We start from the raw sequence: 72089 nt of genomic DNA on the forward strand, positions 1-72089 counted from the left end.
AATTATTTTCTAATAGCAAACAAGCATTTTAGAAGGGATGAATAACGTCCCTTAGTGTCTTTCAGAAATCACCTAGCAAATGTACACACTGAAAAAGGAACACACTATTGCAAAGACAATGTAAAAAACATTTCAAAACTAGCCAAGCAACTTTGACATTTAAGTTAGTAAAATAACAGGATTTGAAGTTTTTTTAAAGGGAGGGAAAAACATTTTTGTAAAGCTCCTGAATTCTAATATTGTACACAACTAAACATCCTGCTGAGACATGGTGCACCAAGTCATGTAGGTTGAATTACCATGAGTGAAACATGTAAAACATCATTACAGCGTGAAATAATGTGTTAGACAGCTGAAAGACCCTCTGATAACTCTCCTAATATCGGTCGTCAATCTCTTAGATTATTTAATCTTTACTGATGCTAGATGAGTGATCTATAGCCGGTCTTAAACCAGCTGTGTTAGTTGTCCATAGCGTAGCTCTCCAGCACAGCACTAATCAACTAGCTAGCGAACTTCAAGTAGCTCAATTAGTAAATTAGCTAGCTACAATAACGCATACAAAATAGTAGTAAGATATTTGGTCGTTATCTGCCATTAGCCTTGTTTGAAACAGGAACTAGCTCGCTATATCAATGAGAGAGCGGGCAATGTATGATTTACCTGCCTATGCACAACATTGTGATAAATTAGGTTGCTAACTAGCTCAATCAAACTCACCCTACTATGCGATATAATGCTTCGCTTCAGGAAAACTCACGCGCAAGCAGCTTCTGTTGGAAAGAAGTCTAGTTAAACATACCAGTACCAGAAACGATTATGAAACAAAGAGGCGAGATGTCAGAGTTTTTTTTTATTGGCTTGGCCTGTCTGCCACTCTGAAATTACTGCAGGTGCTGAAGCACGTCGTCCTAATTTGGAAGAGGCTACAATAAAGTCCCCAGTGAAATGTCCGCCTTCGTAAGATACCGTTTTCAAAAATGTGGCTTTCCAATAGCTTGTTTAACAGCTTCCATTTCCAGTGTACAGACTACATTAGATCACTTTTGACAGGAAATATTACAACAATTAAGTCTATTATATTTATAAACGTTTCCAAAATATACAACAACAATTTACCAAATAGGCTAATATCCCCATTACAAGCTTCATTTTAAACTTACGCACAAATCCAACAAGCCTACTTACGATTTGAATACACAATATTGTGTACTCTTGGAAAGCTCATAATCTTACGAAATACAACCACCTTGTAAAAGGGAGCAGGTTTGACCTAACGAACAATTCAAGTTGTCAATGGGATTGGACGTGACAAGGTCATTGATTATTAATTGACAGGAAGTCACATGGCAAAAAACCTGACCGGCTGCAAAAGTAAAGTCTTACCAAGGGAAATTAGAAAAAAAATCTGCTAAAAACATATATCTATGTGTACAATAATCATGATTTGTGTAACATTTAACAAGAAACTAACCTCACTGGACACAGATTTTTTAAACAGAAACAAATGCTTTTAGTCAAACATATTACCCGGAATACCCTCAAATATATATATATATTTTTTTATTAAAGCAAATATTATAAATAAAGGTCTTCTTTACAAAGGGAAAATAAAATGAAAAAATGTACTTCTTTCAAATAATTTCAATAGGGTTAGAATTTACACAGACATTCATCATCCATAGCCTAAACCTTAAGATGGTTTGCACTAGAATATAGCTTATGGCAGGAGCAATAACAACTGCCAAGACCAACTTACTGTTCAAGGAGATTTCCCAATAATTAGGGGTTCAAGCACGAAGTGCTGAAACCCTATTGTTATTGTACAGATTTTTAGGGGTTCAAGCACGAAGTGCATCGTTTGAGATATTGGTTCCAGGGTCCATCTCAGCGAACGGTGTGCAAATCCATTCAGCGGTTTCCGAGGAGATGTCGTTAACGAGTTTTTCACAAAAGTTAAAATGGACTATAACTTTTCTTATATAACACTTAAAGACAATGATCCAGTGGCCCTTTACACTGATTGTCAACCAACTCTGTTCAGCGGTTTCGGAGGAGATGTCGTTTAAGTGTGTTTTTGTTAACAGCAAAATCGTGAGGAACATCGGTGATGGTTATAGCGCCCCCAAGAGGTATTTCGGTATGGGACTTTTTCTGTCCATTCCTGACAGACACACTTACGAGTATGTTTCATTTCATAGCTGTTTGATGTTCCATTTGGGATTAATGGACTTCTAAATTCATAGACCCGCCCAGCTCAATTTCATTAGCTGATTTCGGCCATACAATTTGAGATATCAACTTTTCTTATATAACTTTTAAATATAATGGTTCAGAGGTCATTCACACGGCAAAGCCGTTCAGCGGTTTCAGAGGAGATGTTGTTAATGAGTTTTTCACCAAATTCAAAATGGAGGAAAATCCAATGGGCGAATTTGAAAGACCCCAGAGACTTAATTGGTGAACATGAGAAGGGGCATGTATCGAACTTGGCTGCATGACTCTACAACATGAGATATGCATGCTCAAACCTTCAACATTTGACTAAGTGCTACAGCGCCACCATGGGGTGTATAGGTATAGTAATGGCAGAGGCCCTTCGGCCCTCTCATGGCAACAAGTATGCAAAGTTTCATGCAAATTGAGCCACATATGGCAGAGTTACGGGCCTCTGAAAATGGGCCCAGAGAAGAATAATAAAAATAATAATCAAAACAATAAAAATTAAAGCTGCAAGCAGCATTTATCGGGGTTCAAGCTGTTAAGGCCTTTAAGCACCCAAACATCAAAAGACATTACGTTTTATTTAGCAAGCATTTAACCACTGAAATAATAAATGGAAAAGTCCATTCACAGCCAATACAGGCATTGTAGCATTGGAAATGTACGTTTTTCAAAGCTTTTTGACAGTTATAGTTGCACCTATTGTCTGATCTCCACAAAACTCTGCATGCTTCTTCAATATGTTATGGCACATATGCTCATCTATTTTTGTGAAGTTTGGGGTTTTTCTATGGGATTTATTGGCTTTTGAGTGTATTTTGTCCTGCCACTTGAATAAATTATCCTGTTACAGCCAGGCAAATGGAAAAAATTATTGATCTAGAGAGTCCAGAGAATCATCGTAGACCGAATTGGTTCCGAAAGGCCGAAAGTCCAGGTACTAGTTTGCGAAAGTAGGTTTTTAACATATTCGCGAATATTAAATGAACAGTTTGATTGACAGTAGTGGTTCTTGAGGCAAAGTTTTTCAGCATGAGGAGATCTATCAAGTGATATGCATTTTTTGACGAAATTTGTAACAACACGTGATTAGAGAGCCTTAAAACTCGTTAGCGCCAACTAGTGGCCGATTTCTTTCAAAATTTTTACAGACCTCTAGGACCTTGTGCCAAACATGCCCACCAAGTTTCGTTCTGATCAGAGTATGTCAACCTGGTTTAATAGGTGCTCAAATCTCATTGGCCTATGGCGGCCATGTTTTTTGAGATACGCCAATATCCTCTAAGGCATACATGGCCCCTTGGGCAAAGACACTGCATACCAAATTTCAAGTAATTTGGACAAACGGTCAGGTGTCTATATGTTTTTCGTATTATTTTTCGTATTATAGCGCAACCATGTGGCCAATCGACGCAGTTTTTTTACTGTGACCTCAGACTGACTTCTAACAGATGTATACCAAGGTTGGGGAAGTTTACTTAACTACTTCTTGAGTTATAGCCTTTTTAGTAAAATAGGCTCCTCCCACAACTTTAATTTTGCGCCCCCTAGCGACCATGAATCGAAATTTAAACTTTTTTTTGATAATTATTGATTTTCAGACTCCATAGAACATGTCTACACTGGTTTGGTTCCGATCGGGCGAAAATCCAGGGACTAGTTCGCAAAAGTAGGTTTTTGACAAAATTCAAAATGGCGGAAAATCTATCATGGCGGAAATGAAATCGAAGATATAAGTTTTGTTCGTCTTGAGCCAAGGATTACAGGGATATAAGACACTTGAGTCTACGACATACGGTCTAGGAGTTATGACCACTTTCGCGCTTTAGGTCGCTATAGCGCCACCTATGGGCCAATCGGGCTCATATTTTGATAACCTCTCCTCGATTTTTGTACTACCATATGCCAAAGTTTCAAAGCTCCAGCTCTTACGGTTTGGGCTGCACGATGCGTTTTACGGCAGAAGAATAATAATAAAAATCTGTACAATAACAATAGGGTTTCAGCACTTCGTGCTTGAACCCCTAACAATAGGGTCCCCTAATAATAAAACGTACAAACATAAAAGGGTTCCAGCAACTTCGTTGCTTGGCCCCCTAATAATAAAACGTACAAACATAAAAGGGTTCCAGCAACTTCGTTGCTTGGCCCCCTAATGACACTACTCAGTACCCATTGCACAATGGTGAGAGGAATTGCACAATGGTGCACAATGGTGCACAATTGCACAATGGTTAGAGGAAAACACCATTATAAAAAGTTATTAATGAACCAACATACATAGTGTTCATGAATTCCCTATATAAATCTTGCACTTTGCACAGTATTATAAACTGTAAGTTATGTCTAGATAGAATACTGAAGTGTACAGAAAATACACAATTACCATAACAGGCCATGGCCAGCCGTTACAGTCAGACCTGGGCAAGAGATTTCCACTTACAGTACTTTGTAAGTGGAAATTTTTCTGATGGTCTGTACATCTTGAAAAATACCAATGTCTTGATTTATACACCTTCCATCTTATAGAACAATAGAACACATTCCCTTTGTTCTATTACATTCCGCTACCCAGGGCCTACGACGGGGCGGCGGACCGCTGCCAGGGTTTCCTGCTGCAACTGGACATCGTGCTCCAGGCGATGCATCCTGCGCTGACCGAAGCCCAGAAGATCTCTTCACTCGTCTCCTGCCTGTCCGGGAAAGCCCTGGAGTGGGCCACCGCCGTTTGGAACATCGAGCAGCCCACCCAGGGCAGCTACGCCGAGTTCACCCACCGCTTCCGAGTCGTGTTTGACCATCCGCACGAAGGGAGAGAGGCGGGTGAACGGCTGTTCCACCTACGGCAGGAGACGAGATCGGCGCAGGAGTTCGCTCTGGAGTTCCGGACCCTGGCAGCGGGATCGGGGTGGAACGAGCGGGCTCTGATCGACCACTACCGGTGTAGCCTTCGCGAGGACGTCCGGAGGGAGCTGGCTTGTCGAGACGTGTCCCTCTCCTTCGACCAACTGGCGGACATTTCCATCCGTCTCGACAACCTGCTAGCTGCCCGAGGACGTCCCGGAAGAGGCCCGCCCGTTCCACCCTGTCAACCAGACGCCGCCGTCCCCATGGACCTGGGGGCGGCTGCGCTGTCGGGCAGGTGTCGGGGAGGAGAGGTGCGGAGTGCCTCCAAGAGGAGACGAGGCCGTACAACCGCACCGCACCTCCCTCCCCGAGTCGAGAGGCGACAGGCAGGGCACTTCCGCATCACCCCAGGTAGCACATGCCCATTCACCACTCACTTCTTCCCTCTCGATGTGCACTGTCCCAGTTACGTTCCCCGGCTTTCCGTTGCTTTCCCAGTGTAAGGCGCTGGTAGATTCAGGCGCAGCTGGGAATTTCATGGATATGTCCTTTGCTCTGCGTTCACGCATACCCCTTCAGGTCCTCACTACCCCCCTACCCGTGAGAGCTTTGGACAGCCGGCCACTAGGGTCGGGTTTGGTCACACGATGCACTGCCCCCCTCCTTATGGTTACCGGCGATCGACACAGCGAAACCCTTTCATTTCACGTAATCGACTCACCCACGTTCCCAGTCATTTTGGGTTTCCCCTGGTTGTCCCTTCATGACCCCGTCATCTCCTGGTCCAGTCAGAGTCTTGCGGGGTGGTCGCGGAAGTGCCAAGGTAGGTGTTTGGGTGTTTCCGTTGGCTCGACCTCGGTGGAAAGTCCAGACAGTGCTCCCGCCGTGCCAATTCCCCCCGAATACAGGGACTTGGCTGCGGTTTTTTCCAAGGCTAAGGCCACTGTGTTGCCACCACACCGGCCGGGGGATTGTGCGACAGACCTCGTTGGTGGAGCCGCACTCCCAAAGGGTCACGTGTATCCACTGTCCCGCACCGAAACGGAGGCTATGGCCGCATACGTTAAGGAAGCGCTGGAACAGGGTTACATTAGGCCCTCCAAGTCACAGGTCTCCTCGAGTTTCTTTTTTGTGAAAAAGAAGGACGGTGGTTTGTGCCCGTGCATCGATTACCGAGCGCTGAACAAGATCACCATTCCGTTCCGCTACCCTCTCCCTTTGATTTCTGCGGAGGTGGAGAGGATGCACGGGGCCCGCTTTTTAACTAAATTAGACCTCAGGAGCGCCTATAACCTGGTGCGTATCCGGGAAGGGGATGAGTGGAAAACAGCCTTTAGTACCACGTACGGCCACTATGAATATTTAGTGATGCCGTACGGGTTGATGAATGCTCCTTCAGTCTTTCAGTCCTTCGTCAACGATGTGTTCCGGGACATGTTGTGCGAGGGCGTGGTGGTGTATATCGATGACATCTTGTGGGCTCGGTGCCATCCTCTCCCAACGGACGGGGAGTCGTAACACGCTCCGTCCCTGTGCCTTCTTCTCCCAGAAGCTCAGTGCGGCGGAGCGAAACTACGACATAGGTGATCGTGAGCTGCTGGCCATGGTTCGAGCCTTGTCGGCGTGGCGGCACTGGTTAGAGGGGTCTAAACACCCTTTCCTCGTCTGGACTGACCACCGGAACCTGGAGTACATGCGGGCAGCGAGGAGGCTGACCCCTCGCCAGGCAAGGTGGGCTATGTTCTTCACCCGGTTTGTGTTTACTCTTACTTACAGGCCGGGGAGTAAGAACGTCGGGGCTGACGCACTGTCCCGCCAGCATGACACGTGGATGATGCCAGAGAGGCCAGTGGATGATGCTCCCGTGCTCCCGGAGTCGTGCATTGTGGCACCGGTGGTATGGGAGCTGGACGGGGACATCGCTAGAGCGCAGCGCGACGAGCCCTCTCCGCCCACATGCCCTGAGGGCCGTACGTATGTGCCGGCGTCTGTCCGCGACCACCTCATCTACTTGGCGCATACATCTCCCTCCTCCGGTCATCCTGGCATTGGGCCAACGGTGCCCGCCCTGGCCGGTAAGTACTGGTGGCCCACTTTAGCTAAGGACGTGAGGGTGTACGTCTCTTCCTGCTCGGTGTGCGCCCAGAGTAAGGCACCCCGGCACCTACCTGTGGGCAAGTTGCACCCCTTGCCCATTCCACAACGACCATGGTCCCACCTATTGGTTGATTTCTTAACTGATCTCCCCCCTTCCCAGGGCCATACCACCATCCTGGTCGTTGTGGATCGGTTCTCAAAGTCCTGCCGCCTCTTGCCCCTGCCCGACCTTCCTACTGCCCTACAGACCGCGGAGGCCCTATTCACACACATCTTCCGGCACTATGGGGTGCCCGAGGACATCGTGTCTGACCGGGGTCCCAATTCACGTCCAGGGTATGGAAAGCTTTCATGCAGCACCTGGGGATCTCAGTCAGCCTGACCTCGGGCTACCATCCCCAGTCCAACGGGCAGGTGGAGCAGGTAAACCAGGAAGTAGTTAGGTTCCTCTGGTCCTACTGCCAGGACCGGCCGTGGGAGTGGGCAGAGTTTCTGCCTTGGGCTGAATATGCACTGAATTCTCTGCACCACTCCTCCACGGGCGTATCACCCTTCCAGTGTGTACTGGGTTACCAGCCGGTCCTGGCGCCCTGGACGCCGAGCCAGACTGGTACCCCTGCGGTGGATGACTGGTTCCGGCGTGTGGCGGGCACATGGGAGGCAGTGCCAAAAGACCTCTGCGGACCGCCACCGCAGGGAGGCCCCGGTGTATTGGCCGGGCGACCGGGTCTGGCTCTCGTCCAGGGACCTGCCCCTCCGCCTGCCCTGCCGGAAGCTGGCCCTGCGGTTTGTGGGGCCCTTTAAAGTCCTGAGGAGAGTCAACGAGGTAACATATCGGTTAGGCCTTCCCCCGACTACCGTATTAACCCCTCGTTCCATGTGTCTCTCCTCAGGCCGGTGGTGGCTGGTCCCCTTCAGGGGTGTGAGGTGCGGGAGGTTCCCCCTCCCCCTCTGGACATCGAGGGGGCCCCGGCGTACTCCGTCCGCTCCATCATCGACTCGAGGTGCCGGGCGAGGGGCCTCCAGTACCTCGTGGAGTGGGAGGGGTACGGCCCGGAGGAGCGGATCTGGGTTCCGGTGAAGGACGTCCTGGCTCCCGTCCTTGTCCGTGACTTCCATCAGCGTCGGCCGGATCGCCCTGCTCTGCATCCCCCGGGTCGGCCCTGGGGCCGGTGTCGTCGCGCGGCTGGAGCCGCGCGTCAGAGGGGGGGTACTGTGACAACTGCGCCCTCTGCTGCCTCACCTCCCCCTGCAGCGGACGGGCTCAAGCGTTCGACGTCACCGGCCTTCTGACACCACCGTCCGTCTCATCATGCATTTCACCTGTGTCCTGTTTAGCGCACCTGTTCCTCATCCTCATTATTCCCCCCAGTATATATGTTCCCTCTGCTCCCCCTGTCTTTGTGTGTTATTGTCTCTGACTATGTAAAGAGCTGTACGACGCTTCATGTCTCGAGATACATATATACGTATTTACACTGGATAGTAATAAACATCCTTCTACCACGCTGTTCTCCTGCTCCTCCTTGTTCCACCCACCGAAGCCGTGACAACATGGGTAACTTCTTCAACTCTGGGAGAGGTCTAACAGCCTTGGACAGACAATAGATGCCCTGATGAGTAATACAGATGAGCAGATTAATGAGTAACCTTATCTGCTGATACCAGTCAATGATGCACCACGGGGTGCCGGAGGACATTGTTTCTGTCCAGGGCCCTCAGTTCACGTCTCGGGTCTGGAAGGCCTTTATGGGCAGGTGGAGTGTGTGAATCAAGACCTGGGGAGGTTCCTGCGGGGAGTGGTCGGAGTTCCTGCTCTGGGCAGAGTATGCTCAGAATTCACTCCGCCACTCCTCCACTTCCTTGACTCCCTTTCAGTGTGTCCTGGGGTACCAGCCTGTCTTGGCACCCTTGCAGAGCCAGCCCGAGACCGGGGCTCCGGCGGTGGACAACTAGTTCCGGCGCGCCGAGGACACCTGGTCCGTGGCACATCTGGCGAACACCGGCACGCCAGATATGCCGAAGTCCGCTCCTGACCACCGGCGTAACAACGCTGTGGGCGACCGGGGCTGGCTCTCGACCCGGAACCTCCCTCTCCGCCTGCCCTGCCGGAAGCTGGGCCCGTGGTTTGTGGGGCCGTTCAAAGTCCTGGGGAGAGTGAACGAGGTAACGTATAAATTACAACTTCCCCCTGATTACAGGATTAACGCCTTGTTCCATGTGTCTCGCCTCAGGCCTGTGGTGACTGGTCCCCTCCAGCAACCTGAGGTGCGGGAGGTCCCTCCGCCCCCTCTGGACATCAAGGGGGGCCCTGCGTAGCTTGATCCGTAGCTCCTCGCCGACTTCCATCGTCGGCGCCCTGATCGTCCTGCGCGGTGTCCTCCGGGTCGGAGCCGCGCGTCGGGGGGGGGTACTGTAACGAGGACGCGTGTGGAGGACGTGCGCCATCCCCCCCGACATGATATTCGGCGTGCGTCAGCGCCGGCCTTCTAGTCATGCCGCTCCTCCTCCCATGGCACTGTCATGTCTTGTTATTGCACACACCTGGTGTCCATTCCCTCATTAGGTTGCCTATATTAGTTCCTGTGTTTCTGGGTGTCTTTGTGTGGTATTGTTCTATGTCTTTCATATGTGGAGATAGGCACGTTTGTGCGCCGTGTTATAGCGTGCCTTTGATTTTGATCATTCAAGAATACAAGTTTCGTTTATCACCTCCCTGCGGTTGGCTCAAAGTTTTTCTACACACTCCACTACACTTGCGTCATGACACAACAGTGAAAAGGCAATTCCGGGATGCTGGACTTCTAGGCAGAGTTGCAAAGAAAAAGGCAAACCTCAGGCTGGCCAATGAAAAGATTAGGATGGGTAAAAGACCACAGACACTGGACAGAGGAAGAACTCTGCAAAGAGTTGTTCTGTTTTAGAACATGAATAGACTGACGAGTTTCAGAAGAAAGTTCTTTCTGGCCATTTTGAGCCTGTAATGGAACTCACAAGTGCTGATGCTTCAGATACTCAACTAGTCTAAATAAGGCCAGTTTTATTAATCAGCACAAACGTTTTCAGCAGCAAACAATTGCAAAAGGGTTTTCTAATGACCATATAAAATGATATACTTGGATTTGCAAACATAACATGCCATTGGAACACAGAACTGATGACTGCTGCTAAAGGGCCTCTGTACACCTATTGTAATGAACACCAGGACCAGAGTTGTGTGGGTCCAATTGCAGAAGTGCAATGGTAGATTTATTGTTTACGTCGCACAAGGGAGTAGGCTTGCAGACAAATGATGAAGACAGGCAGAGAGTCGGAAACCAGGATATCAGTCCTTGAAGGCGAAGGCACAGGCAGGGATGAGCAGAGACGCGAAACCGAGAAGCAGGCAAGTAGGTCAGGAAGCCGGGTGATCAATCAGCGGAGGCTACAGTACAGGACGGGAGAGACGGTAAGTATATCCAGGGGCAGGCAGGGAGGTCGGTGTTCCGGGAAGGCAGTCCGTACAGGTAACTACACAGGTAGGGTAGGCAGGGAGAGACACGACGGGGCGGACGAACAGGTCAAGACGCAGGGTTCTGGAAACGAGGAGAGAGGACGGGACAAGAGGGCAGAGAACACAACAGGCTGGGAATCAACAAGTAATGAGCGCGCGCGATAGAATGCTTGGCAGGTCCACTGGGAACAATACCTCACACTGGAGGGGAGGTAGAGCACGGGTTAAATAGAGGGGTTAACAGGGCACAGGTGTTCAATATTCAGGTGATTGGGATCTGGAGTGTTGGGTGCGTTCATGCGTGCTGGGAAGTGAACTGGTGGCAGGTGCGGAGCGTGGCAGGGAGGAGTCGGACCGGGAGTGACAGGAAGACCTCACACCTATGTAGATATTCCATTGAAAAACATTTCCAGCCACAACAGTCATTTTCAAATTTAACAATGTCTACACTGTGTATTTCTGCTCAATTGTGTTTTATTTTAATGGACAAAAATTGTGCTTTTCTTTGGAAAACAAGGTATGCCTGATCAGTAACAATGGCGAGTCAGCCTACAGGGATGAGGTCAAGTGCCTGGGGGCATGGTGTGCTGATGACAACCTGGCCCTCATTGCAAAGAAAACCAAGGAGCTCATTGTGGATTACAGGAAATCTACAGGCTGCAGTCAAGCCCCAGTTCTCATTGATGGAACTGAGGCGGAGCGTGTCCAGCTTCAAATTCCTGGCTATCCACTTCTCTGAGGACCTCTCCTGGTGGTTGCTCCATAGCTGACCACAAGGCCTTGCAACGGGTTGTGAAAACTGCCCAGCACATCACGGTTAACCAGCTCCCAGCCATCGTAGACCTCCAGCACAAGCGGTGTCTGTACAGGGTACGCAGCATCACCCTTCACACCCATGCCACAAATTGTTTGCCCTCCTCTCATCAGGCAGGTGGTACAGGTCTCTCCGTTCTCACACCTGCAGGATCAGGAACAGTTTCTTTCCATCTACTGTAATCCTGCTGAACTCTGTGACCCATCACTAACCATATCCATCTTTTGTACTACTGGACTCTGTCACTGCCTTACAAAGTCTGATAAGGAAGTTTTCAGTTGTCTACAGGAACGTGTCATTGCTGCTATTAATATTATATATATTATATATTAATATATATATTAATCCATGATTTCGTTACTTCTAAACTAGATTACTGCAATGCTCTTCTCTCTGGGTATCCAGACAAATTAATAAATAAACTTCAATTAGTGCTGCACACGGCTGCTAGAATCCTAACTAGAACAAAAACATTTGAACACGTTACTCCTGTCCTAGCGTCCTTATACCTGTTAGGGTTAGGGCTGATTTTAAGGTTTTACTCTTAACCTATAAATCAATACATGGACTTGCTCCTACTTAACTTGCTGAAATGATCCAGCCATACATACCTACACGTAACCTACGATCGCAAGATGCAGGCCTTTTAATTTACCTAGAATTTCTAAACAAACAGCCGGAGGCAGGGCCTTTTCTCATTGAGCTCAATTAAGGTTAGAAATGCAAACTCAGTGCAAACTTTCAAGTGTCTACTAAAAACTCATCTCTACAGCACGGTTTATGATTAGGTGTAGCCTGGCCCGGGGGCGTGAAGGTGACCAGAAGGCTTGATACTGTCCACCCTTGCTATCTTGCCAGGTGGGCTCTCGTCGCCACTGGGATGCCCTCCCTCCAATGTCTTTCGGGGGAAGAGTCACTGGCTTGTTGTTGACTCTCTGTTGCGCACTTGTGCAATTGGGCTGTACGCTGCTGACAATACTCTGCCCTCATTCAGGGGGGTTGCGGTTGGTGTCCCTTTGGTTGATGCCTGGCAATGTGGGTGGATTGATTTCCTGCCTGTTGGGCCCTGTCCGGGGCCTCCCCCGGGTAGGGCCACAATGTCGCCGGACCCCCTGTCTCAGTTCCAAGGTGTTACGCTGCTATATTATTGTGCTGGTGGATATGAGGAATGCACTTCTAACTTTTCTCAGTTTCCTCCAGTTTTAAATTTTAGGAGGAGATGAGGTCCTGGTCCACACCTGCGGATTACCTGGTTTGGGGGGCCCTGTTGCTGTCCCTGTCCTTGTCCACCCGGTCATACTTCTGACCTAGTCTAAAATCAAATAGCCTCTGGATTTAGCCAAGAGAAATTTATTAATTATTCCAATTGGACTCTCTCACCCTCTCACCCGGCACAGCCAGAAGAGGACTGGTCTCTGAGCCTGGGTCCTCTCTAGGTTTCTTCCTAAAATTCAGCCTTCTTAGGGAGTTTTCCCTAACCACTGAAATCAAACACTACTGTTGTTTGCTCCTTGGGGTATTTATCCACTTGTACATACATTGTACCTAATACTTGTACATTTTCGGTAAATGTGTAAATTTTCCATTGCACATTGCCCATTTAGAATTGCCATATGTCATTAATTTGCATTCATTGCACAACTATACTTGTACACACATTTACTTAATACTTGTACATTTTCTGCCTTACTCTATTTGCATTTCTGGTTAGACGCAAACTGCATTTTGTTGTACTGTAATTGTAATTGTTCAATGAATTAGATTTTAAAAGTTAAATCTAATTCATTGTGAATGGTAGAGTTCATGTCAGTCTTGTATTTTTCTTCTCTTTTCCAACATAAAACCTATGTCACCTTACAATAATAGATTTTAAGTTGAGAAAAATAAGCATGCAGATTAGCTTCCCTTTTCGGTTTCTGACAGTCTGTCCAGAAAATTATACGGTTGTGGAAACCGATAATTGGTCTCAGACGATGCCACAGTTGGAGAATCCGGATGTGGAAGTGCGGATGTGGTGACATTTGGTCTCCAGTTCTGAAGCCAGTAAGAAGTTCTGCCAAATTCTCTAAAACGATGTTGGAAGCACCTAGTAGTCAAATAATTTTTACATTTTTGGCAACATCTGTAGAAGACATTGCAGCAGTCAGCAGGCCAGTTTCATGCTCTCGTAAAAAACAATACATATGTGGCAGTGTTTTTTGACACAATGGCACGGTTAGATTGGCCTTTTATTGTCCCCAGCGCAAGGTTTGTTTGTGTAATGATGATGCTGTTCTTTAACATCACAGTTTTTTAAAGGCTGCACCAGTTCAGGCTGATGGATTATCTTGGTAAAGGGGAAATGCTTGCTTACAGGATTGTAAACAAATATTAGTTTCCTCACAAAAACATGTATCAATGTTTATTATTTTTATTAGTATGTGTAAGGCCAAAGTTATTATTCACATTATTCACAAGTTATCCATTACAAACCATATTATGTTGATTTCTCACCTTAGATATTTATACACATGTTTAGCTTTGTTTTTGCTGGACCGCGTAAACAGAGCCGGCTAAGAAGAGCTAATGTTTCTTACTGAATGAGTGAGTGACTGATTGAGTAACCCTTGTTAAATAGTTTTGTGGCTTGTACACTATAAGTCCCAAGTTCGTATCTCCTCGTAGGCGCAGCGAAGTACGTATTGTGAACTATTCCTTATTGACGAAAACTTTGTCAGTCCTCCCCTACTCAATCGTCAGTCCTCCCCTTGTCAGTCGTCAGTCCTCCCCTTGTCAAGAGGGCTGACGATTGACTAGGGGAGGACTGACGATTGACAAGGGGAGGACTGACAATTGACCAGGGGAGGACTGACGATTGACCAGGGGAGGGCTGACGAGTGACTAGGGGAGGACTGACGATTGATCAGGGGAGGACTAAAGCTTAAACGGGGTGATGTTTGACAAGGCGAAAGCGGATACTTGACCAAGGGAGGGGTGACGTTTGAACGGGAGAGGGAGTACGAGGAAGAACGGAGTTTCTGGGGAGGAATGATAATGTTCCTAATATGGATGCTGTACTGTGGGGTAGTGGTTAGACACAGCCTTTGACGTGGGCGACCCGGGTTGCAGTCCGGCTGAACTAGGCTTGCGGTCCGGCTGAACTAGGCTTGCCTGTTTTTTTGTTCTCTAAGCTTTTGCTAATCGCATTGAATAGTCGTTTAGGCCTAGTTCTTTCAGCTCATTCATTATTTTATTTGTATCCTACTTTGGCTAAATGCTTTCATTGTTTTTATTAATTTCCTGCAAAGCGCTGAAAAGTAATATAAAAATGAAGAATTTAATTGAATTTCTAAATCCTTTAACAACTGTGCTGCGCAGTTTGACATGTGCGCATATGGGCCAGCCTATCCCCCTTTGCAACTCCGGCGTCTCGGTCTCTAGAGGACATTCCATAGTAGCAGGATGAGAGAGGTGGGAGCAACTCCGCTGTCATGACAACAATCCGATTACACTGAGAACCAATATCTGTGCAGGCTATTTATGTACGTACCAGCAGTGATTAGAGGCAAGACGCACAAGATTCTAACATACACTTAGCGAAAGCAAGGGGTATTGTTATTTTTGTAATATATTAGTTGTATATAAACAACCGAAGAGAAGCTATACTACTTGGAGAGGAAAGTTGCAACTTTTATTGGAAGAACTGGCCTAGCTATATTCCATTAGGCAATCCATGTCGGAATGTATGGATAAATTCTCTCCCGGGACATTTCTCCAGTGGAGGACACTAAAACGCACGCAAAGGTTGTAGTATTTTGAGATTATGCATTTTAGTTCATGCAAAGGAGACGTATAATACAATAATTTTGCTAGTTTATGTTTTCTTTTAAAATGTTTTAATCATCATCATTATGTTAAATGCACCCATATAGTTATATTTGTGCAGATTTTTGTGTGCGCCCGTAAACGAGGGCTAAATATGAAGGACCAGAAAAGGCACATGTCATACTGTTTGGTTTCCTTGAAGAAAGTTCTCAAACATTTATTTACTTTTTAGTATCTGTTTTTTATTAGAAGACAGACTGTGGCTGATAAAATCTGTCATCAGGTGCTGATGAAGGTAACCCACATTACATTCTGTTAAGATGGAAAGTGATACTACTAGTCCTAGTAGAAGTCTGGATGCACAGGCAGATGTGGGGGAAAGCCCTGGCCACAATGGAGATTCCATTCAGGAGAGAAGCACCAGAGGCAGTACCAAAAGCAACTTCCATGCCTTTGCCAAATGGCGTTCATCCTCCCAGTCTTCCCAAAAGGGAGATCCAGGGAGCGATGTCAGTAAGAGACAGTCTATTTTCAGGTCCCAATACAAAGACCATCACAGCATCAATGCAGAGACGAAGGGCCAGCTGTTGACTGAAATGAACACCACTACCAACACAGCTTCCAAAATTGCCACTACTACCTTTTCCAAAGGAGAGGAAATTGTAACTTCTTCTCAGAACTCAGAGATGGAGGAAAACGGCCGTGTGGATGCGTCCAACTTCTTCCATAAACAAATTGGGACACTGTTGCAGCCAGGGGTCAACAAGTTCTCCCTGCGTATGTTTGGCAGTCACAAGGGCGTGGCAGCAGAGCAAGCCAGAGTGATGTCCTTTGGAGTGTGGATTATCCACCCCTACAGTGACTTCAGGTAACCCAGAGGAGTGAAAGAGGCAATACATTTATACCTTGTATATACACGTCCCAACATCCTTTGTCCTGATCTTGTCCACATTGTGATTATCCATACATTTTCACACATGTTTAGCTGATAGAAGACTCGTTGCAATCTGATTATGATACAATCTCCCTGACCACCTACAGAGGTAGACAGGGACCCGCTGTGTTTGGATATTAATCAAGTGTAAGCTGGTCTGAATGGTCAAATAATTTAAATGTAATTATACTGCTTAAAAAATAAACAGGTTACACCATTGACTTCAATGGTATCAATAATTGTCTAAAACGATATACGTATTTATGTTATTTTCAAATAATTCCTGTCAAATAATATCCATTCAGTGAGGCACCAGGATCTGTAGTCACAATGCAGACACCTTGGACACAGATTACACTTAATTGGGTATTCAAGATGACCATCTTTAGATGCTCTACACATGAACAATATCAAAAACAAATAAATGCTTGGTAAGGTTAAGGTTAGGTATAGAATTAATGTTAGGGTACAAGTTTAGAAGAAGTGTTAGGGAAAGGGTTTAAGGGTTAAAGTTGGGGATAGGATTAAGTTCAAAGGTTTATTTGTCATTTGCAATAACAAGTTACGGCAATGAAATGCTTGGTTTTCCTAGTCCTGACAGTGCAGTAAAAAGTAGAAAAATAGCAGTAATTATAATTGTAAGATCAATCAATCAGTAATAACACTATACAAAAACATGCATCAATAATAATAACAATACAACTATACAACCGTAGTGCAATGTAAAAGTGACAGGTGTGCATGATATAAAGTGACAGGTGTGCATGATATAAAGTGACAGGTGTGCATGATATGATTGGCAGATGAGCGTGATATAAAGTGACAGGTGTGCATGATATAATTGGCAGATGAGCATGATATAAAGTGACAGGTGTGCATTATATAAAGTGACAGGTGTGCATGATATGATTGGCAGATGAGCGTGATATAAAGTGACAGGTGTGCATGATATGATTGGCAGATGAGCGTGATATAAAGTGACAGGTGTGCATGATATAATTGGCAGATGAGCATGATATAAAGTGACAGGTGTGCATTATATAAAGTGACAGGTGTGCATGATATAAAGTGACAGGTGTGCATGATATAATTGGCAGATGAGCGTGATATAAAATGACATGTGTGCATGGGCTAAGGATGGAAGGGAAGAGGGGTTCCCGAATTGAGCTGCCTTACAGCCTGTGGAAAGAAGCTGTCCCGTAGCCTGTTTGTTTTGGACTGAATACTCCTGTACCTTCTGCCTGATGGCAGCTTGGTAAACAGTCCGTGGCATGGGTGGCTGGGATCTGTAGTGATCTGTTTGCTCCTCCTCCAACACCTCTCTTTATAGTTAGGGTTACTAGATAGTTAATTGAAAGGAAATGCTTGTTAAAGTTTAGGTTAGGGAAATGGTTAGCGTTAGGTATAGGATGAGGTTTTAGGTTATGGTTTGGGTTAGTGTTAATAGATTTAGGTTTTATTGATTTAATTTTTATTAGTCTGTGCAAGGACCGTTAAGCATATACAGATTGACTGTCCATATAAAGTGTTAACGAGACACATTTTTACTGCCATCTGGCAATCCAACAGCTACAATGTGGGCAGTGAGCACAATTAGTGCATACGATCAGATCACATGTAAGCATCAGGTTTAAATGAGGCCACAGAGGAGGATTGGAAAAATAGCAAGAGGTTTGAGGGAGTAGCAACTGGCAAGGACAAAGTTCAAAAGGCCAATCTGATTATTCAGTCGGGTTAATACGCTTCAGATGTGTTATTATATAAGTAATATGTTATCGTTCTCAATAACTTCCTGTTTATAACTAACCCCCTAAAATGTAGTCACTTCATAAAAATGCTTTATTACAGTGGTAAACACAAACTAATGACTACTGTATTCAGTAACTTAACGTTGTAGGTCTGTAACCCTGCTATGATTTTCCAAGGGCAGTCTAACTGTGGCACAGCAGGTGGAGTCATGGTGCATAGAACATAATAAAGAGATGAAGGGATTTGATTGACGATACAGTATAATGAGTCAGATCATCTGGATTAGAACAAAACCCTGGATACATTGAGAATGTCTCTCACTGTCTGTATAAGTAAATCTTTAAACCATCTAGTAATATAAACTCCCCAAAACATTTGCAATCAATTCAAGTAGGGTTTTTAGTCGTTTCAATTTTTTATATTAGTCTCCGAACCCTTTCCCACGGAACATAGAGCATTGTGTTATTAAAGACAGTCAATCTGGCCACAACGGTGGCTTTAATGTCTCTATAAACATTCTCAAATGTCCACGTGTGCTCAACATTATATAAGTCAATGCCAGACCATGCGGTTAAATCCATGCTTAGGGATTATTGCCAACAAGAAGAATCCCCATCATTAAAAATCTTGCCCTGTATTATGTCATAAATCCTGAGACAGATGAAAAGAAGATTACTGAATTTCTGCCCTCTGCCCTCCTGAACCTCATGTACCAAACATAAATAAATGCAATTGATTGCTCTATCCATGTTATTGATCTAAAACAAGGTAAATTAAAACTATAATATCTTTCTCGTGGATGGTCTTTCCATCCATAGCTCTGTCTATGAATATAGGTTGTTTACTTTAAGAAGTGGTGAGTTACCTGTGGTGGGGTAACCACATTGTTTCTCCAGATTGGCCCTTTAAGGTACTTCTACTTTAGGCATACGTCATACACACAGAGAAAGTTGGTAAAAAACTGCCATCCCCTCCTGTCCCGGTGACCCGGTTGGCTTAAGAGTGTGTTCTCAAAGGGTAAACAGCCAGCAGGTCTGTAATTTGAACAAGAGGTTGTTCTTTTTTTGTGCATCCCAAATGGATTTCTATTGCAAACAGAGCTCTAAGCACCCTAGTCAGACGTAGTGCAATATATAGGTAATATGCTGACATTTGGGACACAGGTATTTAGTGGCAAAGAATGCCCTGTGATTGTATGACATTGCTTTGGAAAAACTGATCAGGTAATGAAACCTGAACCATACACAATGTAAACCTAGACAGGAAGACCCACAGGACAATGACGGCTTATGTAACACGCTGGCCTTTGTTTGTACAGTAAAACTCTGAGTGTCCCCAGCTTTAGCCTTCTAACTAGAAGCAGTGCATTAATAAAACAAAGCATAGATATTTCCATTAATCTGGATTACAATTGTTCTGTAGTAGACCCACTTCTGACTCTCCTCAGTGGATGTTTGCTGAGGATACTCGCGTGATAAAAAAGCATGTACGAGTGGCTTTCCTCTTGCGACAGGGACTATCTGTGTTAGGGTCAGCAGCACTCAGAAAAGGATCACTAGACATGTATCACTCGGTTTTGAGTGGACGGGCTTGCTTGGTCTTTATCTTTGTGACACCGTCATGTCAAGGGGTACTCATCTCACTTAAGTTCAAATTGCACTCAACAAACATTATATTGAGTGTCAGACAGTTCTGAAAGCTTTGAAAATGGGAAAATGCTGATGTCATGAAGTAAAAATACAACTGATTTGACTGATTTTCTGTACCCGCTAGTTAAACAGACAATGGAAACGTGATACTTTCATTTGATATGGATTTACCTATATACATATATTTTTAAATGTATCTTTTAGGCCATTGTAACCTGTATTGACAGAGTGAAAAATAGGATTGGGGTAAAATTGCAATAGGCTGGAATTAATCCCATTCTGCAATGAAAGTGCTATATACATGCACTAAAGGCAGGACTGCTGGACCAACCTAGGCCCCTGAAATAAAAGAGTCTGATGTAGAAAAATAATGGGCTCTTCTATCACGCTGGTCGTGGATTTTTGTTCTTGCCAACTCCATTGCTTATTGGCAAGTCAAAGTTTGTTCGACAAGACAATTTCAATTAATTCACGTTTTAAAAATGAGTGCAACCCCAGGAAAATAAATAAAAACAGTAAAAAGATATCTATACATTATATGAAAAGATTAAACCAGTTTAATGTTTTCTCTCTGTTTAGTTTTGGTTTGTACCGGTGCTGCTACATTTTGTATTTTTGCTACATTTGCTGCTATGTTTTGTTGTTGACCAATTATCTTTTGGATAGACTGGATAGGACAGCCTTACAGTAATCTAGTCTGCTAGTAATATAAGCTTGGATTAACATCTCAGTATCAGCCTGAGATAAAACAGCCCAACCCAACTGTTTCTCCAGTGGTAAAAAGCTGTTTTGGATACATTCCTAATGTGTTTAGAATGTAAAGGGAATTCTAGGTTTTAAATGTGCATCCAGATTAATTCTTTTTGGCTTTTTCTCCAACAATAATTAAATAAATCTTGATTTAAGTTGAATGACGAAGCGAGTCACCCAAATATTTAGATCTATAATACTTTTAAGTGTCTTGAGTTTGCCTACTATCCTTTGGTATCACCAAAATGACATGTTGTGTAAAGTTTTTGTAGCAACGCTGAGCTTTCTAAGAACAATCCCAAGAGGTAACTAACAGTAACAGTAGCAAATCCCAAAATGTATATTGTGGAACACCAGGCAATATCTATTTTGTCTGATTCTGGTATCATGCAACAAGAGGTTTGCATGATAACACCAAAAAATTGCATTAATTCTCCCTTGCTTGGCCTCAATCCCCTGTCCTGTCCAGGTTCTATTGGGATATTGTGATGCTACTCCTGATGATGTGCAACTTGGTCATCCTACCTTGGGGGATCACCTTCTTTGAAGACCAAAAGACTCTGCCCTGGATCTCCTTCAATGTCATTTCTGACACCTGCTTCCTGGTTGACCTGGTCCTCAACTTCCGTACGGGTGTAATAGACGGCGATGACCACATCGTCCTAGACCCCAAGGTACCCTTTCTGAAAATATGTTCAGCATACTGTGCACTCCACTAATATTGGCAGCCTTTGTAAAAACAGGCTGTGGAAAAAAAGTATTTGTTTATCCTCTTGGTTTTTCATTTCAAATATTAGCACAAATCTGATATTTAATTAAAGTTAAACTATTGAAAGACATATTTTTTTCTTATCGTAAAATCTGAGTCTACTTGCATAATACGTAATGAGGTTGGAGAACACTGCAAGGGATTTGAGACCATTCCTCCATACAGAATCTCTCCAGACCCTTTAGATTCTTAGCTCCATGCTTGAGGACTCTCTATCAAGGTAAAACAGTGACATTACTTTTTTATTTGTACAAATATTTTGCAAACTTGTAAAAAAAGATTTGCAAACTTGTAAAAAAAGATTTGCAAACTTAATTACTTTTGTTATTCTATAAAATATTTGCATACTTGTAACTGACTAGATATTTGGAATCATGCAACTCATTAATAACACTTGCCAACATAAAATATGGACTCTCAGAGTTTGTCACAAAAGTTTCGCTGTGACAAATGTGACAAAATATTTGTATTTGTAAATCACAGTCTGCGGTAGTACGTTTCACATCCTTTTCAACCAGATATACCCATAAGGACTCTGATTGGCAGGTCATAGCCTTTTCTGACCAATGAACTGAATGCATCGTGAACGCAACACGTTTTCAAAATGTTTACCAGTCTGAGTACATTCTGGAACATGCAGCGCCAGCGTTTCAACCGGTTTCAACTCCTAGTGAATACTGAGGAAGAAAAACATGGCTTCTCAAACATTTTAGATTATTTTTCCGCCTAGCTAGATCAATGCACAAAGTTTTACTGTAGTTTACTAGCTAACTCAAATTTAAATCTAGAAACTAGCAATTAATTTACATGTCTACGTACTGTTTTGCCTTTGACATGAATATCTATTTACCCCGAGAATAATAGAAATTCACTTTGCATGATTCATTAGACTAGTTTGGGCGTGTACATACAAGTTTGATATGGTCCACATCATAACATCTATTTTTTGTTTATCATTTAATGTGGTTGCATTTGTTCAATACATTTGTGTAATCTGCTAGGGCTGTCATCACTGTTTGGCAAAAGTTTCAGACTTAATTAGATCTTTTTGCCAGACCACATAAGCGAAGCTGGCCAAGAAGAGTGAATGTCTCTTAGTGAGTGACTGACTGACTCAGTGACTACCCCTTGTTAAATAGCATGGTGGTTAGAGACTGTGATGGTATTTTCATCGATTAGAACATTTAAAGGAGTAAGTACAGAGAAAAATCTCTTGGCACAATTAATAGTTTATTTGCAAATAGAGAGACGCGTAAAATGTTTACAGGATAATCACCTGAGGAGTCTCTAAAGCATTTGGAAATACATTCAATACTTATAGAGGAATGGTGGAGATAAGAATCTGCATGGTCATACCATAAAAACAACACATGTTCCTTATCCATCCTTCCCCTTGTTGTGTATCTTCCTCTATCCTGTCCTAAGATCCATTGCATCTACCCCCATCCTGCTAAAGATTTACGTTTATCTCAGCACCTCATACTTCCTTTACCACAGCACAACCAACATTCCTTTTCTTATCTAAACATGGGGACGCAATACATTAATCAATAAGAATACATCAGTTCAAGAAATGTCCATAACAATCCATCCTCTTGATACCAAATCAACCCTTGGTATCAATCCTTAAACAGTTTACTCATTAGGATGTAGACTGCAACAAAACAGTACTCTGTAACAACATGACCCTGTCGATATCATTACCCTAATGATTAGATAATGGAACACATCTGAAATGTCTGGATCCTCATTTACATGCTTCTAGACCATTACCTGCATATTAACTCCAAGACCACACATTTTCATTCCACAGAACTATAACATAGTACAGCAAAAACTTTTATGTTAAAAACAAAAAATTGGTCTAGGGGTGTAATCTCAAATTACACATATATATTGACAGTATGGGGCAAGTTGCATCAACACGAGGGTGTGTAAACGCCAATCACTGAATACATCCTTCAATTTGTTACTGTTGCAAAGTCCTATTATGCCAATTGCTCGATTCAGTGAAAAGTCCTCTCGTGGTTCCAATAAGATGTATTTCCAAAGTAATCAGAAATGTTCTGCTCCTCCAAATGTCACACAGTTGTTTATTAACCATTTATTGGCAGACTGATGTAACAGAACGTAAAAGAATATATTATATTCCAAAGTGTTGTCCTTCATAGTTCAAACAATGACACAGCTCTAGGACCCCAGGCTCCTCTCTCAGCTACCTGGACAGCAGATGAGATGTACTTGGTATGGACCCAATCAGCGTGGCATGATGTTGTGCAGTTGGTCTTTCCGTGCCCCAGCAAACGTTGTCCAGAACCGGAGCTTTCCTTAGCCTACCCCCGTCGGTTGGAGGTTGCTTTCCTCATCTCATGGCAGAAAACATCAGGACCAGAATTAGTCCGGCTTACAATTGTCCTTTAAGCCAAATTCAGTCTCTCTGGGCTCCAACCAGTCCTCTATCGCTGAATCGCTTTCAAGTGTCCTGTACCTGTCAGTGAATTCTCCATGAGAAGATTAGTTGCAACTGCACAGTATACAATCAGAAATATGTCCATTACATTAGCTTGTTGCTTATTGTTAATGCATTAGAACACATTCCTACCAAACACTTGTATTCCTATATATCCAATATCTTTCTGTTTCCTTTGTCTAAATAGATTAGAACAGTTGTAAACAGTAACAGTATAGTGGAAACATTAAAATTTCTGGTGCTTCTGTTCCACTAGTGTAGAAATTCAAATATTTTCTATAGTTGGTTTAACAACCAACAGATAACAAAACTACAAAAAGAACAAAAGAACCCAATTTCCTATTACTGTTCAAATTACACATCATCTGTTAACATAGTTTGCTTACGTTGAAGTATCACTCTTAAAGAGTAGTTCATAAAACATTCTCAGTTCATCATCTAACCATATCTCAGTTGATATATAATTACATCTGATTGTGTTGTCTCGGAACAACAATCAAATTCACTTTTGTTTAACACAAATTATTAAAAACCTTATTGCCAATCGAAACATTTCATACCACCTTGAAGCTCAAATAACATAACTGTTATATTGCCTAAAAGATGAAACTGTGAAGTTCTCCAAGCCTCTTATTTATCCTAGCACATCAAAGATACTCTGTAATCCTATAATAAATCATGACCCCCCCACCTCCGGCCCCCCCATACCCCCATATCTCCCCAGAGCTCACCCTGGAGTAGGGGGAATGGTTTACTGACCAAAGGATAACAAACCTTAGTCTTGAAGAATAGACCCCTTATCAATTAGGGACACATTTCAATCTCATAGGACAGAGTGGTGTTATCTCGAGAAACAAACCAGCTAGGCAATAGCAAGCATACCTTTTTGTCTCAGCATACACACCTTAAAGAAACATCTGTTAACCGTTAACATTACAATGATTGCCTACTGCGACAGAAATTAAGTACATAGGTATACATGTCTATAAAAAATAGTCATTGAATATATAAATAAACATGGAATTGACATTTACGGTTCCTTCAAGTCAAAACCAGAGTAATGAACACCGAATTAGAATTCCCAATTTTGATAATGTCACCAGTAAGTCTGTTCAAATAAGTCTAAATTTACACAAGCCCCCCACACTGGTCTTTGTGAGTTGAGCACTCCAGGGGGTCTGTACCTCTCTTTACAATTTAGACTATGTAAAACTTTGTCAACTTGGTTTTCTAGAATATAATTTAATGCAGAATTACATTCTAAGTTTCATTTAAAACATAGCAAAACTTAGTAAACATGTAAGGAATAACAAAATGTGCTCACTGCTTCTTTTTACCCACTTATTGCATAATGCATATGATTAATACGATTACTTCTAATCAAATATCAAACAAACAAATTGAACAGTCGCATTCTCGTAGTCACTATTCATCCCAACAAATGTGTTCTTTCTTAGCTTAACCAAATCAAAATGGTAAGATGTATTCTACTCAACCATAACCATGTTAGATTTTGTTTCCAAAAACCCAAATTTGAAAAACACTGTGAATGGACACTAAGGGATGCCAATTTTCTGTTATAACTATGCAAACAGGAAAACCCAATTCTTCATGTAACTCTTTAAGTACCAATCCAATTTGCTTTGAACAGTAAGTTCAACTCTTTTTCATTATAGATAATCATTTCATACAGTCCCCCCCAGCTTTCACAACAGAGTCAACGGAAAATGAAGCCATGCACCAAAGCAGAACCATAACAGCACGGACATATAAAAAATAAAATCGATTGTTGGGATGAATCCAATAATCATTCAGGAAAGAGTCGCAAACAGGATATTCAGAAAAAATAATATGAAATCAAAATGATATTCAACAAAAATTATAAAAACCCAATATCCACAAACAAAATCAAAAACAACAAATGTGCCACACGGTCGCTTGTGTGAGGTAATTATAAACAATATAACCCATCGACAAATGTGTCTTAAACAAACCCTCCAATTTGCATTTGAACCTTAACCAAAATTAGCATTGTCACAGGCAATGGCCAAACTATGTTGTGAAGACACAAAAATCATTACTCAATGAACCTCCTAAAAGTTGGGGAAAGTCTCCAACTTCGATGCATGTCTATGTTATTCCAAAGAGTGGTGGTCAGCCAAAATCGCAACTTTCATGCAAATTACATGCATCAACATCAAAAGTGTTTTAATTATGAACAATGTGGGATGACTTTAGGTCTCCACCCTGACTATAAGTATGTTTCAAAAACATACATTTCGACAGGAAAGATATTCAGAGCAAAGTATATTTAGCTTGCTCTTAACGTTTGATTATCCCAAAACTGAATATACTCATGTTGGGGAAATTATCACAAGTGAGACCATTCAGAACACCCAAATTTAACCCATATGTATAGGCTACCTTTGTTTTAATGGGAAAGGTTGGTAGAGGCCATCCCAGGGATCTACCCCCCTTCCTGGAGCCCAGGATTTTCCCAATTGTGTAGGCCATAAAGGCCAAATGGATTGTTTAAAATGTTAATGGAAACGTAAGGTTCCACCGGAAAAACGTGACATGGTCTTCAGACTGTCTGTAGTAAGAGACATCATGCTTTCAACTTAGCCGATATCCTACGTTAACTGAAGGTTCAGAGTTATTGCCCTACACATCTAATATCGTTGCTGTTTGTAAAAAAATTCCCTATCTTATCAACACAGCAACAGCAGGGGAAAAAAACTCTTAAGAAAGGCCAAGGTAACAGAGAACAGATGCATGATGTCACCAAAATCAAGGAACAATCAGGGAGTGATCCCCAGGATACTCCAACCTAGATCTCTAAATACAGTCACATCAATCTACCCCATTTGTCCATTTGTCAGTGTACCATTTTAGAATTAAAACTCCAATAACGATTATCAGACGTTGGTCTTAAAACACAAATATTATCCCAATTATCATTGTAAAGACAAACAAAGTGAAACTACATTAATTAACCAAACCCAAATCAACATTTAAAATAGGACATCTCATTCTACGGGCATTTGGGGAATAAACGGGCCGTTGCTATTTTACCCTCTGTTGCAGGCCATGACTATATTGGATATCCAGTCTTCATGGGAATCAGCGTGTGTTCTTAAGGTTAAAGACAAACGCCATGTGGTTCTTCATTCTACTCCATACAAGGAGAGGGAAACAAATTATTTTTTATTATTTTAACCCATTACAATGAAACCACAAGACCATGTTTTACCAAATCAGGAAAGCATCATTGTACCAATCGCCAATTTAGGATATTATTCTGATTAAATTTAGGACATTATTCTTGTATAGAATCCTAAGTCATCAGGCGAATACCTCCACGTGTGCCAGTCACCAGCACAACACTAGAAGGCAAGTGTCAATTTCACAGAGTCGGCGCTTAGGCAAAAGTCGAAAGAGTGGGCCGAAAGAGTGGGCCTCGCCAAATAATCACTTTAACGACGCAATGAATGTGTTGACCCAAGTGTACACCGAAAGCAAAACTTGGCGAAGGCAAAATTTCCAGGTAAACAACAATCTCCATCAAATATACAAATATTCCACCAAGAAATACAAAATGCAGCCAATCGGAACCCTCGTGCAGAGGGAACACTAAAAGGGAAAATGCATTTACTAGGTCGACCACAAACAGATATTGACAAATGCCCAGGACTCGGGCCACGATCTCATACAGGAAAAGGACAATCGGCGCGTGCGCATATACAACTTCATTAACTCTACTATTCACCAAACCACAAGATGACCAACAACATTGGCATTTCACAGGAGCAATCCCTACTCCATCCTACAGTCTCTTAAATTGACAAAATCTGTGAGTGTAACAAGTGGTCGTGCCCTACCTAGTTCAGCCGGCCCGCAATAGAAAGTGTTACCATCTTGAGATTCAAACCCAGGTCGCCCACGTGAAAGGCTGTATTGTTAACCACTACACCATAGAACTTCACTTTTGCTGGGTGTCAGTATAGCCTCTTGTCTCTATCCTGAACAAATCCTCTTTTGCCACTGGCCATTTTAATACTTAATTAGCCATTCATGAATGAAATTTATACAGTTAAACTGACTAACGTATCTCCCTAAGTTTACCTCTACCACAAATGGCGGCTATGTATTGCGTTTGCCACAGGCCGTTTTAATGGCGTATTAGCAAGTAATAAGCTTTACCGGTATCTACTAACTTACTGGAATAGTCAATAGTCAAGAATTTAGCAATTGCTAGTGAGTCTGCCAAAGCTATTTCATTTCATGGCATAGGAACATATTTTTTTCTGAATGGCAAAACAACATACTTCATTCATGAATTACATTTATACAATAACTATCAATAAAGGTGACGATAACTAACTTTTTCATCAAATGGAAAGATGAGAGAATCATGGAATCTACCAGAAATAATTAATAAATGTTGTTGCTCTCAATAGATTTGAACGTAGGTCTTCCATATGAGAGACACTGTTGTTAACCACTACGCCATGGCATTACAAGTTTCAGCAGTCGCTAGACTCCATTGAGGATTTTGTTAAATAGGCTTACTAGTATGTATTAACTTCCTAGGAATAATCATAAGAATTAGCGAGACTGAAGATGAACTATTCCATGTCAGAAACAGTCGCAATATAACCGTATATACAGTTTCAGTTAAGGCTTAAGGTATTGTAACTATGTTGTTAAGCCAGCAAATATGGTTGTCTATCCTGACCCAAAACGCATGCACGGATGCGTACTTCGAAAATCCACCAGAAAAAGTTGCAAAATAACTGTAAACTGTTTTATTTCAGGCTTACCATAATATAGATACTAACGGTTTTAGCCAGCAATGTTTTTGTCTATACAGAATAATTCATAATGCATACTACGCATCGCCTGCAAGGAGATACAAACTCGGGACATATAGTTCACAAGTCCGCTTCTCTAACCACAACGCTATTTAACAAGGGTCAGTCAGTCACTCACTCACTCACTTACTCAGTAAGAGACATTCGCTCTTCTTTTTCAAAAAGTGATTAGCAACAAATCTAGCAACTTTTTCTGGTGTTATTGGAGACTTTTGGAGACTGTGACATGAAAGCACGTATCGTTCTTACTCTTCTCAACATGCAGTGGGTGCTCCCTCGTCCCAAAACACTCACAGGCGGCCCAGTCCTCGCGCAGCAGTCCCTCCCAGCTGCAGGAGGCGTTCACCCCTCCGCGTCCAGAGACTGCAAATAAATCACGCATGCGGGAAGGCTGATGTAAATGTAAAATGTTCTTTGTCTGAAATAGATCACTGCACCCAAATAAATCATTGCATTTCACTCACACAGCCTCACGTCACTTACTCACCTCACCCACTGCGTGTGTGCCTATCTGTGACATAAGCTAAACATCTAGGTGGCTAGCTCATCATGTCTCAGTCTAAACTGTACAGTCAAAAATACAGAAAGGAGTGGGAATCAAATCCTGAATTCAAAGGCTGGTTGAAGCCGTTTATTAGAGATGATACACAAACATACTGCCTGTATTTTAAGGCTGATTTCTACACCAAACATAGTGATGTAAAAAACACATAACAATCCAAAAACATACTCAAAAGGCAAAGCCTTATAACAGTTCCACTCAAAACAAGCTGCCATTTATGGTTAAACAAGAAACCAGGCAAGCCTAATTCAGCCGGCCCGCAATAAAATCTGTTTATCATGGCTGCCCTCTTGAGAATCAAACCCGGGTCGCCCATGTGAAAAGCATTGTCGTTCACCACTACGCCACCAAACTGCACACATGCTGGGCATGAGTATAGCCTCTTCGCATTATATTATTTTCACTCATTAACATCACGCCAAGTTTGAATATTTTGTTAGACACCATTATATATCTTTAAACCGAGTAACGTTTCTTATTAGGTTTACCTCCACCACAGATAGTATATATGAACTGTATGACTTTTGCCACTGGCCATTTTGAAAGCTTATTAGCAAGTAATATGTCGCTAGACGCCATTATATTGTGTTAAACTGAGTAACGTTTCATATTAAGTTAACCTCCACCACAAATAGCATCTATGAATTTTATGGCTTTTGCCACTGGCCATTCTAACAGCTTATTAGCCATTCATGAATGACATTGATACAATAACTACTGTATCAATATAGGTGACGATAACTGACTTTTTCATCAAGTGAAAAGACACGAGAATGATGTAGCCAGCGAAGTGTTTGTCTATCCTGAACAAATCCTGAGACATAATTCAAAAATCCGCCAGAAATAGTTGCAATATAGTAAACAGTTTTAGGATTTTAGGCATTTTACGCTTCCCATAACGTATCTACTTGAACGATAGCTTCATGCTTTCATGCCTGTTATTCACATAACGCAACTCTCCTGCTTCCTGCCTTTTGCCAGCCTTTTGTTCTTTTCTTACTTTTACATTTTCTTTAAAATTAAAAAAGGTCAAACTTTAAATCTTTTACCTTTGTTTAGTTTTTATGTAAACATTTTATGTAAAAAGTGGACCTCAGCATAGTTCTTTTGTGTTTTTGAGTGATTTTTTTATGATGGAGGAGCTAAGACAGCTGTTGGAGGAACGGATCAACCGCTTAGAAGATTTATTCACCAGAGCGCTCCTCCGGTTGGACTGTGGGTCTTGTCCCGCAGGTGAATCAACAAATGCTAATGCTAACATAGCACAACAGGCTAACCTAAGGCTAGAGAGCTCTAAAGATTTCCCTATACTTGATAGAACACAGTCAAAACTGGTGAACAGATCAGAGCAATTTCAGAGCGAACGGCTGAATGGGACGATAACACAGCTTGAAATACGTGAGAGTGAACAATTCATTGACTCTGACCACCAAGACATAACTTGGTTATTATGTCGCATTTTATTACAATTGATCAAAAATCCTTAGAAGAAACAGTTTGACATCTTAAAGCTTTCACTTGCAGTCTTGACACACTGCCATCAGACTTTTTAAAAACAATTTTTAACTCTATAACAATGGACCTACAGCAAATAGTTAACAGCTCTCTGCAATCAGGCATTTTCCCAACGTCTCTAAAAAACAGCTGCCATTAAGTCCCTATTAAAAAAGACAACACTGGATGTATCTATAATGAACAACTATAGACTTGTATTAAATCTCCCTTTTATAGCCAAGATCATTGAAAAGGTTGTCTTCAATCAACTCAGCAATTTTGTGACCTGAAGCGGTCTCTTAGACAAATTTCAGTCAGGTTTCCGACCTCACCACAGTACTGAAACGGCACTGATTAAAGTTTTAAATGATATACGGCTGAATACTGATTCTGATAAAATAACAGTGTTCTATTAGATCTCAGTGCAGCATGTGACACCGTAGATCATAGAACACTTATAGATACCCTGGAAAATTTAGTTAGACTCTCCGGGACAGTCCTTGATGTATCCAGGGCCTTTGGAAGAAAAACAGCCTGACACCATCAAGAATCTATCACCATACTACACAGTGGGGATGAGGTTATTTTCTGCATGACAATGTTTCTGTCTACGCAAAACCCACTTCTGGTGTTTGTTTCCAAAAAGTTATATTTTGGACTAATCTGACCAATAGAACCAAGTCCCATTGAAAGTTGCAGTAACATTAAGCAAATTGTAGGTGCTTGAGTTTGTTGTTTGAAGACAACAAAGGCTTTTTATGGCAACCCTGCTAAACAACTTGTGATTATGTATGTGGCTTCTGATATTAGTTTTGGAGACTTTCTAACCCCAAGACCGACCAACATCTGCAATTTTCCAGCTGTGATCATTGGCCACTCGAACCATCCTCCCCACTGTGCATGGGGTCAATATAGATACACATCATCTTCCAGACTAATTGTTAATATATCCAGTTTCTTTAAACTTCTTAATTATTCAGTAGTGGAAAGGGGTATTTTCAACTATTGAGCTATTTTCTTAAAGCCATCGCCAGATTTGTGCAACTCAACAACCATTTGTCACACATCATTACTGTATTCTCGGGTCTTTCCCATAGTGATGGATGACTAAGGGAATTTGCACTGTGTGTCACCTCTTATACCCCAGTGAAACAGGGTTACCACTTAAGAGTTTTTAATCACTCAGGTCAACCTAAAAACATAAAATATAAAGTTAGATTTTACTCATAAGAATTTTTAGGGTTGCCAAATTTGAGGCATACATGTTTTGGAGAAAGAAAAAAATATATATTTTAAATTTTACTTCAGTTGAAGGTTAGATTTTGTGAATATTTTGAATGAAAGACCAAGAGGATTAACAGCAAAGACATTTTTCACAGACTTCTCAGTTTCTCTCATATTTACCAAGGGTGCCAATATTAGTGGTGGGCACTGTATTTCACATTTTAAACATTACTTAGACAAAAGAGCTGGAGGACAGTAGAAAGGGTGGACGTAGGGGTTGAATTGTAGTCTGTGACTGGTCGTTATTGTTACCATTGACATACAGATGCATTATGCTGTGTGCTCACTGGGGGCATTAAACTCTACATGTAAAAGTCCAGTAATTTCAATGTGGGCAATATATTTGGCTTTAACTAATCTGCCAGCTAGGGCTGGACTCTACTCAAAAAGTACTTTTCCTCCCTACAATCACCATCAGAACCGGATGCGGTTGATTGTCACATCTTACTTGCTGGTCTGGTTTGCAAAATGTGCCCTTCTGCTTTTGATTTATCTTCAGGGGAAGACTTTTGCTCACTTGCAGGGTTGATACAACCCACAAGTCAATGCAAAATATAGTCCGGTGTCTAACACCAGTGGTTGTGAAGTGGGTAAATTAGTAAACACTACTGAAACTTAATTGGTCAAACTCAGTAGCAAGTTGGCTAACTCTGATCATCACTCTCAAACTGGCCAAGCAAGTTGACAATGTAAAAGTTTGTTCAAAGGCAGAGAGTATAGGGTTCAGGGGCTGTCTGCTTTGAGACTGGAGTCCAGGGTAGTTTGAGGTGCATGATGTGTGTCTGGTGTGTTGGATTCTTCCGACTTTTGAGTTGCTTTTCCTTGTCGTATCAGAAACAGAAGTAGATAAACCAACTAGAAGTTGAAAGCAACAACATCACTTTCCATACATATATTTACTAGCTAGGTACCGAATGAAACCTGTGCCCATGGCTTCATTCTCTCAGTTCCAATGTTATTTCACTGTAAGCGAAATATGTTATGCAAAAAAAGTTTGATCAGAGAATTGATAAAGGTCACATTATTTTACTGTAGGTGATCCGTATTCGCTACCTGAAGACATGGTTCTTCGTAGATTTCATCTCCTCCATCCCCATGGACTACATTTTCCTCATAGTCGACCTTGAGGCACAGATGGACGCTTCGGATGTTTACCGGACCGCCCGAGCCCTCCGTATCGTCCGCTTCACCAAGATTCTCAGCCTCCTGCGGTTACTGCGTCTGTCTCGCTTCATTCGTTACATCCACCAATGGGAAGAGGTAAGGTATAGGGGCAGGGATGAGTTTTGTAGTGGACTATAAGCACTTACTGTACATATGCTGTGTGTGTATATATATATATATATATATATATATATATATTTTAGGAGAACTATTTTAGGAGAACTCAAATTTTTATATTGAATTTTTTATAATTTTTATGACAGGATAGGAGCAGAAGCAGGGAGACAGAGTACAGGGAGCAGAAATGCTTAGGGCTCATGCAGGGATCAAACAAGTTTCCCCAAAGCAGGGGGCGGCGCATATTATTCCGGAGGCAAGAGTGTAAACCACTCGACCAGCCTCCGGTCCAATTGTAAGCACGTACATTTCGTATAGTGTAAGGCTACACACTTAAATGCTATGCCAACCCACACCCTTGCATTGCAAAAATCACTCAAACATTCACTAAATCTCATGGTGTAAAATATACCAATTAAGAATTCTGCATCACAAATGGCATCCTATCTCGTTTAAAGTGCACTGCTTTTGACCAGAGCGCAATGGCCCTGGTAAAACAAAAATAAATCGTTATCTGTATTGACATTCATCTCGGTAACTGTCTCTCTTAGATTTTTCACATGACCTATGACCTGGCCAGCGCAGTTGTACGTATAGTGAACCTAATAGGCATGATGTTGCTGTTGTGCCACTGGGACGGCTGCATGCAGTTCATGGTGCCCATGCTGCAGGACTTCCCACCGGAGTGCTGGGTCACAAAGAACCACATGGTGGTGAGTAAGGGGGCTCTGTTTTAAAATAAATAATAACACTTAAAGGTACACTCCAGTCACATGATAATGTGAGACAAATCTTACCTTGCAAACTAATCATTGGTTTAGAAGCCAAAATAGGAGTGAAATGCAATTCTAGCCATCTTTAAACAGAGAGTACACATCCCCTTCCCCAAACCACCTGCTGCACACCTCAACCTCATCCTGATTGGGATAGGTGGTGATGTAGTATTCAGACCACTTCACTTTCTCCAAATGATATTGTGCTATAGACTTAATTTATAACTGATAATAATATTTTTTTGCAATCAATCTACACATAATACCCTATAATGACAAAGCAAAAACAAATTTTTAGAAATTCATAGCAGTTTATTGAAAATGAAAAACCGGAAATGAAAAACTGAAATATAAATGTGATTATCATAAATTAAGTCTATAACACGAAATGTGGAGAAAGTGAAGGTTTTCAATACTTTCTGAAGTCACTGTAGGTTTTAGATCAGTTATTTCTGGGTGTTTGTGTTTTTGGAAAAGAATGGCAACAATTGGGTGACTATGTAACCAGAGTGAATCTTTAGAAACAGTTGTATTTATACATTTAAAAACATCTTAAGTCACTTAACAGAGTTATAATCTTCAAAATAAGTTAGATATATAAAGAAAATACTGTACATTTACATTAAGGATGACCTTTACCCCGCTGAATTTGACATCCACTGCCTTTGTTTTTCTTTTTACTTTTTGATTTCACAGAATGCGACGTGGCATATACAGTACTCATATTCCCTTTTCATGGCAATGAGTCACATGTTGTGTATCGGATATGGTGCCCAGGCTCCTGAGGGCATGACAGACGTGTGGCTGACCATCTTGAGTATGGTCGTGGGTGCCACTTGCTATGCCATGTTTCTGGGTCATGCTGCCAACCTGGTTCAATCTATAGACTCCTCCCGAAGACAGTATCAGGATAAGGTATCCAACTCTTTCTCACATAAACAAGTAGTCACATTTATAAGATATAAGATAAATATGTTCTTTTGCTAACTTCAACAACAGTAAGGTAGTGCAAAATTAAACCTTTAAATGTGTACAGTCCCCCCATAATTGTTACTGACAAAAAGTCTAAATTAATTAAACTTTAAACAGACAAATCGGCCAATTGCCACCCTTGAAGACTGAAATTGAACTAAACCCATCCACTCACATTATTCTCTGTCTGGAAACCATGTTTGTAGTATAAGCAGGTGGAGCAATACATGTCGTTTCATAAGCTGCCGGCGGATGTGAGGCAGAGGATTCATGAGTACTATGAGATTCGCTTCCAAGGAAAAATGTTTGATGAAGACAGCATTCTTGGAGAACTCAGCGATCCGCTCAAGGAGGTCTTTTCAATTACACCTGCATCTCTTTCTCTCTCTCTGTCTGTTTGTAAATCACACACTTGTCTTCAGTCCTTTCAACATTAGGAAACCAAATACATGAAGATAATTAATTATTAGGCATGTTAGTTTAAATAATTGAAAATACACTGAAACCAAGTGATCTCAAATAACAAGGCATCTCAAATAACACAACAAAAATCTAGTACTTTTTTTGTATGAAAATCCTTTAATTACTGCTTGATTTTAGCAGATTTGGAATTTGTTTTGAATTACGCATAATTGGAAAACATTTAGAGGACACAACGATAGTTTGGGATTTTATTTCTTTGACAAACAGTAGATTATGTAAACATTGTAAGGACATTCTGTTTTTAATAATTCCTCTCTTTTCCTCTGCTTTAGGAAATAGTCAGCTACAACTGTCGTGGGCTGGTAGCCAACATGCCACTGTTTGCTAATACAGACCCTCATTTCGTAACGGTGATTTTGACCAAGCTACGCTTTGAGGTCTTTCAGCCTAATGACTTCATTATAAGGGAGGGCACACTTGGGCGGAAGATGTACTTTGTTCAACACGGCTGTGTCACTGTACTCCCCCGTGGAAAAAAGGACATACAGCTTAGCGATGGAGCCTACTTTGGGGGTGAGTATGTTCTGAGCGCAACCCTCTTTTCTCTATGATTTTGTCTATCCCAAACAGACGCAATCCTAACACTGCAAATATCCAAATCAAATGTAACCCAAGAGCATTGGTTTGTTGTTTTTGCCGGACGGTGTTTTCAGAGCCAGCCTAGAACAGTGAATGTTTCTTACGGAGTCCGTCCTTCACTGACTGACTGACTGACTACCCCTTGTTAAATAGCGTAGTGGTTAGTGACGCGGGCTCTGGAACAACAGGTCCCGCGTTCGCCTCCCATAATAGGTTCAGGACAGAAAAAAGTTGTCGCTTGCAAAAGTCATGCAGTTCACAGAAACTATTTGTGGTGGAGGTAAACTTAATAAGGAACGTTACTCAGTTTAACACGATGGTTAATGTTGTCTAACAAAATATTCAAATTTGCTGTGATGTTAATGAGTGAAAATAATATAATATGAAGAGGCTATTCTAATGCCTGGCATGTGTGCAGTTCAGTGGCATAGTGATTAACGACAATGCCTTTCACGTGGGCGACCCAGGTTTGATTCTCGAGTGGGCAGCCATGATTAACACATTTTGTGGGCCGGTTGAACTAGGCTTGCCTAGTTTCTGGTTTGTAAATTGCTTTGAATATTACCTCATTGTTCATCATTCAGTGACCCACTTGGATTAAAATTGTGAACACTAATATGTAGAAGGGAGAGGATGGACCTAAGCTGTAGCACATCAAACATCTTAAAGACAACAAAGTTATATTTTTGCGCCTAGCAATGCACACTGTCATGGAAGCACAAAACATGTCCGATCTAGTTTACATACTAGACATCATCTAGTGTTATACTGCATTTCAATGGTTATAAACATACAATTTACAAGGCAAACTACACAACAGCATTGTTATGCACAGGTTCCCACTCAATTAAATGAAAAATACATAATAAGTCAAATAAAATAACACTAGCAGCAATAGTAACAGCAGCAGTACACTGGAAATCAAAATAGGCTAAAATCACAGCAGACCTTTTTTCACAATTTCTTCACCATTAATAATTTCCAGCAATATTTAAGTGAAAAAATGTATCATGTGTAAGACAAAATACAGTGTAAATGCCTTTGTTGCATAAGTGTGTAATGTGAGTTGTGTGTTCATATTTAACTAATCACATTCCAAATAATTTACAAAGGTAATTTGTCATTAACTGCAGTGATTCTGAAAGTAAGCCCAATTAAAATAAGCTGTCCCTGTAGAGCTAACATCTACAGAATCTTATTGTGCAAAGGTACAGAACAGGAGAGGGACAAGCATTAATTATATAATGGAACACTTTGTAGGGGTTGCTTCTCTTTAGTGGGGACTGGTACAGACTGAAAGCTCAAGCTAAAGAATCATTTTACCTATCAACACGACAATAATCCAAATCACATATTCAAATCCACATAGGAATGGCTTGCATGAAGGCAATCAATGTCCTGTAATGGCCCAGTCCATGTCCGGACCTCAATCCTATAGGAAATTGACAAACTGACCTAAAGGGGCTACTTGACTGAGCTTGAACTCTTATGCAAAGAAGACTAGGATATAATTAGTAAATCTTAGTGCACTAGTTTGATAGAGATTTAAACAGACTTACTGCTGTAATCCAACCAAAAGGTGCTGCCATAAATAATTTGTTGAGGGGTGTGCACACTTATGTAAACAAGACATTGACTGGGTTTTTTTTCTGAGAAGTTACATATTTGTTTTTCACTTAAACATTGTTGGTTACAATAATGTATTAAAGGTGAAAAAAAGGTATGACTGTATTTGTCTTGATTTCAGTCTTCACATAAAAAGCAGCATTTCAATAAGGGTGTGTAGACTTTTGGTATCCACTGTTCATATTCATTTACACCACGATTAAGCAAGTCTGTTTGAATCAGGGGGAGTGTGTGTTATACATGCAGATTCGGTGTAGGTAGAAAGTTTTTCAGGTTTTTTAGCAGACTGATGGTTTGCAGAACAGCACGTGTTTGGGGTGGATAATTCTCCATTTGTCAGGCATTGTATTCATACATTTCCTAGGGAGTAGAACCACAACATGTTGTGAAGGGGCCCCGACGGTTGTGTGCGGGGATGAGTTGTTAAACATAGTTTTGGGTTTACGTCTGTATTTTCTAATTTACTCTTTAAAAGATTGGAAGACTTTGCATTAATCTTGTACAGTGGGGAGAACAAGTATTTGTTACACTGCCGATTTTGCAGGTTTTCCCACTTACAAAGCATGTAGAAGTCTGTAATTTTTTTCATAGGTACTCTTCAACTGTGAGTGATGGTATTTAAAAAAAAATCCAGAAAATCTAATTATATAATTTTTAAGTAATTAATTTGCTTTTTATTGCATGACATAAGTATTTGATACATCAGAAAAGCAGAACTTAATATTTGGTATAGGAACCTTTGTTCGCAATTACAGAGATTATACGTTTCCTGTAGTTCTTGACAAGGTTTGCACACACTGCAGCAGGGATTTTGGCCCACTCCTCCATACAGACCTTCAGGTTTCAGGGCTGTCGCTGATGCAGTCTACATCCTAATGAGTGAACTGTTTAAGGATTGATACCAAGGTTTGACATGGTATCAAGAGGATGGATTGTCAGGGACATTTCTTTAATAATGTATTCTCACTGATTAAAGGACTGAGTCCCATTGTTTAGGTAGGGTAAGGAATGAGGGGGAGCTGGTATTTGCATAGGGGGCATCTATTGTCTGTCCAGATGCTGTAAGAACTCTTAGAATTGAAGAAGTTACTTATGGCAGGAAGGAGAGCTTCCTGCCAACACAACAGTAAACATTATGGCAGGAAGGATAAGGTGGGGGAGGATAGCATTTGGCTTATGTGATAGAACAAAGGGAATGTGTTTTATTGAGATGAGACAGGGCAGCATCTTACCACACCCCTTTTCTTCCCTTATATACTGTTGAAATGATGTTTTGAGTTAGAGACTCCTCAGACAATTATGTGTGTAATCGGTTGACGCGTCTCTCATATTTGCATAATAGTTAATACAACTGTTAGAATGTGCCAAGAAAACTTTGTCTCTGTTTCTTACTCCTTTAAGAGTGTCGATACATTTCTCAGATTCATCAAATCTGACATACAAAAACAAACCAGATAGTTTACTAAGGCATATGAAAACTGTATTAAGGAATGATCTCACCAGTCGATGCTCCCTCTGGTCCGTCTCCTGTCTGACCGTCCGCACCCCTCCCTCAGGCGGTTCAGCGTTCCTGCGTGTTCCTGTGTACCTGTCTCTCAACCCCGGGGAATCTTCTTTGGTATCAGTCGCCGCAAACCTTTACCTATCTATCTATCTAAACAATGGGACTCAGTCCTTTAATCAGTGAGAATACATTATAAAATACATTTCCCTGACACTGGGCAATATGAACTTTCAGCTCCCTCCAAAGATTTTCTATTGGGTTCAGGTCTGGAGACTGGCTAGGCCACTCCAGGACCTTGAGATGCTTCTTATGGAGCCACTCCTTAGTTGCCCTGGCTGTGTGTTTCGGGTCGTTGTCATGCTGGAAGACCCAGCCACGACCCATCTTCAATGCTCTTACTGAGGGAAGGAGGTTGTTGGCCAAGAGCTCGCCATACACGGCCCCATCCATCCTCCCCTCAATACGGTGCAGTCGTCCTGTCCCCTTTGCAGAAAAGCATCCCCAAAGAATGATGTTTCCACCTCCATGCTTCACGGTTGGGATGGTGTTTTTGGGGTTGTACTCATCCTTCTTCTTCCTCCAAACACGGCGAGTGGAGTTTAGACCAAAAAGCTCTATTTTTGTCTCATCAGACCACATGTCCTTCTCCCATTCCTCCTCTGGATCATCCAGATGGCCATTGGCAAACTTCAGACATGCACTGGCTTGAGCAGGGGGACCTTGCGTGCGCTGCAGGATTTTAATCCATGACGGCGTAGTGTGTTACTAATGGTTTTCTTTGAGACTGTGGTCCCATCTCTCTTCAGGTCATTGACCAGGTCCTGCCATGTTGTTCTGGGCTGATCCCTCACCTTCCTCATGATCATTGATGCCCCACGAGGTGAGATCTTCCATGGAGCCCCAGACCGAGGGAGATTGACCGTCATCTTGAACTTCTTCCATTTTCTAATATTTGCGCCAACAGTTGTCACCAAGCTGCTTGCTTATTGTCCTGTAGGCCATCCCAGCCTTGTGCAGGTCTACAATTTTATCCCTGATGTCCTTACACAGCTCTCTGGTCTTGGCCATTGTGGAGAGGTTGGAGTCTGTTTGATTGAGTGTGTGGACAGGTGTCTTTTATACAGGTAACAAGTTCAAACAGGTGCAGTTAATACAGGTAATGAGTGGAGAACAGGAGGGCTTCTTAAAGAAAAACTAACTGGTCTGTGAGAGCCGGAATTCTTACTTACATAAAATGCTAATTAATTATTTTAAAATCATACAATGTGATTTTCTGGATTTATGTTTTAGATTCTGTCTCACACAGTTGAAGTGTACCTATGATAAAAATGTACACCTTGTAGCAAAAACAACGTTGGATGTAGGAAGATTGGATTGTACTTTGATGAAAAAAATTGATTCTCTGATTTTTGATCATGATGAAGTACCATTGTTGGAAGATTGGATTGTACTTTGATGAACTCTCACTTACACATGCAACAAGTGAAAAAGGCAACTAACTTCCTCCTCCTGAATCACAGCAAAGGATGCTATTGTCTGAAAGATAAGTAAACTAACAGGGAATTTTAGTACTGCCACCTGGTGGACAGAATGTTAACAACAGCCAGAACAATGGTACTTCATCGTGAAAATTAATGCTGCAATTTGGGCGTTTTGTTGGAATATTTTGATTGATTGATTCTCTGACTGCTAATGTATATGCTACACCTGCCCACCATTTCAATGTCCTAAATATGGGTGGCTCTTGCTTTAATTGTTGCTTGTTAGCAAGGACAAGGAATAGAAAGACCAGAAAGATTTGATACATTTTTGTCCACAAATTAATGAAAACAATTTGTGATTAAAACCCTGCTTGATCACAGCAGCTTCTAGGAGACTCGGGACAGCTGATGCAGAGATATGTGTCTTTAGAACTACATCCAATGTCGTAGTGGTTCTTCTCACTCAACAGAGAAGTCTATACTGGAATACTCACGTGCTGGAGGAAACACTCTCTGGCATTCTTGATTTTGCACACTGGTGCCCAAGCCACCACAAGGCATTGCTAAAGCAACAAGGCAAGGCAATCATATTTGGATAGTGCAGGCCATCTCTCCTCGAAGCCCCTGGGCTAATCTGCGAGCAGTATTCAAACCCTGGTAAATAATACAGCTAACAGAGAGGCAGTGACTTTACAGATGTGTCATTCAAGGGCAGACTTCATCTAATTTGTCAGTTGTTGAAATTATGATTTGAAAAATAAAAATGTATTAAGAACTTGTACTAACTGGATCCACTAATTTTTGTTTTTGAGTGGAAAATATAATAAAATAATGGTTGGTTGTTGATGTTTGTCTCATATGATATTGACCAGGATGGGTTACGCAGAAATTCTGCCGAGAGAAATGTAGTCTCTAGAAAATCCTCTGCAATACGAATGTAACTGTTTAATACAGACAACTGTCTTTGGAAATAAAACATATATATTTAAAGATATATTTTTCCAGAACTTCTTTATTGGATGCTATATTTGTTTTATTTTCTTAAAAATCTGAGAATCGATTTTGAACTCCCTAACAGCATTTACACCTCTTGAACACCCTAGGCCAATTTTGGGAGATAGTATCTACCTACATCAAATGTAATTTGAATAGATGGAATAACCTGAATAAAATCTCTCTCTTAGAGATCTGCCTGCTGACCCGAGGACGTCGGACAGCAAGCGTGAGGGCTGATACGTACTGCCGCCTCTACTCACTGAGTGTGGACAGCTTCAACGAGGTCCTAGAAGAGCACCCTCTAATGAGGAGGGCATTTGAGAGCGTGGCTGTGGACCGCATGGACCAAGTCAGTTTCTGAGAACACCTCATGAGTCCCTCCACAGACTGTTTGACGAACACTCATGACCACATAGAGGAAAGCTGACACAGGCAATGCATTGGGCACATACATGACAAGATGGGTAACATTAAACTAATAATGATCAGAAAGTGTAGTGACAATGGACACCTGATTTACATCTAGAAGATTTATTTGAACTAAGAGAACTATTAAAACAGACTGAAAACTCAATCAAGACATCATGCACATTTAGGTAATTTTGCAGACATTCATGTTAACAGGGGGGTTAGAACCAGACGTCTTCCCATACAAATAAACCAGCATAAATCCAATTGTCAGCAAGGAATAATGATGGGGTCTCTCCAAATGCACGAGTCAGAAAGTATTTTGTTGAATAGACAAAGACAATAAATAGTGTCAAGGAACTGAATAGTCCACATGTACTGATCCATGTTAATTCATCTCAGTGCCAGAGCAGGTTTGCATTGATGCGGTAAAGAGGTCAATGTAACGCAAACCAGGGGATAGGACTCACTGGCACTCAATGGAACGCACAGTCAACAGTAAACTCTGTTCTAACTTGGTGGATATTTGTTAAATCTGTTATGATTTATTTATTACAAAAATTTAGTTATGTCAAATTTTCATAGATGTATTTGTTTAAGCTGCATAACATTTAGAGATGGTCCATTGTAGGTTAACTGGGTAAATCTACCTTTCATTCTGGTATCATACAGTGGCAAGCATACAGAAATTGATAGGTGTAGTTAAAGTTGTTTATAGCTGTAATGCAGTGGATTGGTGATGATGACTAACATATTGTGGGGTTGACATCAATACAAGTGTCATAATCAGATTTTAACAACAACCTAGCGTAAAATACATTTACAAATATTAGCCAAAATGTAGTAGACAGTGAGGAGATCCACAATCTTTTTTCCTTGCGTTTTCATGCGATTCCATTGTACCGGAAGTAAAGTTCCATTAATCTCTTCCCATATACCCATCTGCGCCTCCACCTTTTGCAGAAGTGTCCCAATGTTGAAGTGAACATGATTGAAGGTGTAGAGAATAAGTCTGCAATGATGCAGCCTCCATGAGCAAGGTAAAACCCAGTTAGGCACCGCTTAATTTCAGCGTTTTGAGTTTGAAAATAATAGACATGTATGCCTAATTACATGACAAATGCATTTCTTAAGTCATATTTTAAGATTTAAAATCTTTGTTTGAGAGGATCAAAACTGCAATATATCATGGGTTAATCATGAAGATATGCAGATAATTATGAGTTACTGTTTTTGATGTAAGGTGATTTATAGATCAGTCAGTCAGCAGTGGCATGCAGCCGTTTGGATCCTCTTGAACACCGCCATTATGTTGACACTTGCAATATTGTTGTTTAAACACCTGACCTTTTATAACACCTTCAGTTATGCTATTACTAATATAATACATTCTTATTCTGTTACCCAAAATGTAATTCTATGTTAACTATTTATCTTTTATGTCAGTAGCCCTCAAACTGAGGTCTACAGACTCCTGTGGGTCTGCTGAGGTACATGCAGGGGTCTGCAATCAGCTCAACAATAAAATTTTATATGCAATATTAATGTTATTATATTTCTTTTTAATTTAACATTTCACTATTATTATTATTTTTTTATTTGTATTATTATTAACAAGGAACCATTAGAGTGTTAGAAAGATGTTGGTATGTCAGTATTCTATCAATTAGGTTTTGACCATTATTTTTAAGACCAAAGTATTTAAATCTAAGCTTTCAAACATACATTTCTTCTTCCTGTCTTATGTGAAACATTTTAAAATTAAGGATATTAACTTTTAAGCGGGAACAAATGTCTCTCTGCCATGCTCCAAATTTTAACTGCTGAATTTCTAAATACATGAAAAACAAATTTGATATGTGGGGAGTCACATGCCAAATTACTGCCCTACTCATAAACACAAAGCTTGTATCACAGCAAACATATTTTCGTAGGAGTCTGGGATTTTAGGACAAATGAGAGTGCGATGGAACCCTCAGCTCTGAAATAAATAAAAGCTCATCATGCAACTTATGGAGTCTGCTTTAAGTTTTAATTACAGAATCACACATTTGGAAGTTAGGAGATCATGGGAGTGGGTGTGTTCTATTATTATTATTCTGGGTGCGTTCTGTTGTAATAATAGAACACACCTACTATATACACTCACCTAAAGTTTTATTAGGAACACCTGTTAAATTTCTCATTAATGCAATTATCTAATCAACCAATCACATGGCAGTTGCTTCAATGCATTTAGGGTTGTGGTCCTGGTCAAGACAATCTCCTGAACTCCAAACTGAATGTCAGAATGGGAAAGAAAGATGATTTAAGCATTTCTGAGCGTGGCATGGTTGTTGGTGCCAGACGGGCCGGTCTGAGTATTTCACAATCTGCTCAGTTACTGGGATTTTCACGCGCTACCATTTCTAGGGTTTACAAAGAATGGTGTGAAAAGGGAAAAACATCCAGTATGCGGCAGTCCTGTGGGCGAAAATGCCTTGTTGATGCTAGAGATCAGAGGAGAATGAGCCGACTGATTCAAGCTGATAGAAGAGCAACTTTGACTGAAATAACCACTCGTTACAACCGAGGTATGCAGCAAAGCATTTGTGAAGCCACAACACCCACAACCTTGAGGCGGATGGGTTACAACAGCAGAAGACTCCACTTGGTACCACTCATCTCCACTACAAATAGGAAAAAGAGGCTACAATTTGCACAAGCTCACCAAAATTGGACAGTTGAAGACTGGAAGAATGTTGCCTGGTCTGATGAGTCTCGATTTCTGTTGAGACATTCAGATGGTAGAGTCAGAATTTGGCGTAAACAGAATGAGAACATGGATCCATCATGCCTTGTTACCACTGTGCAGGCTGGTGGTGGTGGTGTAATGGTGTGGGGGATATTTTCTTGGCACACTTTAGGCCCCTTAGTGCCAATTGGGCATCGTTTAAATGCCACGGCCTACCTGAGCATTGTTTCTGACCATGTCCATCCCTTTATGACCACCATGTACCCATCCTCTGATGGCTACTTCCAGCAGGATAATGCACCATGTCACAAAGCTCAAATAATTTCAAATTGGTTCCTTGAACATGACAATGAGTTCACTGTACTGAAATGGCCCCCACAGTCACAAGATCTCAACCCAATAGAGCATCTTTGGGATGTGGTGGAACGGGAGCTTCGTGCCCTGGGTGTGCATCCCACAAATCTCCATCAACTGCAAGATGCTATCCTATCAATATGGGCCAACATTTCTAAAGAATGTTTTCAGCACCTTGTTGAATCAATGTAGAATTAAGGCAGTTCTGAAGGCGAAAGGGGGTCAAACACATTATTACTGTAAAACTTCAAATAATAGCCCGGGCGTTTATTTTCCCAAATCTGTCGTTACACCGGGCGTTTAAAAGAGACAGGCGGCTATAAGAGACCGGTTTTTAATTTAGTGTTGTTGATGTTCATTTAGTGTACCGTAATCATATCCACAGAATATAGGCTGATAGACAAAACATGACAGAAGAAGTTTACCACATTATATTATATTTTATTTATAATTTGAATGTGTTTAACAAATCATTTAAAGTAAGAAATGTCTTAGATTATTGGCAGCATAAAAAAAAGAAACGATGTGCCAGCAATGGGCAGAACGATTTAAATTACTGCTAAACGAAAGTGTTTAATAAATCCTTTAATTTAAGAAATGTCTTAGATTATTGGCAGCATAAAAAAAAGAAACGATGTGCCAGCAATGGGCAGAACAATATAAATTACCGCTAAAATCCATCGTACCGGTATATGAACTTGTTGCCCAAAACACATCAACAAGAAAGAACGAATTCTACACTATAAAACAACTGCAATCATGTGATAGAAAAATATTTTATTCATCACTTTCATCATCCCCGCGATCCTCAATGACAAGTTCATTGGCAAATTCCTCCTCCACGTCGCTCTCCACTTCTCCCTCTCCAGCCTCCGTTAACTCTGCCTGTCTTGCTTGCACTAACAGCTCCCGCCCAGATGCGCACGGTTCTCCCTCTTTGAAACAATGGATAAGGTGATCCTCGCTTCCATCAGAAGCTACAGTCAGGCCACATACCTAAGGATAACATCCCGAAGTTAATGAAATATATTATCTCCTCTTTGTCCCTCACACACACACACAGCGCATGCTGCGCACAAGCATACCTTAAAGGAATTTTTCAGCCGCTCCGTATCTAGCTTTTCCCACGCTTGAAGTACCCAGGACACCAACAAGCGGCGAGCTGGGGCCCTCATACCGGTATTTCCTCCAGCGGTGTACTCCTTGTCCACATCCCCTGCCATCCAGTTGTCATAGGACTCGTGCAGGCTGGCTTTGAACGGTTGGTTCCATACGACGTCAGGGGCCTGTATGTACTTTGTACAGCCAACGGGTATCACAGCCGTGGTTATGTTGTAGCCCTTTTTGAGTTATGCTTTGGTCGCTGCGCTGATATGACAGCGATATGAATCCCAGGCTAGGAGACGAGGGGCGAAGTTAAGCTTTCCCACCACTCTCTGAAGCCAGTCTGCAGTCAGCTCCTCGTTCATCCATCCATTTTTGGATGTGGCAACAACCACCCCACTGATATTTTGCATTGCTTTCACCTCCTTGATCCCCCCTTTGAAGACAACGTACGGTTTCATTTTGGTCCTGTCTGCTTTTTTGGTCCCGTCTGCTTTCCACTCACACACGCTCACCTCCAGCTCTTCACTGACCTTCTTCCTCCCTCCACCACGCAGTCTGGCCCTTTTGTTATCTTCCTCGGACAGACGTTGTAGTTCTGCTTTAAGTTTACGCCATTCTCGCACTCTCTTAGGATCAATCGAGAAATGTCTTGCCGCTGCTTCTCCCGAATTTTGTTCGGCAAATTTGACAACTGTCAGCTTAAACGTCAAATCATACTTTTTTTTTTGGTCTCCATGGTGGTATTGAGAGAATTACGGTAAGAAAAACTGAAGACTAAAGGAAAGTTTGTTAACCTGTTTGTTATGTTGCCATAGTGATGAGTCGTTTCTGAACGGTCGCGTCTGTCACGTGAAATCAAATCAAAACATAGAATAAACGATCTGACGGGTTTAAAAAAATCAAATACAACCCGACACGAAAAAAAAACAAAAAAAAAACAGGCGTCTATTTGAGACCGGCGTTTATTTTCCCAAATCTGTCGTTACACCGGGCGTTTAAAAGAGACAGGCGGCTATTTGGGACTCGGCTATTATTTGAAGTTTTACGGTAGTATGCTGTTCCTAATAATCCTTTAGGTGAGTGTATGTTTGTGTGTTCAAAAACATGAATTATCAGATACAAATAATAATTATATCTGCCCCAATCTCACTCTAGTTGGGATCTGATTTGAAGGGCATAATTGTGCCCCTGAAAAATTTGCTATCATGAGAGGTGTCCTCCGGCTCTAAAAGGTTTGAGAGCTACTGCTCTATGTTGAAGTAGCACTGTGTAGAATCCTGCCTCTAATGTTTACAAGACTGAATTTAAACAAAAACTCCAGTTACTTATCCCCTACTAAATGAAACTACAATTGTATTAGTGAGTGTATTAATGACGGACCGTGACATCGCCCGGTATGGCGCAGCCGGGGCCCCACCCTGGAGCCAGGCCTGGGGCTCGTATGCGAGCGCCTGCTGGCCGGGCCTTTCCCCACGGGGTCCGGCCGGTCTCAGCCCGAAGGAGCGACGTGGGGCCGCCTTCCCATGGGCTCACCACCTGCGGGAGGGACCATAAGGGGTCAGTGCGTAGAGTATCGGGCGGCAGTCGAAGGCGGGGGCCTCGACAACCCGATCCCTGGACACGGAAACTAGTTCTAGGGACGCATGAGATTGTGCGTGAGGTTGAGAGGTAGAGATAGTCGGGATCACCTCTACGCACGGCTTGGGCTCTGGAACCACACTCCTTGAGAGAGGATGGACTCTTCACCACTCTGGAGTTGCCTCATGGTGAGAGGCGGCGGGCTGGTGTGGGATTGCTTATAGCTCCACAGCTCTGCCGCCATGTGTTGGAGTTTACCCCGGTGAACGAGAGGGTTGTTTCCCTGCGCCTACGGGTCGGGATAGGTCTCTCACTGTTGTTTGTGCCTACGGGCCAAATGGCAGTGCAGAGTACCCAACCTTCTTGGAGTCTCTGGGAGGGGTGCTGGAATGTGCTCTAACTGGGGACTCCATCGTTCTACTGGGGGACTTCAACACCCACGTGGGCAACGACAGTGACACCTTGAGGGGCGTGATTGGGAGGAACGGCCCCCCTGATCTGAACCCAAGCAGTGTTTAGTTATTGGACTTCTGTGCTAGTCACAGTTTGTCCATAACGAACACCATGTTCAAGCATAAGGCTGTCCATCAGTGCACGTGGCACCAGGACACCCTAGGCCGTAGGTCAATGATCATCTTTGTTGTTGTTTCATCTGACCTGCGGCCATATGTCTTGGACACTCGGGTGAAGAGAGGGGCGAAGCTGTCAACTGATCACCACCTGGTGGTGAGTTGGATCCGATGACAGGGGAGGAAGCTGGACAGACTCGGCCGACCCAAGCGTACTGTAAGGGTCTGCTGGGAACGTCTGGCCGAGTCTCCTGTCAGAGAGATCTTTAATGCCCACCTCCGGCAGAGCTTCGACTGGATCCCGAGGGAGGCTGGAGTTATTGAGTCCAAGTGGACCATGTTCTCCACCACCATTGTCGAAGCGGCCGCTCGGAGCTGTGGCCGTAAGGTCTCCGGTGCCTGTCGAGGCGGCAATCCCCGAACCCGGTGGTGGATACCGGAAGTAAGGGAGTCCTATCAGGCCTGGAAGGAGTCCTATCAGGCCTGGTTGGCTTGTGGGACTCCTGAGGCAGCTGACGGGTACCGGGAGGCCAAGAGAACTGCAGCCCGGGTGGTTGTGGAGGCAAAAACTGGGGCCATGGAGAAGGACTATCGGCTGGCCTCAAAGAGATTCTGGCAAACCGTCCGGCGCCTCAGGAGAGGGAAACAGTGCCCTACCAACGCTGTTTACAGTAGAGGTGGGCAGCTGTTGTCCTCAACTGGGGATGTCGTCGGGCGGTGGAAGGAGTACTTCAAGGATCTCCTCAATCCCCCCATCACGTCTTCCATTGAGGAAGCAGAGGATGAGGGCTCAGAGGTGAACTCGTCCATCACCCGGGCTGAAGTCACAGAGGTAGTCAAGAAACTCCTTGGTGGCAAGGCACCGGGGGTGGATGAGATCCGCCCTGAGTACCTTAAGTCTCTGGATGTGGCGGGGCTGTCTTGGTTGACACGCCTGTGCAACATCGCGTGGCGGTCGGGGACAGTGCCTCTGGGATGGCAGACCGGGGTGGTGGTCCCTCTTTTTAAGAAGGGGGACCGGAGGGTGTGTTCCAACTACAGGGGGATCACACTTCTCAGCCTCCCCGGGAAAGTCTATGCCAGGGTACTGGAGAGGAGAATACGGCCGACAGTAGAACCTCGGATTCAGGAGGAACAGTGTGGTTTTCGTCTGGGCTGTGGAACACTTGACCAGCTCTATACCCTCTACGGGGTGCTGGAGGGTTCATGGGAGTTTGCCCAACCAATCCACATGAGTTTTGTGGATTTGGAGAAGGCATTCGACTGTGTCCCTCGCGGCATCCTGTGGAGGGTGCTTCGGGAGTATGGGGTCCTGGGTCCTTTGCTAAGGGCTGTCAGGTCCCTGTACGACCGAAGCAGGAGCTTGGTCCGCATTGCCGGCAGTAAGTCAAGAATTGTTCCCAGTGCATGTTGGACTCTGGCAGGGCTGCCCTTTGTCGCCGGTTCTGTTCGTAATTTTTATGGACAGAATTTCTTAGCGCAGCCAGGGGCCGGAGGGTGTCAGGTTTGGGGACCACACAATTTCGTCTCTGCTCTTTGCGGATGATGTTGTCGTGTTGGCCCCTTCAAACCAGGACCTTCAGCATGCACTGGGATGGTTTGCAGCTGAGTGTGAAGCGGTGGGGATGAAAATCAGTACCTCCAAATCCGAGGCCATGGTCCTCAGTCGGAAAAGGGTGGCTTGCCCACTTCAGGTTGGTGGAGAGTGCCTGCCTCAAGTGGAGGAGTTTAAGTATCTAGGGGTCTTGTTCACAGGTGAGGGAAGGATGGAACGGGAGATTGACAGACGGATCGGTGCAGCTTCTGCAGTAATGCGGTCGATGTATCAGTCTGTCGTGGTGAAGAAAGAGCTGAGCCGCAAGGCGAAGCTCTCGATTTACCGGTCAATCTACGTTCCTACTCTCACCTATGGTCATGAGCTTTGGGTCATGACTGAAAGGACAAGATCCCGGATACAGGCGGCCGAAATGAGCTTTCTCCACAGGGTGGCTGGGCGATCCCTTAGAGATAGGGTGAAAAGGTCACCTGGGAGGAGCTCAAGAGTAGAGCCGCTGCTCCTCCACATCGAGAGGGGTCAGCTGAGGTGGCTTGGGCATCTGTTCCGGATGCCTCCTGAACGCCTTCCCGGGAAGGTGTTCCGGGCCTGTCCCACCGGGAGGAGACCCCGGGGAAGACCTAGGACACGCTGGAGGGACTATGTCTCCCGGCAGGCCTGGGAACGCCTCGGTGTCCCCCCAGAAGAGCTGGAGGAAGTGTCTAGGGAGAGGGAAGTCTGGGCATCTCTGCTTAGACTGTTGCCCCCACGACCCGGCCCCGGATAAGCGGAAGAAGATGGATGGATGGTATTAGTGAGTCTAGGGTGGTTTAGAGTGGGAGATATAGTACTGCAAGTGTCTAAAGTGAGTACAATGGCCCTCATTTATCAAAAGTGCGTACACCAAATTTCCAACGTACACCTGGCGTACACCCAAAACCACGGTGATTTTGAGATTTATCAATATGGACGTTGGCGTACGGCACTCTCAAATCCTACGCCAGCTCAGGAGGTGGTGTACGCACGTTTTGAGTTAGTGCGGAAATGCGCAGAAAAAAAATCCTAACGCACTGACAAACTAAAATATATGATATATTATGACCCACTGTAAAAAAAAAAAAACTTCAGTGTTTAGTTTTGTGCAACATGGACTTCTAATTTGTGTGACTTTACCAAAGCATTTGATTTATATGTATTCCTTCAGATGCGAGCCTGTGCGCTTTACATGACATTTCAGGGTTAGACCCGGCAGTTGCGCACGGACTGGGTTCAGTAATAAAAGGCTTTTAATGACCAAAATATAATTCAGACTGACAAAATAATAAAAATGACATTCTTCTTCTTTTAAATAATAATAATAATAATAATAGAAACAATAATAATGACATTCTTCTTCTTAATAACAATAAACGTCATTAATAATAAATGTCATAAAATAATAAGACGAATATTACAAATTGTCATGCAATTATTCATGTGAATGAATGGTACTCCACATCACATCATCATCTTTTATTCCGCTTTTTAAACTGCCAAATGAAACAATTTTATTTCTTTCTACCTCCCTGGTGATCGTCTCAATCTCCACGTCAGAGAAGTTTCTCTTTTTTGCCATCTTCCGTGTGTCCATGGCGTAAAATGAGGGCGTGGGGGAAGTGTAGAATTGAATATATAGGGGCGTGTTATTCTAATGACGGTCGTTTTCAGCCGCAGCATTTATCAAGGGCAGGTATTGCGTACACCTGGATTTTAAAGGTACGCACAGCTTCATAAATCAGGCGGTGAGAGGAGTGTAAGCAAAATCTTACGCCAACATATACACCCGTTTCTACGCAAGAATGATAAATGAGGGCCATTGAGACTACTACTCAATGCAAACTGATAAACGGACCGGTGAGAAAGTTTAAATGGGGAATTTCTACATAAAACACTAACTGCAGATGTCTTGTCATTTACAGGTGCATCCCAAAAAAAAATTATATCGTGGAAAAGTTCATTTTGTTCTGTAATTTTTTTCAATCTTGATAATTACAGCTTAAAGCTCATGGAAATCAAAAATCCAGTATATTAAAATTTACAATACAGAAAGATAGACCTGAGAAGAGCTCTAATTAACTAATGAACTCAAAACACCTGCAAAAAGTATGTTCATTCATGCACTAATTTGGTCGGGGCACCTTTGACACAGATTACTGTATCAATGCGGCGTGGCATGGAGGCAATCAGTGTTATGGAAGCCCAGGTTGCTTTGATAGAGGCCTTCGACTAGTCTGTGTTGTTGGGTCTGGTGTATCTCATTTTCCTCTTGACAGGTAAGACAAGTTGGCTGGTCAATCAAGGACAGTAATTCCATGGGCAGCAAACCAGTTACAGGTCATTTTGGCACTGTGGGCAGGTGCCAAGTCCTGCTGGAAAAGGAAATTAGCATCTCCATAAAGCATGTCAGCAGATGGAAGCATGAAGTGCTCTAAAATCTCCTGGTAGACGGCTGCTTTGTCTCTGGACTTAAAGCACAGTGGACCAACACCAGCAGAAAATTATTACTGACTGTGGAAACTTCACACTGGACTTCAAGCAACTTGGATTCTGTGCCTCTCCACTCTTCCTCCAGAATCTGGGATATTGATCTCCAGATGAAATGCTAAATGTTTTATCATCTGAAGAGAGGACTTAGGACCACTGAGCAAAGGTCCAGTTCTTTTTCATTTCTGACGTCTCTGGTTCAGGAGTGGCTTGACAGTAGGAATGCAACATTTGTATCCCATGTCTGTGCGTGGTGGATCTTGATGCACTGACTCCAGCCTCAGTCCGCTCCTTGTGAAGCACCCCCAGGTTCTTGAATCGGCTTTGCTTTTCCTACCACACTTTTCCCTTCCAGTCAACTTTTCATGAATAAGCTTTGATACAGCACTCTGCAAACAGCCCACCCTTTTAGCAATGACCTTCTGTGGCTTACCCTCCTCGTGGAGGGTGTCAATGAGTGTCTTCTGGACAACTGTCAAGTCAGCACTCCCCCATGATTATGGTTGTGTACTGAAGGCTTAATTGAAAGGCATGAATCTCTGATGCATTGTCATGAAAAACGTCAAAAAAAGAAACAGGCAAGTTAAGAACAAATTCTTATTTACAACCACGGCCTGGCAAGAGAAAGACATCCTCTTGAGAGAAGGGACATAAGGGCATAAAGGCATCAAGGCATTGCTATGCACCTGGGGGTCACAGCCAGGGCCTGACTGTAGAGGTGCCTCTAGGCATTTCTGTACAGCTGTTTTTGATTGTCCCCAATAAGCTGCCCCATGTTGCCTCTAATAGGGGACCATATAAAAGTTGCTTTAGTTTGTGGCTCACTGTTGGTGCTTGTGCTTTGCCTTAGTTTGTGGTTTCCCACGTGAACTGAACCGTGAGAGTGAAGGTTAACTATTAATGAAAGACTGTATATTCAGTCATTGTTTTCTAGACCTTTTGTTGATATTCCAGCAGCCTGAATTTAACAGTATACCTCAGACTTTACACAAGTAACTGTATAATGATTGGATTAAATAATAAAAATGAAAATAGTTTCGAACCCAGAGAAGTATTCAAACAATGGTCAAATAAAATAAAAATAGAATTAAAAAGCCTATTCTATCCATTCCTGATGGAGTTTGACTGCTGCCTTAAGAAAAACAGAAAATATAACTGACAATATAGGGTTGATGGAAAATGTATATGCCTCCTGCCCAATTCTACTTATGAAGTCATGTCCCTTTCCTGCTTTTCCCATTCGATTGTGAGCCTACACATTAGTCCTTAGTGTCTCCAGTACAATTCCACTCAAGCCCTCCTGTATGTCAGAGAACATGCACATCACTGAACAGTGTTAACTCTCTATCTCCAAGACATGTCAGAGTAGCTGCAAATCATCCTGAACAGTGTTAACATGGCAATGGGTCATGTGCACGTGGCCTCCGCTTTGAAAGAGGATGATGACTTGGTTGTCTTACCAAAGCATCTGGAGAAGGAACGGCGTGGCAAAATATATTATTACAGAAGAACAGTCACTGTTTGTTCGCTTGGGAAATACCCACAATATGTGCAGTTTTGTTAGGCTATTTCTTTGCAGTATATTCTATAAATCTCTTTTCCAAAATGATGTGCCAGCATCTCTGCCATCTCTCCTATGTATATTCGACTAGCATATTTCAAAGTTGGTTGGGGTTTTAATTTAGGCTACGTTAAGCAATCATACAAAAGCGCGGGTGGTTGGGGGTTGGTGTGGTGGGCATTCATAACCCTTCTCCAATCTCTATTGAGGACTGCAAGCTCTGGCAAACTACAGAAACATTTGCGTAGCTCATGTTGACCAGTAGTATGTGCCACTGAAGGTATTTCACTCTAGGGACAAACAGAAACAAATTTAAAAGGGGGGTCAAATTTTGGCATGGCAATTTTTTTGTCTGGCACACCTCAGAAATATTTGGTTAGCTCATGCCGACCAGTAGTATGTGCCACAGAATGTACCCTGCAAAATAAAATGAAGGGAACACGTAATAATTAAAGTATAACAACAATATCAATCTGTCCAGCATAAGCAATTGTGAATCAGTGTCACCTGTTCTGATGCAAATTAAAGTGAAAACAGGTGCACTGGAGCGGCAACAGCAAGACAACCCCCATAAAGGGAACGTTTTTTGCAGGTGGTGGCCACAGACAATTGCTGTTTCCTTATCCTTCCTGACTCTATTTTTGCATTTTGTAGTGTCCATGTCACTACTGGTAGCATGAGGCAGCACCTGCAGCCCATTCAGGTTGCACAGGTAGTCCAGCTCCTCCAGGATGGCACCTCCATACGTGCTGTTAGAAATCGGCCGTTTTGTATAGTGGTTGTAATAATTAGCATACCCGTTTGTCAAGGGAGAGAGAAAGTATATTATTTATTGCAGCATTAGAAAGTCTTGTTCATGAGGTTACGGACCTGGTCTTCCTTACACAACCTCAATCTCATCTCAGTCAATCTCTTCTCACTGTAATGTTGGTTACCAGCTAGCCTATACATTAAGGGCGTTTCTAACTTTTTAGGAGTCAACCCCCATGCCATATGGCCATCGTAAACATTCCTGTCATTAGAGCACTACCTACTGAGAGATAATCTAAACAGAGAGGTTTCTGTTGTTCTCATTATCTAGGCACATTCACTTCCAATGAAACGTACATTCATATTGTAATTGTTAATGCTCAGATTCTACAGTGCCTTCGCAAGAAGGTTTGCTGTGTCTCCCAGGACATGTCTCAAAAGCATGGAGGAGATACCAGGAAACAGGACGTTACACGAGGAGAGCTGGACAGGGCCGTCGAAGGGCATAAACCCATCAGTAGGACTGGTATCTGCTCCTCTGTGTGAGGAGGAACAGGAGGAGCACTTATGGAGTTAGATGTGTCTCAATATTCGTAAATATATCTAGAATATGTGTGTGTATAACTCACAAATAAAAATAGGATTTGTAAATGTGAAAAAATATTTTGTAAAAAAAAACATCTGTAAATATGTAAACATGTTTCACAAATATAAATACATTTTGTGAGTATGTAGAAACATATTTCACATATAAAACTGTAAAAATCTGTAAAACATTTACAACATTTGCTTAACATTATCCACATTTTCCTTAGGTCGACAAGTTCTTGTGTGCGTGGTTTCAGTCAGAGGACTCGTTTGGTGGGACTTATGGAATATCCGGACTGAAGCCTGTTAGATTGGAGTCTATAGGTAGCTAGGACACGTTTTTCCTGAAATGTGAGTATAGCATTTATTTGTATATTATTTGACTGCATCACCAATGGGTAATACAAAGCTGTGGGTGTTTTTGACTTCAGGCAACTAACATAAGCACAGTTAGTTAAGTCAGCCTACATTTGGCTACTATAGCTTAACTAAAGTAATGAAGATATCTAACCCGACAACGTAACTGATTAGATAACGGTATGTTGTTGACTTGCACAGCTGCATTTGGTTCATTCAGTATGAGTCTTGCACATCGTGCTAACTTTAGTGTTTATAAACCGAAAACTATGCATGATTTAGACCTAAGAATGTGTGTAAGTACAGAGTGATAGTACACCAACATCATGGTCCACCTACATCTTTAGTTTGTTAGAAGTGTATGTATTTTATATTTGGAAAGTATTGGTCGCCACTTGTCAACCTTTCATCACACATCCAATCAGAGATAGAATTACAGTGGATATAAAAAGTCTACAGACCCCTATTAAAATGACAGGTTCTTGTGATGTAAAAGAATGAGACAAAGATAAATCATGTCAGAACTTTTTCCACCTTTAATGTGACCTATAATGTGAACAATTCAATTGAAAAACAAACTGAAATCTTCAAGAGGGAAAAATTAAAAATAAAAACCATAACCTGGTTGCCTAAACGTCTACATTGTCATAATGCGCAATCGAAATTATAGATGAATAGATCAAAGACAATTTTTGTTATTATTTTTGTTCCATTTGATATCCGGGGCTATTCATAAAAGATCCGGGGCTATAGCCCCAGACGCCCAGGGCTAACGACGCCACTGTCCGTCACACAACCTCAAGGAAATAGGTTCAGTTCCTTTGCAGTATTTTTTTTCACAAGGTGACACACAGGTGAACATGGCAAATTCTGGTGAATTTACCAAACCTGTGGCTTTTTAAATTGCAATTGTATCTCTGTATAAATAGTGTCTGTGTATAAACAGTCAATTAGTTTGTTAGCTCTCATGTGGATGCACTGAGCAGGCTAGATACTGAGCCATGGGGAGCAGAAAATAACTGTCAAGAGACCTGCGTAACAAGGTAATGGAACATTATAAAGACGGAGAAAAAAAAAGGATATAAAAAGATATCCAAAGCCTTGCAAATGCCAGTCAGTACTGTTCAATCACTTATTAAGAAGTGGAAAATTCAGGGATCTATTGATACCAAGTCAAGGTCAGGTAGACCAACAAAGATTTCAGCCAAAACTGCTAGAAGAATCGTTCGGGATACAAAGAAAACCCCACAGGTAACCTCAGGAGAAATACAGGCTGCTCTGGAAAAATACATTGTGTTTCCTTCAAGGAGCACAATATGACGATACTTTAACAAAAATGACCTTTATGGTCATGTTGCCAGAAAGAAGGCTTTACTGCGCCAATGCCACAAAAAAGCCCAGTTACAATATGCCCAACAACTCTTTGACACGCCTCACAGCTTCTGGCAACTTGTATTTTGGAGTGACAAGACCAAAACAGAGCTTTATGGTCACAATCATAAGCGCTATGTTTGGAGAGGGGTCAACAAGGCCTATAGTGAACAGAATATCATACCCACTCTGAAGCTTGGTGCTGGCTCACTGATGATTTGGGGGGTAGTGAGCTCTAAAGGCACAGGGAATCTTGTGAAAATTTATGGCAAGATGAATGCAGCATGTTATCAGAAAATACTGGCAGACAATTTGCATTCTTCTGCATGAAAACTGCACATGGGACACTCTTGAACTTTCTATCATGACAATGACCCTAAGCACAAGGTCATGTTGAACCTCCAGTGGTTAGTGCAGAAAATGGTGAAGGTCCTAGAGTGGTCATCACAGTCTCCTGACTTTAATGTCATTGAGCCACTCTGGGGAGATCTCAAATGTGCGGTTCATGCAAGACGACCAAAGAATTTGCATGACCTGGAGGCATTTTGCCAAGACGAATGGGCAGCTATACCAACTGCAAGAATTTGAGGCCTCAAAGACAACTATTACCAAAGACTGCACGCTGTCATTGATGCTAAAGGGGGAATACACAGTATAAAGACTTTTGAACAGGGGTCATTTTTTTTTGTTGCCATTTTTTGTTTTATGATTGTGCCATTCTGTTATGACCTACAGTTCAATGAGAATCGCATAAGAAATAAAAGACATGTTTTTCCTGCTCACTCATGTTTTCTTTACAAATGGTATATACACTCACCTAAAGGATTATTAGGAACTGCATACTAATACTGTGTTTGACCCCCTTTCGCCTTCAGAACCGCCTTAATTCTATGTGGCATTGATTCAACAAGGTGCTGAAAGCATTCTTTAGAAATGTTGGCCCATATTGATAGGATAGCATCTTGCAGTTGATGGAGATTTGTGGGATGCACATCCAGGGCACGAAGCTCCCGTTCCACCACATCCCAAAGATGCTCTATTGGGTTGAGATCTGGTGACTGTGGGGGCCATTTCAGTGAACTAATTTCAGTGAACTCACAGTGAACTCATTGTCATGTTCAAGAAACCAATTTGAAATGATTTGAGCTTTGTGACATGGTGCCTTATCCTGCTGGAAGTAGCCATCAGAGGATGGGTACATGGTGGTCATAAAGGGATGGACATGGTCAGAAACAATCCTCAATTGGCACTAAGGGGCCTAAAGTGTGCCAAGAAAACATCCCCCACACCATTACACCACCAGCCTGCACAGTGGTAACAAGGCATGATGGATCCGTGTTCTCATTCTGTTTACGCCAAATTCTGACTCTACCATCTGAATGTCTCAACAGAAATCGAGACTCATCAGACTAGGCAACATTCTTCCAGTCTTCAACTGTCCAATTTTGGTGAGCTCGTGCAAATTGTAGCCTTTTTTTCCTATTTGTAGTGGAGATGAGTGGTACCCGGTGAGGTCTTCTGCTGTTGTAGCCCATCCGCCTCAAGGTTGTGCGTGTTGTGGCTTCACAAATGCTTTGCTGCATACCTCGGTTGTAACGAGTGGTTATTTCAGTCAAAGTTGCTCTTCTATCAGCTTGAATCAGTCGGCTCATTCTCCTCTGACCTCTAGCATCAACAAGGCATTTTCGCCCACAGGACTGCCGCATACTGGATGTTTTTCCCTTTTCACACCATTCTTTGTAAACCCTAGAAATGGTTGTGCGTGAAAATCCCAGTAACTGAGCAGATTGTGAAATACTCAGACCGGCCCGTCTGGCACCAACAACCATTCCCTGCTCAAAATTGCTTAAATCACCTTTCTTTCCCATTCTGACATTCAGTTTGGAGTTCAGGAGATTGCCTTGACCAGGACCACACCCCTAAATGCATTGAAGCAACTGCCATGTGATCGGTTGATTAGATAATTGCATTATCGAGAAACTGAACAGGTGTTCCTAATAATCATTTAGGTGAGTGTATATTACCAATTCTCCAAGGCTATGCAAACAGTTGAGAATGTTAGAAATCTGCCGTTTTGTATAGTGGTTGAAATAATGATTGCGTACCCTGGTTAAGGAAGAGAGTAATTCAATTATCTATTGTTAATGAGGTTACATAATTGGTCTGCATACTCCATGTCATCTCACTCAATCTCAACTCAGTCTCAAAGAAACTTCCGGTCGTACGTCTACTTATAGACATCCCAACCTGGAATACACATCTCAGTACTATAAGCCCATTGGCTAATTACTGTTGCGCTTTGACTGAACGTGACTTCCTGTGTACGGATATTCTTTTGTAATCTAAACATAACAAGCATACATTCATATACTTCAACAAGCACAACTGTATAATTCATTGACAACAAAACAACGGAAACCAAAATCACCAACTAGGGAGGCACCGAAACCATTATTTTTCAGACTGAGTACATGTTCTTATATTTGGGTACTTGCCAATACAGAGTACCGATACCAAGTACTCAAAGCTGCACTAGGTAGGGTTTTTTCATTAAAAAACAAAAGTTTTGTCCTCTATAAACGTTATGGACTGGGTTCTGGTGTTTCCACGATTCTTTCGTCTTTTCACTTGACAAAAAAGTCAGTTATTGTCACGAATATTGATAGTTACTGTAAAAAAAAAATGTTGTGATATGAAATGAAATAGCTTTGTCAGTGTAAAGTTTGTCTTCAGTCTCGCTAGAAATTTCTCAATTCTTATGCCTTTTCCAAGTAAGATACTAGTAGGCCTATTTCAGGCTAATAAGCCATTAAAATGGCCAGTGGCAAAAGCCATACAGTTCATTGATGCTAATTGTGGTGGAAGTAAACTTCATAAGAAATGTTAGTCAGTTTCACAAAATGCTTAGTGGTGTCTAGCTAAATATTCAAACTTGGCATGATAATGCATGACAAAATGATCTAATGTTGAGACACAATTTTATGACAAGTTAGTGTCCCAACTTATTTAATATAAATCCCTACTAACCTAATTACTCCCCCTCAATTAATCATTCTTTAAAACTGTTTATGAATCGCCTACCAAATGAATAACAATCCCTCTCCAAACCTAATACGCAAAAGCAAATTAACAACAATAACATTAAAACTGCATTTTCTTTATATTAGAAAGGTTCTCTACGCTAACCATTTCTGAATGTGCTCCATCTTATAAAATGATTTACTTAATATAATGGATAATTTAAATAGTATTTTTTTTAATTTATATTTTACCCCACATAGTTTTCCTTAGAAAATATAAACAATATACACAAACCATCTCAGGCATTTATTTTAAGTGTTATTTTTACTGCCTAATGTATACAACGTTTCTCCGCAGACATTTATTTTGAAGGCACTGTGGATACACTGAATGAATAAGCTGTTGAACTGTTGTGAGCAATGAAGCAAAATATTAAGTGTCTGTAGCATGAGCTGAAACTGAAAGTTGCAAGTAGAAGAACAGGAAATCTTATTTAGGCTGTTGCTGGGCAGAGAAAGATTTAGCATGTCTGTCTTTGACAAACAGGAAACAGATTAACAACACACACACATAAGTCTGGACAGGGCTGAATTAAGAATAGACACAAGACAGAAACCACAAAGGGCAAGATGACGCTTGTGCTGCATTTACACATATAAGGTATAGAACATAAATTGAACCAATGGCCCACATGCTTGGCATATTCAACCCCCCCACTTTTAGGTGTGTATAAATAATGCTGATGTGACTGTTGAATTTCAGACATTGTGCGGCGACACTTGTCTCCAAAAGCTTTTGTATTAAAAGGAATATGCAGTACGGTAATTGACCTGACTCCTGGTGTTTTTTTCTCCTTTCCAACAAACCAACTCGGGATGTGTTAGACTTCAACAGCACATTACGAAAACCGGAGGTCTTATTGCTGCTGCCGAATCTCTAACGTTGCCTGCCTGACGCTAATCCATTGTAGCTATCGAGTGGTGAAAGTTAGCTAGCTTCTTTGAGTTGTCGCTCAGTCAATGGCTACCTTAATATCAATGTGACAGCCACTTACAGACAGTTCAACACAAACATGCGCATACACAGACGGTTACTTTTCTCTTACCTCACTAAATAGTTTGATAGTCTGAAAGTGCAGGAAGTTATTTCTTTGCACTGTGGCTTGTGCTATTACAAACTGCGCGATTCATTGAATCTTTTCATGCTCTGCTCTTTAATTTTTTTCTGCCCGCGGGCTGTCTCTGGACATTTTATTTCGCTTCTCCAGTGTTGGAGTTAGCTGTTGTTGTGGTTCTGCGCTGCTAGGATTAGCATAACTATTGAATTCTGTGCTGTGTTGTGTCTAATAATGTTTGACCATAAATGTGGTTATTGTAATAAATGTGTGCTTTTCCTTTCCTCCTCTTGACAGTTTAGCAGCCTACACTCTACTTGCGTCATTGCTGACATCTCCGTCGTCCCGCTCTACCAATCTGAGTTCTGTATTCTATGCTGAGCTCAGAGGCGACACAACCATCGAGTTTCACTTAATGTTTCCACAACGTGGTATTGGCTTATTTCTATAAGTACAAGTACATGCGCTCAGTATCGGCCCGATACTGGTATCAGTGATTCCCTATCACCAACCGATTGAGGGCTCGATTCAAATCCACACCGAAAATCTAAGTAAACAATTGCATTCACACCCAGACAGCAGCTGACTCCTGCGGCGGATCCGGCGTTGTTAAGGCAAGTCCTCATACCAGTCACACTCAGCGCCTTTGCACCAGATCCAAAACGCATGTTTTTAGCGATGGCTAGTTCGAAGGACCTGGCCCTGATTCGGATAGGATGCACCTGCCGCAATATCTATGGTCGCGTGCAGCTCGTGTTTCCATTTGAAGCATTTGGGATGTTGGTCATATCAACCGTCAAAAACTAGGAGTTGTGCGGCATACTGGTGAGGTAAAGTTTGCAAGTTTAATGTTTGCTGAATGCCAACAACAAATGTGCGTAAATAATGTTACATTATGTTACAAATACCACCTGTATTTAGAAAGGTTATCTTTTGATTGTAATTCATGTTAAATAAATTTGGTTAGCTAAATGTAGCAAGCCCAACTCGACAGTATTGAGCACTAGTAGCTAACCATTTTACTAGTTGTATTAGACTAAATTGAATTGGTTTGGTCTAGGAATTTTATTTTTGTAAACCCTCACTTTAATCCCATCAATAAATTGTACAGTAAAATGTACCCAATGTCAACTTAAACATAGAACATTAGCTATACTTTCTAGCGACCTACAGTTAGTAGCCAAGGGTTTGTCATTAACATTATTTGCTAGCTAGTTTTCTATGCTGGGATGATGACTATTATAGGGCTAATAGATGGTATCATAGATGGTAGCTGGGGGTGGTGGTCCAAGATGGTTGTCACTCAAAATGGGAAAATCTGGGAAAAGAAAAAGAAGAAATGGTCCTCAAATGGAGGCTAATGCTAAAAAACCAAGCCTGCCAAGAACTTCTGATGGACAACATGCATGTGTCACGACTCCTGGGCCTCAGGACAGAGGTAAGATCCAGAAGCAGATACAGACACCGGGGTAAAAGGACAATGATGATGGTTATTGTAGTGGTCTGAGATGATAGCGGAGATACGTAAGAAGTACGTAGGTGGGTATGAATGTATTGTCGGAGGGTGGATAGTGGATAGCAGTGGTACGAAGTCCGGGAGGCAAGAATGGTCAGAAAATCAGGCAGAAATCGGTCAACAGAGCGGGGAGTCAGTCCAGGCGGAGTTCGATAACGGGAAGGCAGGAAGGTGGTTGGGAGGGAGGTACAGGACGGGTCTTGGAACAAGGGGGTGGCTGTACAATAATCCGGCAGGGACTGAAAGCAGAATTCTCCTATTTATAGGGAGAGTGGTAATCAGCCCCCCAGGTGTGTAGACTGGTGCAGGTGCTCAGGATCAGTGGTGATTACGGGTGCCTTCGTGGAGTGCCGGGAACAAGGAGACTGGTACTTGGGGAGATGTAATGACAGACAAACAGCTCAGGAGGGCTGAGTCCTGACAGCATGACTACTTGAACCACGATGCTGACTCTGCAGAATTCTTGCTGTGTGAGGAAGAATTACCCTGTCTTCCAGAAACCCCTGCCATCAAACAAAGCAAGACGGAGAGTGTTGACACAACTGCCATCCTCTCACAACTCGGAGAGCTTTCGAGGCTGATTAACAATTGCTCGGATCTTTTATCTAAAAATGTAGTTGATTTACTTGATTGTGAAAAAGTCGAATTGGTTGATTTACAGTGCATATTAGACAACATATATAAACCTAAAGCTGAATGGGCATATATTAGATCACGCAGAAAATGGATTGAAAAGGGTGAACAAAACTCAGTGTATTTTTTCAGATTGGAAAGACAGCAAGCTAAAAACAACCAAATTCAAAAACTATCCAAAATCTTTACCTAATATAAACCAGTTGAGTGATTTAGATAAACACTTTTGTGATGCCTCTGTCACATTAAAGGAGATAGAGGAAGCTTTTAACTGTTTAAAAACCAACAAATCTCCCGGAACAGACGGTCTGAGCTCAGAGTTTTACAAGCTTTTTATTCACAGTATAGCACCATTCTTGTTAAAGGTATATGAGGAAAGTTCAGAAAAACTATTACTTCCAGCCACATTAAGTCAAGGATTAATAACTCTTATACCAAAATTAAATTATATTAAATAATGATTATAAAATAATAGCTGCAGTCCTAGCAAAAAGATTAAAGTATGTTTTGAACTTTATAATTGACGAAACACAGTCAGGATTTATGCAGAAGAGACACATTTCTAATAATATACGGCTAGTGTTAGATATGTTAGACTATTCAGAATTAATTGACAGTGATGGCTTCATTTTCTTTTTAGATTATTACAAAGCCTTCGACACATTGGAACACACATTTTTATTTCAGGCTCTTCGGAAAATCAGCTTCGGCGACCTTTTCTGCAGAATGGTCCAAATGCTATATATAAACGGAAACAGCTCAATTAAGCTAAGTAATGGTACTTCACCTAGATTTTTATAAAAACGAGGAGTTTGACAAGGATGTCCAGTTTCCCCTTACCTATTCCTAATTGCAACACAATTCACGTACAATTCACGAACATGTCAACAGTTCTTTAAAGGGTATCACAATTGGTAACACTAAATTAAAATTAAGTCAATTAGCGGACGATACAGCTTTATTCTTGAATGATTCTTTACAAATTCCAGTGGCTTTGGGTATTCTTCTGTCCTTCTCTAAAGCTTCTGGATTAAATCAAAATTTTAATAAATGTGAATTGCTACCTATTAAAAATTGCTCTCTTACCTCAATTCAGGGTATTACTGTTAAAAATAGGGTAACATATTTAGGTATACAAATTACTAAAGATGAATGTAGATCTCTTCCATGAACTGCCACCTTAACGTGGTAGAGGGGTTTGAGTACCCGAGTGACCCTAGGAGCTATGTTGTCTGGGGCTATATGCCCCTGGTAGGGTCTCCCAAGGCAAACAGGTCCTGGGCGACGGGTCAGACTAAGAGCGGTTCAAAAACCCTTTAATGATGGAAACCATTTTGAGGACCGTGACGTCGCCCGGTATGGCGCAGCCGGGGTCCCACCCTGGACCCAGGCCCGGGGTTGGGGCTCGTATGCGAGCACCTGGTGGCCGGGCCTTTCCCCACGGGGTCCAGTCGGGCTCAGCCCAAAGGAGCGAAGTGGGGCCGCCTTCCCGTGGGCTCAGCACCTGCAGGAGGGACCATAAGGGGTCAGTGCGTAGAGGATCGGGTAGCAGTCGAAGGCGGGGGCCTCGACAACCCGATCCCTGGACACGGAAACTAGTCCTAGGGACGTGGAACGTCACCTCGCTGGCGGGGAAGAAGGCTGAGATAGTGCGTGAGGTTGAGAGGTTCCGACTAGAGATAGTCGGGATCACCTCTACGTACGGCTTGGGCTCTGTAACCACACTCCTTGAAAGAGGATGGACTCTTCACCCCTCTGGAGTTGCCCATGGTGAGAGGCGGCGGGCTGGTGTGGGTTTGCTTATAGCTCCCCAGCTCTGCCGCCATGTGTTGGAGTTTACCCAGGTGAAAGAGAGGGTCGTTTCCCTGCGTCTACGGGTTGGGGATAGGTCTCTCACTGTTGTTTGTGCCTACGGGCTGAACGGCAGTGCAGAGTACCCGACCTTCTTGGAGTCTCTGGGAGGGGTGCTGGAAAGTGCTCCGACTGGGGACTCCATCGTTCTACTGGGGGACTTCAACGCCCACGTGGGCAATGACTGTGACACCTGGAGAGCCGTGATTGGGAGGAACGGCCCCCCTGATCTGAACCCGAGCGGTGTTCAGTTATTGGACTTCTGTGCTAGTCACAGTTTGTCCATAACAAACATGTTCAAGCATAAGGGTGTCCATCAGTGCACGTGGCACCAGGACACCCTAGGCAACAGGTCACTAACTGGCGGACCGCGGTCCGGATCCAAACCTAGAAGCCCTCCCATACGGACCCGGACCAAAACAAAAGATTATGAATTGAAACCTGACGGGGCGCTTCTATTTTAATATGCGCAGCTTTTGTAGTCTTTACGGTAGTGGTTTAGTGGATGAGGAAACGCACAGACCAATTGCATGTGAGTTAAGCCATCCCACGTGATACCACTCAGCCAATGAATTCTTTGCATTCCGGGTGGTAAACATTGGGACTCTACAGTTTAGATGTGAGTTAGAGGCAAGTTTCACAGGAAAAGAAATTCGGATTAAAAAGAAAACGATACATGTAGAAAACAAAGGGAGCGAAAACAGATGAATGAGATGGAGAAAGGGAGAGATACAGACGAGTGTGCCGGAGAAAGATGAGGAAAATACGAGTGAGACGGAGAAAGGGAGAGATACAGACGAGCGAGACGGAGAAAGGGAGAGATTCAGACATGCGAGACGGAGAAAGGGAGAGATTCAGAAGAGCGAGACGGAGAAAGGGAGAGATTCAGACGAGCGAGACGGAGAAAGGGAGAGATACAGACGAGCGAGACGGAGAAAGGGAGAGATACAGACGAGCGAGACGGAGAAAGGGAGAGATACAGACGAGCGAGATGGAGAAAGGGAGAGATACAGACGAGTGTGCCGGAGTAAGTTGAGGAAAAGACGAGTGAGACGGAGAAAGGTAGAGATACAGACGAGCGAGACGGAGAAAGGGAGAGATTCAGACGAGCGAGACGGAGAAAGGGAGAGATTCAGACGAGCGAGACGGAGAAAGGGAGAGATTCAGACGAGCGAGACGGAGAAAGGGAGAGATACAGACGAGCGAGACGGAGAAAGGGAGAGATACAGACGAGCGAGACGGAGAAAGGGAGAGATACAGACGAGCGAGACGGAGAAAGGGAGAGATACAGACGAGCGAGATGGAGAAAGGGAGAGATACAGACGAGCGAGACGGAGAAAGGGAGAGATACAGACGAGCGAGACGGAGAAAGGGAGAGATACAGACGAGCGAGACGGAGAAAGGGAGAGATACAGACGAGCGAGACGGAGAAAGGGTGAGATACAGACGAGTGTGCCGGAGAAAGGGAGAGATACAGACGAGTGTGCCGGAGAAAGGGAGAGATACAGACGAGTGTGCCGGAGTAAGTTGAGGAAAAGACGAGTGAGACGGAGAAAGGGAGCAAAACTGACGAGTGAGACGGAGAAAGGGAGCAAAACAGACGAGTGAGACGGAGAAAGGAAGCGAAACAGACGAGCGAGACGGAGAAAGGGAGAGATTCAGACGAGCGAGATGGAGAAAGGGAGAGATACAGACGAGCGAGACGGAGAGAGGGAGAGATACAGACGAGTGTGCCGGAGTAAGTTGAGGAAAAGACGAGTGAGACGGAGAAAGGGAGCAAAATTGACGAGTGAGATGGAGAAAGGGAGCGAAACAGACAAGTGAGACGGAGAAAGGGAGCGAAACAGACGAGTGAGACGGAGAAAGGGAGCGAAACAGACGAGTGAGACGGAGAAAGGGAGCGAAACAGACGAGTGAGATGGAGAAAGGGAGCAAAACAGACGAGTCAGGCGGAAAAAGGGTAACAGTTAGAGAAAAATAAGGAACAAATGTCACTCTCCAAAAAAAGAAAAGTGGACAGTGAAAACAGATCATTTAATCCAGAATGGACAGACTCATTTATGTTCATACTTCCCAATGGGAGCACTAAACCAGTGTGTCTAATATGTGCAGAAACCGTGGCACTTATTAAAAGTGCCAATGTGAAACGCCATTATGAGACAAAACATACCCACTCAAATCTGAATTGAGATCACAGAAAATAAGTAGTCTCAGAGCCCAATATGACCAGTCCACCAGGATCCTGAGCCACACATTCACTGTCCAACAACGCACTCTTGAGTGTTCCCTCAGACTTTCTTGGATTTTGGGTCAACACAAAAAGCCATTTACAGATGGGGGGTTGTCAAAAAATGCATGAGTGCAGTAGCTGAAACAATACTTGAGGGAAAACAAAAAAATGAGCTTTGTGATAAAATAAAGCAAATTCCCATGTCAGCATCATCTGCCACAAAGAAAAGTGAAATGTTAACTCAGGATGTGCTAACCCAGCTAGATGAAGCCATGCATAAGGCACCATGTGTAGGCTTAGCTGTGGATGAGTCCACTGACATATGTGACAATGCTCAGCTGTTAGTGTATGCCAGGTTTTTCAACACAGACCAGAAAACATTCTGTGAAGACATGTTAGGTGTCACTCCCCTTCAGACCAGTACACGAGGAGAGGATATCTACCTGGCCATTAAGGAGATGTTAACAAAAAGAGGAATAGAGCCAAAACAGGTGGTATCAATGACCACAGATGGAGCCCCTTCTATGACAGGGAAAGAAAAAGGAGCTGTAGCAAGACTGAAAGGGGACAATCCTGAGCTTTTATCTTACCATTGCATCATTCATCAATCTGTCCTCTGTGCCTCCCTGTCAGATGAGCATGCTGAGGTGATGAATACAATGATGAAAATTTTCTCAGGGCATCCTCTTCCTACCAGTATTGCATGCTTAGGGAATTCCTCAGAGAAGTTGATGCCAATGCTGATGATCTTTTGCTGCACAACAATGTGAGATGGCTCAGCAAAGACAGGGTGCTAGAGCACTTTTGGTCCATCAGGAAGGAATTAGCATCTTTTTTGGCAGAGCTAAGCAGTCAGAAGGCAACCCAGTTTTCTCTCTTTTTAGAAAATGAGAAATGGATGGATAATGTGGCCTTTTTGGTTGATATCACGTCACATCTGAATGAACTGAATTTGAGGCTACAGGGCAAGGACAATTCAGTTTGTGAACTGATGACAGCTGTTCGCTCCTTTCAGAGGAAACTTGAAGTGTTCAAGGAAGACCTGCAGGGAGAATGTGAACACTTCCCAGCAGTGCAGGAACAGGTTCAGGGACAGAGAGACTTGTCTTTTGTTGATTTTATTGAAAAGCTGATTGTAAACTTCAGCAACCGTTTTGACAGTTTCAGCTTTGGAGAGCAGCTCACCATGTTCATTCAGAAACCATTTCTGATCACAGATGTCAGGGGGTTCTCAAAGGAAGTCACACTTTAAATGGGTAAATGCTGGGTCTCTCCAGATGCAATTGGTTGATCTCCAAGCAGATGTAGCCCTAAAAGAGCAGTTTGTAAGAACATACCCTTCCACTTTCTGGCTCCAAATGGTCCCTGAGACTGCTTTCCCAGGTCTGAGGACCTATACATCTTGACCATGTTTGGCTCCACATACAACTGCGAGGCAGCTTTCTACACAATGAACATAATAAAAACTAAATATCATTCCAGGCTCACCAATGAGCACCTTCACATGTGTATGAGAATGGCCCTGACTCCATTCAAGCCCATATTTAAAATCCTGGCAAGACAGGCTAAAGCGCAATTCTCTCACTGAGCAAAAACATGGAGGAGTGGGATATGAAGGGAAGAAAGTGATACTGAAACTGTTCAATTGTTAAGATCTTTTGAGATTTATTATTTGTAAAATTGGTTGAGACTGTTCAGTCAAGATGTGAAACAGAAAGGGGGAAATTCTAACTTTTCCTCCCTTTATATTATTTTTCTGAAGTTAAGCACTTTTTTTTGAAAATGCACAATTCTCACATTTTATTTTTTTCTTATTTTGAAATGCAGCCCTAGTTTTATTTAGTTCATGAGAGAACATTATACATATCTACAGTCATACATATATGTTCAGTTCTATGTTACGTGACAAATAAAAATTGTCAACAAGTTTTTGAATTGTACTGAATTAATTTGATTTGACAGTCAGTTATTGATTACATTCAGATGTTGATACAACTACAAGGCTACTTTAATATATATAACACTAAATTGTTAGACATTAAGATCTTCCGGACCTTTGCTTCAAAACATTTTCTCTAACTGGACCTTTTTAAAATTTAGTTGAATACCCCTTTGTTGTCGTTTCATCTGACCTGCGGCCGTATGTCTTGGACACTCGGGTGACGAGAGGGGCGGAGCTGTCAACTGATCACCACCTGGTGGTGAGTTGGATCCAATGGCGGGGGAGGAAGCTGGACAGACTCGGCAGGCCCAAGTGTACTGTAAGGGTCTGCTGGGAATGTCTGGCCGAGTCTCCTGTCAGAGAGATCTTTAACTCCCACCTCTGGCAGAGCTTCGACTGGATCCCGAGGGAGGCTGGAGATATTGAGTCCGAGTGGACCATGTTCTTCACCGCCATTGTCAAAACGGCCGTTCAGAGCTGTGGCCGCAAGGTCTCCGGTGCCTGTCGAGGCGGCAATCTCCGAACCCGGTGGTGGACACCGGAAGTAAGGGATGCCGTCAAGCTGAAGAAGGAGTCCTATCAGGCCTGGTTGGCTTGTGGGACTCCAGAGGCAGCTGACGGGTACCGACAGGCCAAGCGGACTGCAGCCCGGGTGGTTGTGGAGGCAAAAACTCGGGCCTGGGAGGAGTTCGGTGAGGCCATGGAGAAGGACTATCGGCTGGCCTCGAAGAGATTCTGGCAAACCGTCCGGCGTGTCAGGAGAGGGAAACAGTGCCCTACCAACGCTGTTAACAGTAGAGGTGGGTAGCTGTTGACCTCAACTGGGGATGTCGTCGGGCGGTGGAAGGAGTACTTCAAGGATCTCCTCAATCCCGCCGTCACATCTTCCATTGAGGAACACTGGACCAGCTCTATACCCTCTACGGGGTGATGGAGGGTTCATGGGAGTTTGCCCAACCAATCCACATGTGTTTTGTGGATTTGGAGAAGGCATTCGACTGTGTCCCTCGCGGCATCCTGTGGAGGGTGCTTCGGGAGTATGGGGTCCTGGGTCCTTTGCTAAGGGCTGTCAGGTCCCTGTACGACCGAAGCAGGAGCTTGGTTCGCATTGCCGGCAGTAAGTCAGACTTGTTCCCGGTGCATGTTGGACTCCGGCAGGGCTGCCCTTTGTCGTCAGTTCTGTTCGTAATTTTTATGGACAGAATTTCTAGGTGCAGCCAGGGGCCGGAGGGTGTCAGGTTTGGGGACCACACGATTTCGTCTCTGCTCTTTGCCGATGATGTTCTCGTGTTGGCCCCTTCAAACGAGGACCTTCAGCATGCACTGGGACGGTTTGCAGCCAAGTGTGAAGCGGTTGGGATGAAAATCCGAGGCCATGGTCCTCAGTCGGAAAAGGGTGGCTTGCCCACTTCAGGTTGGTGGAGAGTGCCTGCCTCAAGTGGAGGTGTTTAAGTATCTAGGGGTCTTGTTCACGAATGAGGGAAGGATGGAACGGGAGATTGACAGACAGATCGGTGCAGCTTCTGCCGTAATGCGGTCAATGTATCGGTCTGTCGTGGTGAAGAAAGAGCTGAGCTGCAAGGCGAAGCTCTCGATTTACCGGTCAATCTACGTTCCTACTCTCACCTATGGTCATGAGCTTTGGGTCATGACCGAAAGGACAAGATCCCGGATACAGGCGGCCGAAATGAGCTTTCTCCGCAGGGTTGTTGGGCGATCCCTTAGAGATCTGTTCCGGATGCCTCCTGGACGCCTTCCCGGGAAGGGACCTGTCGTTAAAAGGTAGAACTCTGCTCACTAAAGCAGAGGGTCTGGCCTATGCAGCCTAGTCTCTTTTTGTGGACAAGACCACTTCTAAATTAATTAATGAGGTTTTAATAAAATTCTTATGGAAAAATAAATCTCATTATATGAGAAAGTCAGTCGTATTAAACTCTTATAATAATGGTGGTTTGAATTTGATTGATTTTGATTTTCTCAATAATACATTTAAAATTAATTGGCTGAAACAGTACCTAGCCAAACCATCTTCTATCTGGAATGTTATTCCTCAACTTGTTTTTTCACAACTTGGTGGCATTCACTTTCTCTTATTGTGTAATTATGATGTATCCAAACTCCCTATAAAACTCTCCAACTTTCATCGTCAGGGTCTCTTAGCATGGGCACTAATTTATAAACATAACTTTTCACCTCAGAAATGTTTTATTTGGAACAATAAGAACATTTTAGTCAAGAATAAGTCTCTATTTTATGATACTTGGTTCAGTTGTGGTTTATTTTTGGTAGAGCAGTTGTTTAATAGACAAGGTCTTTTGTTCAGATATTCAGAATATCTTTCAGAATACCAAATACCAATAACCCCAAAAGAATTTGCTACTGTAATGGGTTTGCTACTCCTCCCCAGTATCTACTACATCCTTTCCTAAACCTTGTGATACTCCTGTGGGTCAAACTTGTTTTTCTCAGTTGAAAGCTAAAAACTATAAAATAAGATCTTTATTTCTTAAGAATGTGATATCTGTTCCACCAGTTATTTCCTTTTGGAATAATCTGTTTGTTAACCTTAATTGGAAAAGATTTAAGTCTGATATTGAGCTAACATGCTCTTTTTGTTTGAAGTCTGATGAAACAGTGGTTCACTTATTTTGGTCGTGTCACTACATTCGGAAGCTTTGGAATGATATTGATGCATTTGTTAAGTGTATATAATATTTTTTTCTTTCTCTCTTATTCTTCAGCATCTCAGAGTGGGCACCAGCACTGCCATTTTTTCTCCAAATCTAACTGGTTGAGTTTAACTTTTTCACCACATTGCTTAAAAAATATCACCCCTGTCT

General features: G+C 42.6%; 1 protein-coding gene across 1 annotated transcript; it reads left to right on the forward strand.

Moving 5' to 3' along the window:
- The first annotated feature begins 14861 nt into the window (after positions 1-14861).
- On the forward strand, positions 14862-43461 carry hcn3 (hyperpolarization activated cyclic nucleotide-gated potassium channel 3). The gene is made up of 8 exons (XM_010866931.3): positions 14862-16146; positions 20830-21034; positions 32849-33073; positions 33646-33807; positions 34564-34782; positions 35046-35192; positions 35595-35835; positions 41697-43461. Exons 1-8 carry the CDS (start codon positions 15599-15601, stop codon positions 41867-41869), a joined length of 1920 nt encoding a protein of 639 aa, XP_010865233.2. The 5' UTR covers positions 14862-15598; the 3' UTR covers positions 41870-43461.
- The last annotated feature ends 28628 nt before the right edge of the window (positions 43462-72089 follow it).

This window comes from Esox lucius, chromosome 10 (assembly GCF_011004845.1).
Source record: "Esox lucius isolate fEsoLuc1 chromosome 10, fEsoLuc1.pri, whole genome shotgun sequence".
Taxonomy (NCBI): Eukaryota; Metazoa; Chordata; class Actinopteri; order Esociformes; family Esocidae; genus Esox; species Esox lucius.

Bases quoted from the DNA above. Each gene is read 5' to 3' on its own strand.
- hcn3 (XM_010866931.3), top strand. From the start codon at position 15,599: ATGGAAAGTGATACTACTAGTCCTAGTAGAAGTCTGGATGCACAGGCA. The intron at 21,035-32,848 runs GTACCCTTTCTG...ATTTTACTGTAG, and splicing joins ACATCGTCCTAGACCCCAAG to GTGATCCGTATTCGCTACCT. The intron at 35,836-41,696 runs GTGAGTATGTTC...TCTCTCTCTTAG, and splicing joins CGATGGAGCCTACTTTGGGG to AGATCTGCCTGCTGACCCGA.